Source organism: Callorhinus ursinus, unplaced genomic scaffold (assembly GCF_003265705.2).
Source record: "Callorhinus ursinus isolate GAN/ISIS: 27379988/994484 unplaced genomic scaffold, GSC_fseal_2.0 scaffold4, whole genome shotgun sequence".
Lineage (NCBI taxonomy): Eukaryota > Metazoa > Chordata > Mammalia > Carnivora > Otariidae > Callorhinus > Callorhinus ursinus.
In genome coordinates this window covers 148,406,631-148,478,719 of record NW_027397066.1, presented here as the reverse complement: position 1 = coordinate 148,478,719, position 72,089 = coordinate 148,406,631, and the positions used below count along the sequence as shown (strand labels likewise).

Here is a 72,089-nt window from a genome sequence, read left to right as displayed (position 1 = left end):
GGAGGAGACAAGGGCAGGGCACATTGTGGAATGGCAGAGTATATATCTTGGGGTATTGAAGTAGAAGTTAAGCTGGATTAAGATAAGCCAGAACTAAGCCACAGGGTTTACTGAACAGAGGAGCTTGGATATTAGTCTGTGTACATTGAGAAGTTATTGAAGGTCTTTGAAAAGGGGAGTTCTAAGAACGATTCTGTGATTAAAAAGATGTTTCTGGTGGCACAATGTGGGACTGATTAGAGAATGTGGAGATGAGAGGCAATGAAAGCAGTTAGGAGGCTGCTGAAATACTACTTCAGCGAGAATAATGGGGACTCAAACTTGGCCGTGCTACGAGTGTAAGAAAAAAAAGATTTTTTTCTTTCAAAAGTAGGATTCTTAAGATCTTTTTCACTCAGATCGGTGGTAAATGAAGAGATGATGGGTAATCCTGAGTTTGGGTGGACAAGTAATGCCATTAACTAAGACACAATTACAAGTGAAAGGGCAGGTTGGCTGCAAAGAGGAGCATAACCACCGCCAAGGAGCAGGTTCTAGAACTCAAGAAAATTGATGAAGATGGTGGAGCCACATGTGTAGTAGTAGAAGCCAAAGCCGCTGAAATAAATGAGAACTGCGGATGGGAAGAAGCGCCGGAACAGAGGCAATACTTCACATACGTAGAGAAAAAAAGAGAAAGCTGGTGAAGTTCTGGCAGAAGAGGGAGGAGAGATGAGAAAGCCCAGAGATGTGATTGTCTTTCAAGAAAGCATTTCCCGGAAATGCTGCTGAGTGGGAGGCGGTATAGCAGAGCCCGGAAGAGGCTAGAGTCAGGGTTCAGAAGGATTTCCTACTGAATCTCTGCTTTAACATTTGTTTGTTGCAAGACTGTGCGCAAGTTATACCACTTTTACCTGGACAGTGAAGGCAATCTTATGACTTGTAAGGCAGTTGCAAAGAATGAATGAGAAATAATACACTTCAAGTGCTTCTTACTTCATGTGGCATGTAGTTAGCTATTAATATTATCGACTATTATCAATAACCGAAGATGCTGCAGAGAGGTTGAAAAGAATGAGGGAGAGAAACAGAGGAAAGTTTTGCTTCTCTGGAAGGCAAGACCGATTACAAACCTGTAGGGACTACTCTTACTCAGACATGGGGTTTTCAGGTCTTTTTGTAATACAGATACCTTTGTAATTCTTACCTGCAGGATGTTTGAATAGTGTGTGTGTGTGTGTGTGTGTGTGTGTACACACCTGAATAAAAATAGTTAATTCTAAATAGGTCTGACAATTTATATGAAAAGAGGTTCCAAGGAAGATATTGAGAAGTTTACTATTTCTCTATTTTCTTCTGGAAAGATATATGAAGAAATGCATCAGAGAAATGAATCAAAGGCAGATATATTCTAATTTAGCTTTATTTCTTTTCTGAAAATTGGTTATTTTATCACAGCGTATTACACTTTTTCTTATTCCTTTATGTTTGTATGTATGCATGTAAGTATGTATTTATTTAGTAGGCTCCATTCTGGGCATAGAGCCCAATGAGGGGCTTGAACTCATGACTCCGAGATCAAGACCTGAGCTGAGATCAAGAGTTGGACGCTCAACCGACTGAGCCACCCAGGTACCCCTCTTCTTATTTCTTCAAAGCAAATAAAAAATTTAGACTTTGATCATGATTTGAACTTCAGCCACTTGGCTTATGAAACGAGCCAGTAAATCAACAAAAGCCAGATGTCTCTGAATTCTAATGTTCAAATAGAATCTTTAGAATTAAAGCTCATTAAGCATTTTGACCTATCATTTGATAGTCTAATCAGATTAATATCCAGACATTTTTCTATGGAGTTTGGAAGGGAGATTGCGAAATGTGAGATAGAATCTCAGAAGTTGGAGCGTGGTTCTGAAAAATGTATTTTAAATGTCACTGAAAGTAAGGAAGGTCGTTTGGGTCAGAATAGAGTAGCAGGCGCACTCGTGTACGTCATCCTGCAAGCACGTAATTTACACACATGCATCATGGGCACTGGCTGAGTTTCAGGGTGAAATGTGCACACAGCGTCCTTACCCAGAAGAGAGCTTTAAAGCTCTTCCATCTTATTGTGATTTCTGTAAAGGAAACACAACTGCTTGCTTGCCTTTTTCTTCAGTTCCACATTGATTTCTGTTGAGCTCAGTGACTGACTCTCCTCCACGGCCCCGACACAATGCGTCCAGAGCCGAAATCCCTAGTTTCATTCTGCGGGATAAAAAAAGATCAAACCAAGAGCTGTCTTTGTTCACTTTCTTCTCTGCTAACCTATGAAGGCACAAGAGCAGACCGTACCTTTGATTACTGATGCGGGTCTACTGTGGTCATCAAATATTATACAATAAACTGTTTACATAGCAGCCCTTTCTACAGGTTTTAAATCTTCGCAAGCTGCCGGTTTCTGAAGGTGAGTCGGCCAGGTGGCAGACAGAGAGGTGCTTGTGTGCTAGTTCGATGGAGGTAATTAACAGCCCAAACTGTCACAAGGTGACAGCCGGCAAAAAGTTCTTGCCCTGGGGTCACAGCTGGACTCCAACCACTTGCTCCTGATTTACCAGTAAAACTAATAATGTAAGTAATATTGGTATTAAATTATAAAATCAAGGGTCAAACTAAAATTCTGGTTTGTACCACACATTCACTAGCCGCAAATTAGCGATAATGTCTCGTAGTGACTCTGCCCTCTTGAGCGACCCCAGGGAAAAATCAGCAAGTGCCCATTTAGGTAACAGTATGTGGAGTTTGGTACACTTAAAGAAGCAAAGTGGTGTCTTTCACTTTGATTTCTTTCCATAAATGTAGTCATTAACAGGATATAGTTTAATGTTTAAGAAAATAAAACCCCCAGATATTAACAGATCATGCTTAGAGCAGGTTTGTTTGTTTACGATAAAGCATTTAGGGTTTTGTTGTTGGTTTTTTTTTTTTTTAGGATTTGTTTATTTAAGAGAGAGAGGGTGGGGGCAGGGGAAAGGGCAGAGAGAGAATCTTAAGCAGACCGCACTGAGCACTGAGCAAGGAGCCGAAGTTGGGTTCCGTCTCTGGACCCTGAGATCATGACCGGAGCCGAAAGGAAGATTAAACCACCGAACCACCAAGGTGCCCCTAGAATTTAGTTTTTATTGTTGTGTGTTTGACTGAGTGCAGATAATAGATGATAAACATCCGGTATCCTCACGCTTAATTTTGCTTTGCAGATCACATTGAGCAACACTTTTATTCACAGTGTTATATTTTCCTTAGGTGAGCCTAGGTGAGAGGTCGGTGGGTAGGGAAAAGGAGAGAGTAGATGCATGAATAGATACACAGATAGATTGATAGATTCAGATACATACCCTAAGCTTATCTTTTAAAGTGATTTCAGTTTTTAGGGTGTAATCATTATTATGAGAAACTTCGGAAATTTTAAGAGAAAAATGCAGGGGTCTTGCTATTTTGAGTGAAAGCTTAACTTCCCAAATTTGATTATACCTTTTTAGCAAAGGTCACTTCTGGTGTTACAAGAGAAATGAGCGATTACAACTTCATGGAAACATTTTCTTTCATATATCTGTAAATTCCAAGATACTGTGTACCATCGCGAACTTATGACTCATCTGAAAAACAATTGTTAGACTTGTTTCTTTGTAAAATCAATGAAAATAACTTTTTAGACTTCTCAAAGAAATTACGTCAATAAGAAAACGTAACTTTTCTGAAAATGAGTGGCAATGTGCTCAGTGCCATGCAGAGATTTTAAAATGCATTTACAAACACAGGGGCTCCTTTGAATTACGGTTCCACCTTTAGCCTCAGACATGTGGGAGGCTGAATGTAGAAACCTAGAAGAAGAAACCTAACAGGTTCTCTTTAGTTTCCTTATCTTTGGCACCTGAATAAAGCAAAGTAGTAAGCTGAATGAAATGAGCAAGCCTTTTTAAAATCTAATTAATTGTTTACTACATATTATAACCCTGTGTTAAGAATTCTAGAGAGAAAAACAACTTTAAGATCGTGACCTGAGCTCAGTCAGGTCACGATCTCAGGATCCTGGTATTGAGCCCCTGGCTGGGGAGCCTGCTTAGAATTCTGTCTCTTCCTCTGCCCCTCCCTCTGCTCGGCTTTCTCTCTCTCTAAATAAATAAATCAATCTTAAAAAAAAAAAAAGAAAAGATGTGGTTTCTACTGTTTAAGAAGTGTAGTGTCCAGGTGGGAATAGACGGAATAAAATCATAAAAATAAACAAGAATGTAATAATCTAAGATGTGCCACAAGGCTGGATGAAAAGGCCGAGGTTGATAAGGTAAGTTTGCCTGGAGTGGACAGCCATGAATTTTAATCTACAGACATTGAGAAGCTATTAAAAGTGTTTCAAAAAGAGAGTACAGTGATAAGGTTCTTAGAAATTAATTTTGCTGTCAAGTGCAGAGCAGACTTTATTGAGCAACAATAAGAGGGAGAGAAATGGTCAGAAAGCTTCAATAACAGTTGTGGAGAAAGGAGATGAAAAGATAAAGATAGATATATATATTTAATTATATATTTATATATAGCTACACAAAATGTAGGGTCATTTGTTAATCATTTTATATTTCTCTTTGGCAAGTTACTTTTTTTTTTTTGATTAGAGGTTTTAAATAAACCTCTAAGCCTTTGAAGACATTTTATTGCCATTCTAGGAAAAGATTTGAAACCCACCACTGAGTCCCCATCCAGGAAACAGCACTGGCTCTACGGAAGCTCAAATGTGTGGGTCTACAAAGGTCTTGGTTTAGATGACTGCTAAAAAGTCCAGCTTGATATGCGTGAAGTGGTTAAGAAGCATTCTGATACATCTAACACAGACTGAGATTTAGGAAGTTCGTTATCTAACTCAGAAGACATCTGCCCAAATACAGCTAGCCCTTCATGAAACAAAACATACTAGATAAAATTCCCAGCCTTTTATAGAAACTAGTAATTTCAATCCAAAGTGAAGATTAGAACACTGATAGAGACTCTTCTTAGAAATTATAACATTGAGGGCGGCTGGGTGGCTCAGTTGGTTAGGCAACTGCCTTCAGCTCAGGTCATGATCCCAGAGTCCCGGGATCGAGTCCCGCATCGGGCTCCCTGCTCAGCAGCGAGTCTGCTTCTCCCTCTGACCTTCTCCCCTCTCATGCTGTTTCTCTCTCTCTCTCTCAAATAAATAAATAAAACCTTTTAAAAAAGAAAAAAAGAAAAAAAGAAATTATAACATTGATAAACACTGGAGTTCAATTAGTCTAAACCTTCAAATGTGTAAATTTTCTTTCTCCTAAGCACTTCAAAAAGCTTTTTTACTATGGAAATTTTTACACATAAAAAATAGGGAGACCAGTAGAATGAATCTCTGTGTATCCATTGCATAGCTTCAATACCTACCATTTTGTCAATCTTACTTATCTCCCAATTTTTGTGGGAAAATTTTTTTAAATTTTTAAAAATCAAACCTTAAACATCATATCCTTTCATCTGAAAATCCTTCAGACAGGAAAAAGGCTCTATTCTTCCATTTTACTTATCAGTTATTTTATTTTTATTTTATTTATTTGACAGAGAGAGAGAGAGAGAGCACAAGTAGGCAGAGTGGCAGGCAGAGGGAGAGGGAGAAGCAGGCTCCCCCACTGAGCAGGGAGCCCGACACGGGGCTCGATCCCAGGACCCTGGGACCATGACCCGAGCCGAAGGCAGACGCTTAACCGATTGAGCCGTCAAGGTGCCCCATTTACTTATCAATTTTTAACACACATCTTAGGAATAATAAATCTTTGCCTATGATATAAGTAGGATTTTTAAAACATATTATGGTTTTTAAATGTTTATGTTTTTATTTTGGTCATGCAACACTTGTGTGTGTTTTCAAAATTATCATCCTTTCTCTTTTGTTGCTTCTTAGGCTATAAAGTAGTTTACCCATGTGTTTTTCTATTACTTGTATTGCTTCATATCCTACACTGGATCTGATTATCTTGGAATTTATTCTGTGAAAAAAATCCAGTCTTAAGTATTTGTATATGATTATCCCACTGGACAATCGGGAATCCTTTTGATGAATTCTTTACCCTCAGGTTCATCCAACTTTATAGAACCCTTATTTCTGCCACTTTTCTTCGCTTAGTATCTTTCGTCGGTCACTATGCCATAAGACTTGATTATACAGGTCCCATATTAAGCAACTGGGATACAGAGAAAGGAGTAGCTGTAGTTCTTATAATCCCTGTGGGGATATAGACAACTAGACAAGCAATTGTGATATGGCACACCAGGTCCTACAGTATGAACTACTTTGTGAGTACATAGACAGACTCAGCCTAGACCAGGGTGGGTGTGGGTGAGGAAAAGCTTCCAGAAGGATGTTCAATTTCACTAATTTTTTTTTTTAAGATTTTATTTATTTTGAGAGAGAAAGAGAGTGCGCGTGTGCGCATGAGTTGGGGGAGGAGCAGAGGGACAAGCAGACTCCCTGCTGAGCTCCGGAGCCTGATGCAGGGCTCCATTCCAAGACCCTGAGATCATGACCTGAGCCGAAATCAAGAGTCACATGCTTAACCTACTGACCCACGCAGGTGCCCCCAATCTCACTAATTTTTAAGGATAAAAGTGGAAATAAATTAGGGAAAGTAGTATTGAGGTTGTAGGGAAAGGACTCTGGATTCCAGTAAAAGGAAGCAGCATGTATAAAGGGCAGAAACAAGAGACAGAATAATAGCTTCAGAGAATTACCAGCACTTCCTTATAACTGTAGAGAACACAAATCTAGAGACATAGCAGCTTATTTTTATGGAGAGTTTACTGTGTACCAGCCATTGGACTAAGGACTTTACAAGCATCACTTCTTTTCATCCCTACAAACATGCTAATGTGACAGTACTATTACATTCATTATTTTGCAGGATGTGAAATTGGGAACCAGAGACATGAAGTAACTTCCTAGAATCACAGAGCTAGTAGTGGTAGAGCCAGGATTTGAATCCACATTGTTTGGATCCAGGGCCCAAGTTCTTAATGGCTCCACTGTTTTATATTAGAGAATCTGGTGAGTCACCAAATGGTCTTCAGCAGAAGGATGTATTTAACTTTTTAGAGGTACCTCAGGAGGAGAATGTGTTAGAAAGGCCTTGATAGATGTGTGGAGATCATTTCGGAGCTTAATGCAGGCTGGATGGGAAATAATAGTTCTAGACTTCACCTGAGTGGTTGTAATGGGGGGGTACAAGGATGAAGATATTAAAGAGGTGGGATTTACTCTCTCACTGGATGTGGAAAGGAAAACTGGAAAAATGGGTTTGGGCTTGAGCAGCTGAGTGGATTGGGGTTAATTACTGAATTAAGTAACTAATGAACTCATTAATTACTGAATAAGCCAACTGATGATAATTTATAGAAAAAGCCACAACATAAAAGTTGGGGTATCTTGATGAAATGAATGGTCTATATGATTATTTGGGCAGCAGTTGGGAACCAATGTAGTTTAATTATAAGATGATAACATTTAGTACATAACTCTGTCAGGTAATGAAGTTGATTTTGGCCTGAGATGTTTTCCTCAACAGTGTTAATTACTAATAGGACATGTGGGCAATGACCAAACATGACCAAACACAGATGTCCACTAGAATTCCACAGCCTGCTGAACTGTCTTTTATAGGGCTAATCTCTTAAAGCATTTTTGGCTTATAATCCTTAATAAATAATACCTTTCCCTGGAGGATATCTAGTGAAAGATTGTTGGGGATTATTTTTGCAGAATTAGAATTGCCCAATATTTTCTTAATGTACTGTTTGACAAACAGGTCAAAATAAAAATCAGCTTTTACAATTAGGCTAAAGAGGCAGTTTTTTTTTTATTTAAAAAACTTGCTTTTCAGTCACCATTTACTGGCACTTACCAAATACGGTATTTGTTTGGAACATACTTTTCTTTGAACATTCATGTCTTCCTGACTCAGTCTGGACTGTTATAATTTGCTCCTTATTAGGCTTCTTGAGAAAATGTAGTGGGTAAAGAAGATAACTGTTCAGCTGTTTAATGTGCTTTCATATAGAACAGTAGTTCTAAACCGTTCTAAAATAAGGCTTCTTTATATTACTTTTTATAGTAATGCTCTAGGCATTTCAAGTTTTTTTTTTTTTTTTGATTATACTGTACTTCATTATCGAGGTGTAACATTTTCTTAAATTTCATATCAGGGTTTCTGATCAATATGAAATAACCAGTGTTGCCCAGAGTCAATATAATTCCAACCTAAATTAAAGAAACATGACCTTAGGATTAGTCTGTGCTACTTCACCTTAGGTAAATGCAATATTTCAATTAAAAAATATTAACAATGATTCACCAGATTTTATCAGTTAGGATTCGATTCGGTTGAACTTAACAAGGCCCAAAATAGCAGTGGCTTGAAATATGTTTCTTTCTCTTTAACCTAATATCCCAAAGTAAGGATTCTGGGGTTAATAGGACAACTCTGCTCCATGAAGTTCTAAGGAAAATATCCTCACTACACTACCATCCTTAGGAGTAGTAGGCTGATAATGGCCCCCAAAATATCACTTCCTAATACCTGAAACCTTAAATGTTACCTTATTTGGGAAAAGAATCTTTGCAAATGTGAATAGGTTAAGGATTTTGAGATGGACAGACATGTTGGAGGATTCATGTGGGTCCTAAATGCCATCACATGTGTCCTTATAAGTGGAGGCGGCAGAGGGAAATTTGACACACATATAGAGGGGAAGGTGATGCAAAAACAGATCAGAGAGAGATCTGAAGATTCTGGTCTTAGAGATTAGAGTATTGTGGCTATAAGTCTAGGAACTCGATTCTAAAATTTGAATTCAAGGAACAGATCCTCCCCTAGAGCTTCTGGAAAAAGCATGGCTTCAAACACTCTGACTGGGGCCCAGTTATACTGAGTTTGGGCTTTTGAAATTCAGAACTGTGCAAGAATAAATTTCTCTTGCTTTAATTACTAAGTTTATAGTCATTTGTTGCATCTGGCACAGGACACAAACACACGAGGATATGGTATATATTCTCATGGTTCAAGATAGGCAAATATCTCACCTATGTTCTGAATGAGAATATGTAGACAGAAGGTATGTATTCATTCACTCACTTATCATTCAACCAATATATATAGAGAGCCTGTTATATGCCAAGCATTGTTCCGTTTGGGATACATCAATGAAAAATACAGACTCCTTTCTTTTTGGAACATTTATGCTAGCGTTGAAGATAAATAAAGATAAACATAAAATAAGTAAATCCATATATTATGTTAAAAGATTAAAGAATTCAATGGAAAAAAAGAAAAACTATAGAGCAGAATAAGGAGGATTAAGATGGTCATTCAGAAGTCAGGCAAGTTGCCATTTTAAATACACTGGTCATGGTAGGCCTTGTTTCATTGAAAAGGTGGGATTTGAGAAATGACCTGAAGGTGTGAACATTAGCCAATAGCATATGTAAGGGAAGAGCTCTATAAGAAGAAGAAAGGACCAGAGTGGGAACTTTGAGGTATGAGAATACCTTCCATGTTTTGGAAACAACAAAGAGGCCAGTGTGATGGAGTACAGTGAAAATGGTGGATGAGGTCAAATAGGCAAGGAGAGAACAATCAAATAGGACCTAAAAATTATAGTAAGATCTTTGATTATTTAAATGGAAGGTATGAGCTGAGAAGCAACATTATCTGATTTAACTATCAAAAGGATTATGATAGCTGCACTGTTGAGGACAGATTGTTGGGGTCAGTGATAGACTCAGAAAGACCAATAGGAGATTTTTGTAATAATCCAGGCGAGATATAATAGTGGTTCACATTAGAGTTGTAACAGTACACATGGAAATAGTTGGTTTCTGGATAAATCTTGACGATAGAACCAACATAATTTCTGAAAGATTGACTGTGAGGTCTGAGGGAAAAAAGAGGAATGAAATATGATTCCAAAGACTTGAGGTTGACCAAATAAAAGGCTGGCAATATTATCAAGTCAGACAGGAATGCTGTAGATTAAGTGAGGGTTTGTTGGGATGGGGTGGGAGTGTCAGGGCAAGGCCAAGGTTTGAGCTGGTAGACACCTATGTGGAGATGTCGAGTAGGCATTTGAATATATGAATCTGGGAGAGAATCTGGAAGAGAGTTCTGAGATGGAGATATCCAAGAAGACTTTTTGCTCCCAGCAATAACAGACTACCTAATTTCAGGCCAATACACTTACCAAGAATAATTAGAAAATCTGGGCAAAATGTGAAAATAATTGTTTGTAGGTGCTCGTAAGCTACCAAACCAGCAACGATTTGAGAGGATTTCTTCAGACAGAATGAAATGATGCTGATAGATGCATGCAACTACATGATGGGGGGAAAAGCACAATAAAGGGTAAATACCTTAGTATCTCTAAATGAAAACTGTAAGAATTGTCTTTTGGATTTCAGGCATATGTAAAATTATGGTATATATTAATAATTACATAAGAAAGATGAGTAACTGGAGTTATACTATGCTGAGGTGTTTGCAGTATCTGGAAGGTGGTGAAGTTACTAATTTATATCAGATATTAATAAGTCAAAAAGGCATGCTATAATCTCCAAACTAATCACTAAAGTGAGTGATTTATCACCAGAAGAAACAAAGCGAGACCTAAGAGGATATAAGACATTTGATTAATCATCTAGAAAGAAAGAGAAGAGGAAATGGAATGAAAAGCAGGCAGGGAGGCGAAAAAGAAAGCAAATGGTAAGATAGTTGACTGAAATCTCAATATATTAGAACTTACATTAAATATAATAAAGACTCTCATTAAAAGACAGGTATATCAGATTCTTTTAAAAAAGCCACCTATGTGCTACTGACAAGAGATATACCTTGGATATAAAAATGACAAAGGATTGAAAACAAAAGGAGGAAGAATCACCCACAGTGCAAACTAACCAGAAGACAGCTGGTGCATCTAAACTAATACCAAACTTGATTTCAGGCAAGAAACATAACTAGAGATAGAGAAGGACATTGTGTAGTGATAAAAGTTCAGTCCAGCAAGATGATTTAAGAATTTTAAATTTGCATGTACTTAATACACATTGACAACACACAAAGCAAAAATTTCTAACATAATCCCCAATATAATTCTAAAAAATACATGAGTCCAAAAAAAAAAACCACTAATGGAAAGTAGAAAATATTTTACACTGAATAGTAATGAAGATATGATATATGAATACCTTGTGGGGAACTGAGACAGAAATTTATAGCTCTCAATTTATATATTAGAAAAAAAGACTCATAATAAATTATTTCAAGTGTCTTATCTCCAGAGGTTGTTTAAAGAATAACAAGTTAAACATAAATAAAGCTGAAGATAGAAAATGATCAAAAGAACAGCAATCCATGAAATAATTTCTTTTTGAAAAGAAAATAAAATGGATAAACATCTGGAAATATTGATAAAGGAAAAAAAAGAATTACTAATGTTGGAATGATCACCACATGTTCTATAAACATTATAATGGCCATAAGAGGACAAACATTTCTATTGCAATAAATTCTAAAATTTGGGTGAAATGTCAAGAATGCGAGGTCCTTAGTAAGGAGGGGTCTGAGAGTTGCCCACCACAACCCTTCTGTTCACCAGCCATTGACCAGATCTATAGACTGTAAGGAAGGTGACCACATCTATAGACTGCAAGGAAAATTGAAATTTAATCCTCAGTTTCACTGGCTCTATCCCCATCTTTTTATTATAGTATTTTTTAATTACTAAGGAGGAAGCAGATAGAAATTTAAGTGGGGAGCCCTTGAATTCTCTGATACACGAACATTTTTTCAACTACTACAGTTTTAAATCTTGGAGGGACTATGGACATTTATTTAGCTTTCTGGTATCAATTGATAATTCAGCTAAACTGAGATGGCTTTAATAATTTAAAATAAAGTAGAGGTGAAGGGAATTAGCATTTATTGAGAGACGATCATAGATCAATCCTTTGATAAATTGTCTCATTAAACTTTTAATTATCCCATCAGGCAGGAATTATCATGCTTATTTTATTGGTGGGTAAACTGAAACTCAGACTGGTTAATAATTACTTGAATTTATATAGCTAATAAAACCAGACATAAAGTTGGGTCAATCTAGGAATAAGACTGAACACACTATTTCCACAGCCTTTAAATGTATTGGAAATATATAGATTTTTAATTCTGAAATAAGCCCTGTCCTCTAGCAGTGTGAATTAATCTCCCTTTTTTTTGCTCCCCTGGCATTTCATATATGTTTGTGCTATAACATTTATCACACGAGTTTTTAATGTATATTTATTTATCTATGCTAAGTGTCTTTTCCATGACTTTCACTCTTCCATAAGTGTTCCAGGAACTCTTTAGGAACTGTGATTTATCTTGTTCATTTTTGTGTCCTATTTTTGACCCAGAGGGGCACAGAGGTAATGTTGTTGAATAAATGAATGAATAAATGAACTTTAAAACCCATTAAAAGTTTAAAAAGGACACAAAAGGCACTAACTGTTCAGAAAAAGATTGACATATCACACTACATTAAAATTAGAAAATTTCAGAGAAACTCACTGTTTCCAATTTCATTCTTGCAATTAAGAAAGTATTACAGAAATTTCCAGATATTTTCCAGACATTCCTGAAATGTTTTAACTGTTTCAATGTCTTGACAGAAATTCATGTTGCTTTAAGAATACCTGTGCAGTAATTAAGACTTAACCCAGACAAAATGTTTAATTAATTGCAAAATGATAGATTCCATTACAAGGACAGCATTTCTTTTGCCGCAAATTCCGCATGAAATTGTTTCCTTGGTCTGAAAAGAATTTATTCATTCCTACTGGGACATCATTACCATTTTAATTTAAGTCAATATGCCTTTAATTTTATTAATACTCCCATTGTCACGATCCCTTCTTTCAGTTTGCTTTTATTTCAGAAAAAAATACTAGTTCTTAGTGTAAGAAACATGTTTTATTTTTTTGTGATAGAAATTTAAAGCATTTATTAGAATTATTAGCTATTATGTGACCATTTAGTAATTTATGACTATTCCCGTTACAAAATTTAAACTTTGCTGTTTTAAATTTGTGAGTGGAAGAGTAGCTTCAGAAACGTAGGCATCTGTTCTCTGAATTCCGACGCATGGACCTTAGTTGGTTTTAACAAAACTAGTTAAATAACAATATTTTCGATTTTTGACTTGGGAAAAGAGGAACGAAAAGAAAGACTATTTTTTGAGTCATGAGAGCTTTCCCATAGTTATTTTGTTAGTCACCAGAGCAGTTTGACTGTAGGCGCTGTAACCAGATTGCCAAGATGAAAATGTTAAGGCTCAGAAGATTTCAGTTTCTTGCCCAAAGTCATAAGCTATTAAGGAGTAGAGCCTGATATTAAATCCTTAGATGTGTTGCCTCAAAGCTCACGAATCTGCTTTTGTCAAGGTCATCATTAATTAACCTTCATTTGCCATCATTTGCCTTTCTCTACCAACTGGTCGTATTTGGCACAATTGTTCACCTCTTCCTTCTCCTTCTTCCCCAAAGTCATTTCCCTCTATTAAATGCTGATTTTTACAGACCAGAAATACAAAATAAAGTAGAAATAGCCTCTAGTTAGAAGCTACAGGACTGATAACACCTGACTCCTGCTGCAGCACCTTGAACATATTCTTAAGGCTGGGGAATTAGGAGGATTTTGAACCTGCATTAACCTGCCTCCCCCGCAATCTCTCCCCGAGTTATAAAGAGTCATCGATGTGAAGCGCAGATAAGACACCTCTCTTGCTGCACCAGTGAAGGGCATATCATCAGAAGAACTTGTTTGGATGGCACATAACCCAAGGATGACATTTCACATGAGGAGAAACTGGTACCAAAACGTGGATGGGGAGACTAAGGTGTGACAGGGCAAGAGCTAGGAAGGAACATTTTCCTCTCTCTGCTTACAGGACCCTGTCAGGAAGTCCTCCGAGCCGTGGAAGTACCGGCTAGTTTCTCTTCTTTAGGGTCCTTATCCTGCTTTCTCTTCCTTTTTTTTTTTTTTTTTTTTTTTGCTCTTGTTCTTTCCTAAAAAGTTGTCATCACAGGACACAGGCTATTTCCTGGAAGACCTCACTTAGCTGCCTTGGGAATGACTTGGATAATGAGCCCCTGGAAGGCATTGATTTCTCTCCCATCTTTTTCTTTGACTTGTCTCTCTTAGAAGACTCACCATGGACTCCTTTTTATTCTTTCATGGCTTTTTCATATTCCTTCCTGGTATCCTCAGCCTTGCAATGTCATTCCTCTTTCTTCTCTTTGGACATTCCCTTCCAGGTCTTGTTTGCCTTCTTGGAAAGATCCATAATACTGATGCTAAGGTGCTCTGATGTGGTCTTTTCTCAGCCAGCATTGAGCCATAGCATCTGTGCATAAATATGTCCCTTAGGGGCCTAGAGGTCTTTGCCCTTCTCCATCTCCACAAGCTTCTTGCAACCCTTATGAACCTTGATCTTTTTGAGGTGTTTCCTCTTCTTTTCATTCCAGTCACTGTCATCCTCATTACTGGAGGAACTCGCAGAGGCATTGCTGTCAAACATCTCTGCCATTTCTTCCTCCTCTTCACCTGAGTTGAATGCCTTATTGGTTCCTTCTCCTGAGTCCTCTCTGTTGTTGATGGCATTCTATAAGTAGGCATCCTTTATCAGCTCCAAGTGGGCAGCACGCTCATCTTTTGATTTATCCTCTCTTTCAATATTTCATTTTTGACGTTGAACATTCTGCATTAACAAAATCGGTTTCCCAGACATCTGCCTCTTGATGCTTCTGACAGTGTACTGAGTGCCCTGCTTGGTCTCGATGTCAAAGTCAAAGGAGCAAGAGGTGAGGTCACAGGTCCAGTTGACAAGAGAGATCTTGTGAGAGCAGATGTGCATGTGTGGCTTGTAAGCCTGGATAAAACCTCACTCCAGCAGATACATTAGGCTTGATCTTGCCTTCTAGGAGCAGGTGATGCTCCAGGCCCCTGAGTGCCTTTGGAAGTTGCTGGGAACTGTAAGCTTGTGGTTCATTAGTGTTTTCATGACCCAATTAACCATCTCTTGGAGTGATGTTGGCACATTCTTGGTGATGTGTCTGTCAAAGTGCTTCTCCATCTCTTCCTCATTCATCATGGGAGTCAAAAAAATGTCTTTGAGGAGCCTGGGTGGCCAGGACTGTCAAGCGTTGGAATCTTGATTTCAGCTCAGGTTATGATCTCAGGGTTGTGAGATCAAACCCCACATCAGGCTCTGCGCTCAGTGGGGAGTCTGTTTAAGGATTCTCTCTCTCTCCCTCTCTCTCTGCCCCTCCCCCCACTTGCACTCTTGAGTGCTCTCTTTCTCTCTAAAAATAAATTAATACATCTTAAAAAGAAAGAAAGAAAGAAAGAAAGAGAGAGAGAGAGAGAGAGAGAAAGAAAAAGAAGGGAAGAAAGAAAGAAAGAAAGAAAGAAAGAAAGAAAGAAAGAAAGAAAGAAAGAAAGAAAGAAAGAAAGAAAGAAAACATCCTTGTTCTTGGAGAAAAGGAGGACCAGGAAGTGGCAATAGGTTTGGTCCTGCCTGTTGGAAAGATCCAAGCTGACCACAAAGAACATCTGGTGCTGATCCTTGTAGGGCAGCAAAAAGAGATTAAGTATCTTGGTATAGGGGATCTTACAGTCAAAGGTCTTGCTGTGCAGGTGCAGAAAGTTGAGGTAGATCCAAATGTTCTCAAAACCATAAGAAGTCAGACATTGCAGTTTCTGGAAAATGCATCTCCAGGCCTCCAGGATTTTGGACATCTTAACAGGTACTGGGCAAAGTCCTCAACCAGGTCCACATCATCCTCTAGAGTGAAACATAAACGTGTACCTCCATGAGAGAGACTTTAGAATCAACATTCTGGTGGAATTTGGTGTCACCTCATTCTTGCCTGTGGTGCTCTTGGACATGCTGCTGAGGGGTATTTCAAAAAGCAGCCGGTTGCCAATGTCAAAGGAAAACAGCAGTCCACCAAACTTCACTGTCCCTCACTTTTAGCCCTTCATACATAGGACCTTCTCTATTAGCTCAAAACAATAGTGAGTTTTAAAGGAATCAGAGTTTCTTAAATCTGGATTCTCATAAGCCATCATACTTGTAGACATGGCTGTTTTTTGTGAGAAATTTAAGTCTCTGATCCAGAACTACACTGCATTAGATGACTTCCATTAGCACTCCAGCCTGGATGTTGTCCATTTTGCCTGTCTTGCTACTCTTAAAGATTGCGCCCAGGTGGCTCAACCTCAGCCAATTATCATTCATGGGGCCTTTCACCTTCTGATAGATAGATACCTTGAACTCCAGAGTTTCCGCTATGAGAATAAAGATTTGTCTTAATTGTTCCCCACTGTTTTCTCAATAGAGCATAGAGCCTGTTTTGCACTTAGTAAATATTTGTGGAATAAATGAAAGAATTAAGGAATGTAGGCCTTTCATAGTACAGCTTGGCATGGCCCACGTGTGGGTTTATGTCACAGCTGTGTCTGTATAAACATCAACAGTACCTCACTAATGATAAATATTGTTTCTAGAAATGACACCGATGTTTACCCCATCACTTACATAAAAAAACTAGGGGCTTCCTGTTTCTGGTTCCACACATAAAGAGCTTGGAAGGTGCCACTTAATCTTAATAACAAGTAGGATAGTGAACAGACAGAAAAATCAACAACTCTTCTAGGATCCAAAGGAGAAATGAGAACATAAGGCAAACGAAGGCCCTCGAGTTTGGAGAGACAGGTGACTATTCATAGTCTCAGTTTACTGAGACCTCATGTGTGGAAATTGTCATGTGAACCACGTATTACTGGAGCCTAACTGCCTTAGAGGAAGGGAAAACTAAACTCAATCACTCTAACTTTTCATGTGGATGAAGGGAAATCTCCAACCCACTGTAGATGTCCTTTACCACCAAAGAAGGGAGGAAAAAACTAAGAAACACTTGCGAACTTCATAGTCCAGAGGCATATAGGCTTATTAAAAGACTGAGACCTAATCATATGACTATAGAACACTTTCTGTTCCCCACATCTCACCACCACATTAGTAAAGACATATTTGTAGCAGTTCCTTTTACCCAAGTACATATAGTGTGTGGCTATTAGGAAAAAATTATATGGCATTCCAAAAGGAACCCCCACCCCCTGCAATATGAAAAGATGGAACAAGCGTCAGAACCAGACATGGCAGGGATGTTGGATTTATCATACCAGGAATTTAAAACAACAATGATTCATATGCTGAGGGCTCTAATGGATGAAGTAGACAGCATACAAGAACAAATGGCAATTGTAATTAGAGAGATGGAAATCCTAAAAAGAACCAAAGAGAAATGCTAGAGATAAAAAACAAAAACAATAAAACAAAAAACAGAAACCCTATGAATAATGAATAATGCTTTTAATAGGCTTATTAGTAGACTGGAAAAGACAGGAAAGAATCTCTCAACTTAAGGATATGTCCATAGAAACCTCCAAAACTGAAAAGTAATGAGACAAAGACTGGAGGGAAGAAAAAAGAATATCAAAGACTGAGGGACAACTATAAAAGGTGTGACATATGTGTAATGGGGATTCCAAAAGGAGAAGAAAAATAGAAAGGAACAAATAAATATTTGAAACAGTAATGACTGAGAATTTCTCCAAGTTAATGTCAGACAGCAAACCATAGATCCAGAAATTCAGAGAACATCACGCAGGATAGATGTCAAAAAAAAAACCTACACCAGACATATAATTTTTTGAACTTTAAAAAATCAAAGATAAAGAACAAATTCTGGAAGAAGGCAAAGATACACCCTACCTGTAGAAGAACAAAGATGAGAATTATATCTGCCTTCTTAAAAACCATTCAAGTGAGAAGAGAATGGAGTGAAATATTTAGTGTCAAGAGAAAAAAACCACCAACTAGAATTTTCTACCCTGAAAAATTGTTCTTCAAAAAGAAGGGAGAAATAAAGCCTTTCTCACACAAACAAAAATCGAGGGAATTTATTGCCAGTAGAGTTGCATTGCACGAAATGTTAAAAGAAGTTCTTTACAGAGGAGGGAAATAATATAGGTCAGAAACTCAGATCTACATAAAGAAGGGAAGGAAGAGAGCTGAAGAAGAGATAGTAAAGTTTAAAACTTTTAATTTTCTTATTCTTAATTGATATAACAGATAACAGTTTGTTCAAAATAATAATAGTAACTGCATTTTTAACAGTTTAATTGAGAAACAGTTTGACAAACGTCATTTCATTGTATATGTTTGAGGTGTAGCGATGACGGTTTGATTTATATATATTGTGAAATGGTTAACACAATAGGTTTAGTTAATATCCATCATTTCATACAGATACAATAAAAAGAAAAGAGATTCTCCTTGTGATGAGAACCCTTAGAATCTACTGTATCAACAACTCTTCTATATATCATACAGCTCTATTAGTCATTATGTTGTACATTACATCCCTAGTACTTATTTGTCTCATCCCTGGAAGTTTGTATATTTCCACTACATTCCTCCAAATTCTCCACCCTCCACACCCTGCTTCTGGTAACCACAAATCTGATGTCTTTTTTCTGACTTTGGTGTTTTTTGCTTTGTTGTATTTTGTTTTGTTTTTAGATTCCACATGTAAGTGAGATCATACAGTATTTGTCTTTCCTTGACCTATTTCATTTAGCATAATGCCTTTAAGCCTATCCATGTTGTTGCAGATGGTAGGATTTTTCTCATTTTTTATGGCTGAATAATATCCCATCGTGTGTATGTGTGTGTGTGTGTGTGTGTGTGTGTGTGTGTGTGTGTGTGTGTGTATATATATATATATATATATATATATATACACACACACAAGTTCTTTGTCCACTGATGGACACTTAGGTTAGGACCATGTCTTGGCTATTGTAAATAATGCTGCTATGAACATGGGGGTTCAGACATCTTTTCAAATTTATGTTTTGGTTTCCTTTACATCCCTAGAAGTGGAATTGCTGGATCATATGGTAGATCTATTTTTAATTTTTTGAGTATCCTCCATACTGTTTTTCCATCATGGCTGTGTCAATTTACAATCCCATCAACAAATGCAAAAAGGGTTTCCTTTTCTCCACAGCCATGCCAGCATTTGTTCTCTCTTGTCTTTTGGATGATGGCCATTCTAACAGGCAGGTGGTGATAGCTCCTTGTGCTTTTAATTTGCATTTCCATAATGACTAGTGTTGATGAATATCTTTTCATGTACCTGTTGACTATTCACATATCTTCTTTGGAAAAATATCTATTCAGGTCCTTTGCTCTTTTTGAATTGGATTATTACTGTTGTTATTGTTATCAAATTTGCTATACAGTTGTATGAGTTCTTTGCATTTTTTGGATATTAACCCCTTATCAGATATATGATTTGCAAATATGTTTTTCCCATTCCATTTGTTGTCTTTCATTTTGTTGTTGATGGTTTCTTTTGTTGTGCAGAAGCTTTTTAGTTTGATGTGGTCCCACTTGTTTACTTTGATTTTGGTGCTTGTGTTTTATGTGTGATTTCCAAAAAATTATTACCAAGATCCAGGCCAAGGAGATTTTTTTTTCCTGGTTTCTTCTAGGAGTTTTATGGTTTCAGGTCTTACATTTAAGCCTTTAATAATCTAATTGAGCCAATTTTTGTGAGTGGTGTAAGATAGGGATCAACTTTCATCCTTTTACATGTGACTACCCAATTTTCCCAACACCATTTATTAAAGACCCTGTTTTTTCTCCATTGAATATTCTCAGTTCTTTTATCAAAAGTGAGTTAAAGTGTAAATGTTTGGATTTGTTTCTGGGCTTTTGATTCTGTCCTCTTCATCTATTTGTCTGTTTTTATGCCAGTACCATACTGTTTTAATTCCTGTAGTTTTATAGTATAGCTTGAAATCAGGAGGTGTGATGCCTGCTTCATCATTCTCCTTCAGGACTTCTGTTATTCAGGGTTTTCTATGGTTCCACATAACTTTTAGGAGTATTTTTTTTTATTTCTGTAAGAAATGCCACTGGAGTCTTGATAGGGATTGCATTGAATCTATAGACATTTTAGCTTTTTCCAGTGCATGAGCATGGGATATCTTTCCATTTATTTGTGTCTCCTTCAGTTTCTTTCATCAATATTTATTAAATATTTTTCTATGTCTATTGAGATGATCATATGATTCTTTTTTTCAGGAACAATGTATTTGATTATATGTGCTTATGTATATGCCATATATATGCATATATATTTATATACATCCTTCCATATGCTATAATCAGGTAAATTAATGACAACAATGATTCAAGCCATGGGAGAGAGGAATTAGGTTTCTTTCATTATTAAAAGGTGCTCACACTGTCCATGAAGTGGTATAGTGTTATTAGAAATCACACCTAGGCTCATAATAAATATATATTGGAAACTCTAGAACAACCACTAAAAAAAGTTTTAAAAAATAGTATAACTGATATGCCAAGAAAGGAGAAAAAATGGAATTATGTAAAATGTTCAATTAAAAGGCAGAAAAAGAGTAGGAGACAAAAAGTAACAAAGAACAGAGACAACAAATAGAAAACAGTAATAAATATGATAAATATTAATCCAACTATATCAATAGTCACCTTAAATATCAATGGTTTAAATTGAACAATTAAGACAGAGACTGTCAGAGTGGATGAAAAAACAAGATCCAAATATATGTTGTGTACAAGAAGCCCACATATAAAGACACAAAGACTAAAAGTAAGTGAATGAAGAAACATATACCATGATTACTCTAATTTTTAAAAGAGCAGTTGCTCTATTAATTGCACACAAAGAAAAATTTCAAAGCAGGGAAGTTTACTGGCAATAAAGAAGGGCATTACAAAATGATAAGGGGATCAATTCTCCAAGAGGACATAATGACTTTTAACATGTATGTGCCTAATGATGGAGCATCAGACTATATGAGGAAGAACTGCAAGGAGAAATAGATGAGTCCACATCAGAGTTGAAGACTTTAATACCCCTCTATCAGAAATGGGCAGATACAGTGGGAAGAAAATCTATAAGGACGGAGTTGAACTCAGCAACACCATCAATCAACTGGCTATAGTGGACACCTACAGACTACTTCATCAAACAACAGAACAGACATTCCTCTTAAGCTCACATGAAGCATTCAACCAAGACAAACCACATTCTGGAAGATAAATACACCTTAGCAAATCTGAAAAAAAATAAAAATCATACAATGTCTGCTATCAGACCACAATGGAATTAAGTTAGTAGTCAGTAACAGAGAGGTAAGTGGAAAATCTCAAAATACAGGGAGAATTAAACAGCACAGTTCCCGATAAATCAAGAATCAAAGAAGAAATCTCAAAAGAGATTTAAAAATATCTTGCACTAAATAAAAATGGAAACATGGCAAAGTTTGTGGGATGTAGCAAAAACAGTCCATAGAGGGAAATTTATAACATTAAATGAATATATTAGAAAAGAAGAAAGATCTAAAATCAGTAACCTAAGTCTCCACCTTAGAAAATTAAGGAAAAAAAAAAAAAGAAGAGCAAATTAATCCAGAGAATAGAAACAATAAATAAAGAATAGAAACAATAAACAGAAATTGAAAATAGGAAATCAATCAACAAAACCAAACACTTGTTCTTTGAAAAGATACATAAAATTGATAAGTCTTTAGCAGGGCTAAGAAAAAAAGACAATATAAACTGCTAATGTGAGAAATAGAAGGAGGGACATCTCCACAGATCTCTTGGACATTAAATGGATAATCAAGGAATAGTATGAATTAACTCTATGCCCATAAACTGATAATCTAGATGAAATGGGCCAATTCCTTGAGACACTTACAATGCCAAAATTCACACAAGAAAAAACAGAAAAACTAAATAGGCCTATATTTATTAAAGAATTTGAGTGGGTAACAAATAACTTCCCCAAATAGAAAGCTAGGGGCCTGACAGATTCACTTTTGAATTCTACCTAACATTTAAGGAAGAAAATATACCAGTCATTTACAATCTCTTTCAGAGGACAAAAGCAGAGAGAATACTTCCTAACTCATCCTGTGATGTTAGCATCACTCTACTACCAAAAGCAGACAAAGACATTATGAAAAAAGAAAATCACACATTAATTTCTCTTTGAGCTTGGATGCAAAAATCCTCAACAAAATATTAGCAAATAAAATCCAACAATGTATTAAAAAAGAATTATACCCCATAACCAAGTGAGATTTGTCCCAGGTATACAAAGCTGGTCCAACATTCAAGCATAATTAATGTAATTCATCACATTAACAGACTCAAAAAAGAAAGATCACATGATCATATCAATAGGTGCAGAAAAAGCATTTGACAAAATCCAACACCAATTCTTGACAAATACTCTTAATAAGCGAGGAATACATGAGAATTTCCTCAACTTGATAAGGAATAGCTATAACACCCAAATCCCCCCAAAACAAACAAACAAACAAAAAACCCTATAGCTAACATACTTAATGATGAGAAACTTGAAACTTTCCCACTAATATCAAGAACAAGGCAAGGATATCTCCTCTCACTTCTTCTTTTCAACTATCATATTGGAAATTCTAGCTAATGCAATAAAACAAGAAAGGAAAATAAAAGGTATATGGATTGGGAAGACATAAATAAAACTACCTTTGCAGGTGACATAATCATCTACACTGGATATCTGGCTTTCCCAGGTTCAAGTCCAATCATGTTCTCCTTTCATTGCTCCCTATTATTTTTTCTTCCTTCTCTTTCTTTTTTTTAATTGAAATGTAATTAACATATAGTGTTATATTAGTTTCAGATATACAATATGATAATTCAACAACTCTATACATTACTCAGTGCTCCTCCGGATGTGTGCTCTTAATCTCCTTTATCTATTTCACTCGTCCTCCCACCCACCTCCTCTTTGACAACCGCCAGTTTGTTCTCTGTATTTAAGAGTCTGGGTTTTGGGGCACCTGGGTGGCTCGGTCGGTGGGGCGTCTGCCTTCGGCTGGGGTCATGGTCCCAGGCTTCTGGGATCGGGCCCTGTGTCGGGCTTCCTGCTCGGCGGGAGGACTTCTTCTCCCTCTCTCACTTCCCCCGCTTATGTTCTCTCTCTCGCTGTGTCTCTCTCTGTCAAATAAATGAATAAAATCTTATAAAAAGAAAAGTCTTTTTTGTTTGTTTGTTTGTTTGTTTGTCTCCTTTTCGGTTTATTCATTTGTTTTGTTTCTGAAATTCCACATATGAGTGAAATCATGCGGTATTTTTGTTTCTCTGGAGAGGATGTGAAGAAAAAGGAACACTTGTGCACTGTGGGTGGGAATGCAAATCAGTGCAGCCACCATGGAAAACAATATGAAGTTTCCTCAAAAACTTGAAAATAGAATTACTATATGATCCAATAATTCCATCACTGGGTATTTAGCCAAAGAAAATGAAAAGTCTGATTTGAAAAGATACATGCACCCCTATGTTTATTATAGCATTATTTACAATAGCCAAGATATTGGAAGCAACTCAAGTGTCCATTTGTTGTTCCTTATTATCTTCAGATGAAGATATAACAGACTCTTTAAGACTTTGTCCAGTATCTTTTCTAGTGTTCTTTTTCCCATCACATATTCTAGCACCCCATACTTCACCTGGTACAAACTTCTTTCAGAACCCCTAACATGCAGTGGTATATCTCACCTTCAAGCATGCTTTATCTTGTGCCTCAGGATACTCTTACTTTGGTTCTTCACTTGGATACCACCTATTTATCCCTCAAAACTTAGCTCAGGCATCCCCTTCAAGACATGTCTTTGAAGGTCAGCCTTGATCAGGAGATCCTCATAGGTGTTCCGCTAAATACCACTGGACTCTGTCTGCTTAGTCCTCACCACTCAGGCCTGAACACTATAGACTTTTGTAAACACTCCTCTCTCTATTCAATCTCTTATCCAACATCTTCCTGCCATTTTTTTTTTCCCCAGTAAAGCTCTTCTTTCCCACTGCCATTAATTCAGATTATATTCGTTTACCTCATAGGTTATTTGCCTCTGACTGTTCTTGCTCTGAGAGTTGAAATCCTTCAGCACTTTTTATGTGTACCTCAAATTTTATCGTAAACAAATGTATAACATGGATTATAACTCCAACTGAATCATTAATCTCTTGGGAGAAGAGGATGCATTTTAGATGTCTATACCTTTCTATAGGATAGAATTCTGAATTAAGAACCTAGTAGGTGCTTAGCAACTATTTAGTGATTGATTTCATGCTATATGTTTGGAACTCCTTATTGGCATTTTCATGGAACTATTCTTAGATACAAATACTATTGGAGGCTCACACATTAAGGTATTCCATCTTATTTGGGCAGAACTTTGTGGATTTCTACATTTTGGTTTAAGATAAGGTATAGTATTGATTTCCATGGATCTGTATGTATGTTTGATTAGAATCTTAATATGTTAAGAGCTCAAGATGAGGCTGCAGAACCAAAAGTTTAAGCACTTGAGCACTAATTAACCTAGTTTGGAATGATCCCTGGGTCTCATTCCAACCGAATAACCTCAGGCAAGTCACTGAATTTCAGTCTCAGTTTTCTCATCTGTAAAGCAGAGATAATGAGCTCCTATTCCATAGACCATTCGGAGAATTAAAAAACATGGAATGTCTGTCAACTTGTAAGGAAAGAATTGTCAACAGTGAATTGTATATCCGAGGAAACTATCCTCTAGAAATGAAGAGGAAATCCAGACATTCTCTTATGAATGGAAACTAAAAGAATTTGTCACTAGCAGACTTACCCTTTAAGAACAGCTAAAGGAAGTTCTTCAAATGAGAAGGAAATGACAAATGAAGGAATCATGGAGCATCAGGAAGGACAGAACAATGTTAAGAGCAGAAATATGGGCAAATATAATACAATCTTTCTCCTCATGTGTTTTATAAGTATATAATGCCCCTCTTTTCTCCATTATAATGTTTTAGATTTTAATTTAATTTGAATTTGATTATGTGTTTAATTTAGTTGTACTAATAGCAAAAAAAAAAAAAAGGCAGGGCTCTAAAAGATTTAGTATAATGCCTGACACAGAGCATAAGTGCTTGATTTATACTAATTTTTGTTATAAAAAGGATTTAAAGAATAGAGCACCAGGGTGGCTCAGTTGGTTAAGCCCTGACTCTTGATTTTGGCTCAGGTCATGATGTCAGGTTTGTGAGATCGAGCCCCCCACCCCACCCTTCCTTGGTCAGACTCTGTGCTCAGTGGGGAACCTGCTTGAGATTCTCTCTCTAAAATAAATAAGTAAATCTTTTTAAAAAAGGATTTAAAGATCAGGTCTAAACTTCTCATTTTATCTCTAAGGAAACTGAAATCTAGAGAGGGCAAATGACTTGCTCAAGACCACTAGTTAATGAAAGAAATGGCCTAGATAAAAATGCAGGTCTCCTGAATACCCAATGCTGTCCTTCTAATTCCCATATTACTCTGCAGTCAGCTGAGGCCTCCCTGAAGGCCTTGTAAAGACTCTGCTTCATCTTCTTGTGGGTATATAGTGCTCTTGGGAGCACTGGATTTGTAAAATTTTGAAATTAAAATAATAAAAACATGGGGAATTGTTGAGTCACTAGACTGTTCACCTGAAATTAAAATGATGCTGTGTGTTAACTGACTGGAATTAAAATAAAAACTTAAAAATTGTTTTTAAGAAAGGAATAAAAACAAAAATATTCATTTCATCATATCCAGTTCATTTGTTTTTCAAGATGACCTATCACATTGTTCTTTACATGGCCAGTGACAAAAATTTCATTTGAATTTACACTGACTTGAGTTCTATTTATCTTTTCAGAAATGCAAACATTATTTTGAGTTAAGTACAGTGGTATTTTTATCTTATAGGAGTTTATTGTTTGATTTTAGAGGTTTCTTTTTAAAAATCCTATTTTGAATTTAAAACTGCTCATGGAACTACTCTTCCAAAGTAGATCCTACATGCAATTTTAAAGAATGCTTTCTTAAATATGGAAAGAATGACTAATTCCAACTTATGTTTGTGGTTGAATGACAGAAAGCAAAGAAATTCTCCATGGAGTTTACAAGAGGAGGTCAATAATAATCTTTTAACAGAGATTTGAAAATTAAACTGCATTAATTATTAAGAAGGATACTTTTTCCATATTTTTATGAATATTCAGCTGTAACAATAATGATTTGTTTGGCTCATTTGGAATCGCAGATTTTTTGAAAGTGAGGGAAATTCTTTCACAAGGAGAGCGAAACCAACTCTTGTGCATATGTAGGAAATGAATCCCAATTCCTTCTTGTTTCTGTTTCTTTTTTTTCTCCCCAAAACTGCATAAATGAGGAAGTAGTGCCAAAGACCTATTAGTAATAGTTATTTCCTAATTGCAGTGGGAAGCATCCTGCATGTTTAAATAAATATTGTTAACTCTGACCCCTCGCTTTGCCAGGACTGATAAGGCAATTGTTTGACCTATATGAAGCACATACAGTATACACAGAGTGGAGTGCAGCAGGAAAACAGGAAACAATAAATCAGAAATTAGAGCACTGATTGTTGTAGCTAATTACATCAGGCTTCTGCTTAATTTCTCACTCTGTCATTCTAACCTGATTTTCTTGCCAACAGACTTTGCAAATTGCTGGTGTCACGTACATTCAGCAAATAATAATCCTTAGTTACTGTGACTGACAAATGAATGAGCAGGAGAAGATAGTTTATTATGCAAGGATGAACTGAGACATTCACCAGATACCTGCCTGGATGCTTTTTTAATTCACTTACCTAGATGTGCTGCATGATGCATTTCTCCAGGAGCAGAGATTTTGGCATCAAGACAGCTTAATTGGATTTGTGGTTTGGTTTGATAATATTGAGTAAGAAGAAAAGATGGCACTGTAAAAGGAAGGGAGGGAGGGGATTGGCTTGGGCAAAGAAAGAGATAACTTAGCTATTTAAGTCAAATCCGAAAGTAATATGTTTAGGGCGAGTGAGATTAGTCAGCACGTTATTGAATGCTAATCTCGTCTACACAAAGATTTGGTGAGCCAACTTGGTAGTTTCAACCCATTATGGTTTGATTATTGAAATTCTAAACCACATGTGTTAAAAAAGTATAAAAATGAGATGCTCCTGTTCAAAATTAATTGATGACTCCCAGATTCTACTTCTGTGTGTAGATAATGCATGTCAGTTCAGTTTTCCCTGATCCCAGTCCTGGTGTTATTTTAATAGTCTAAAATCAACTTTCCTTTCCTTTATGATTTTATAAAATTTACATGGTTTCCATACTTTAAATAATTTTGCTATAGTCCCTGAAGATGGAGTAGGGGAGATCTAATTGAAGAGAATTTTCAGTCTTTTGTTATTTAATCAATTTTCCTATTCTAGGTCTATTTTCTACCTTTGTTATAGTGTTTACTAATCAGATCATCCAATGCTGAGCAGATGCCCAGCTAGATACAACTTCACCCAGGCTCTCTGCTTCTTTGATGCTTAATAAAAATCATATTATTTTTGTTTAACTGAAGGTACCATGTATGCAAGTTATTTAGAATGAAAATTGTTTCTCAGTTTAAAATCAAATTTACTTAATCATTCTATTTCCCATGGGCTCTGATTTTTACCCCTGTCTTGCTTTAGCATCATTTCAGGGGAAGAGAAGGTGAATTTAACACAGAGATGTGAGGAGATTACACAGAACCTCCCTCAAGTTTCAAAGGATGTGGCAAAACTGTGGGGTTCTACTTCTGGAACAACTGTTTCACTTGGAAAAGCAAGAGGTCAGAGTTAACTATTTATTTAAATGTGTAGGTGATGTCTTACATTCCAGTGATGAACTTGGAATGCAGGCCAATTAAGCAGCCCAGAAACGGTGGTAGAAGGGCCAAAAGAAGAGTATAATGTGCCAGCATCGTTGCTGGTCCAAAGGTCAGAGGGAGCGGAATATTTCATTCCTTGTGTTATGTCTTCAAACTAATTCTTGTGTATAAAATGTTTAAACCTCTCCAAATCCCAAGCTGACTTTCCAAGAGTCCTCTTAATGTAATTTTTTTCATGTCTTCAGACAAATTTTATAAATATATATTAAACAACCATTGTATGTAGAGTGTGCCATTTGCATGTCCACTGCAGGGACGACAGCTTAATTTGGAAGAAATGTATCACAGAGTCATTGCCCTGAAGAGCAGTTGAAGGAGGCAACCTTGAACCTATAAAACCAGAATTAAATAACACAAACCAGAAAATAATCTTCAAGATTCCTAAATGCATGGTATTGACAGTTAGGGCTAGGGAATTTAAAGGGACCAAATTTTTCAGAGAAGACTTAATGGAGATAATTTGACATGAACTTGGAAGGATAAGTAGCATTTGGATAGCTAGAGTGGAAGGAGAAATCATTGTAAGCAGAGAATTGATTAGACAGGGGTGGGTGTGGAACATGGCCAACCGGGAAATAGGGAGGTGAGTGATAAGATGGGGTAGGCGGGAAATGTGGTTGGATGGAGACAGTGGGCCGGATCCTAAATGTCACAGGAGGCGTTTAGACTCATTATTACAGGTAAGAAGACTGCACAGAGGTCCCACAGTGAAAATAGATTGGGGAGAGGAAAGGCTGGGACCAGTCCATCGAATTACGAAACTATTAAAATAATACAGGTTTGATGTGACCAGGGTCTGGTCTAGGCGGTGATAAAGAAAAGGAAAACAAATTCAAAAGCTATTCAAAAGCAGAGATTGACAACATGATGAGATTCCACGTAGGAAGGGGACAGATGTGACACCTGGAAGAATTATCTTGGCTTTGGCAAAAAAAAAAGAAAAGAAAAGAAAAGAAAATTTAGAAGAACAAGTGTTTAGAAGGAAAGATGAAAGGGCATCAGTTTCCAAGGAGAGAAGAAGGGACAGCGTTCTTTTCTGGTCTTAGCTGCAATAAATCTTCCAGATGCCTCATTCCTTATCAGTTACAGACATTTGTATTAGCACAGCTCCGTTTGTCCAAAGCACAGACTTGTCTGAGGACAGTGGGTATGACAACTGTGCGAAATGTGTCAAAACTAGAAAGGTGTGTGGGGGGCAGATGACAACCTGATGAAATATTATCAAATGCTACCCCTTGAATACCAGAGGTAGCATGATAGTTGGGGGCAGGGAAGGGCACATACCTTCGTAAGAAGCCACCGCAAAGAACAGAGCCCCCCCCCAAATGGAGATGTGTTTCCCAGTTTCCTCTTGTCCTCATCAACTACAGTCAGCTCTAATCTTAACGGTGCTCCAGGACGCTGGTTCTTGCACCTGCCCTGCTTGGATCTGGTGTCATCTGCCAGTTGACTGGTATGTGACTGGCCTGCCGCCCACTCTACTTTTGCTCAAAGTACTAGGCTTTGGGTGGGGTCCAGTGTCTGACCTCATCTTGCCCTCTAGTGATTGACTTCACAATTCCTGAGTCATCAGTTTCCATTGGAGGGAACTAACCAGTCCAGAATGTATAAATATAATCTTCTATTTTCTCCCATGTCTTTCACACCCACTATAACATTATCCATAAAAGGCTGATACTCTTGCTTCTCCTTATGCTTTTACAATCTTCCTCCTCACTGCCTGATGGTTGGGGCTAAAAAGCAAAGTGGAAGCGTCCTTCAACTTTTTTGCACATACTAACATCTAGGACAATTTTAAACTTTTGTGCAATGGAAGAGGGTATGATTGTTAATTGCATGTCTTCATTATTTCTTATGAGTACAAGAAGGAGCTCAAGCATATGTCTTTATCCAAGATGGTTCTTATTAATCCAGATATTGTTTATAGCTGCAGAGAGATTCTGAAGACTCACAACCACCTTTTTTTTTTTTTCAAAGACAATTTATTCAAGAGAGACAAAGAAAGAGTGAGAGAGAGCACGAGCAGGGTGAGGGGCAGAGGGAGCCCAGCTCGGGGCTCGATCCCGGGACTCTGGGATCATGACCCGAGCAGAAGGCAGACGCTTAAAGGACTGAGCCACCCAGGGGCCCCATCATAACCACCTTTGACTGTAATAGGAGTGATCCTTCCAAATGAAACCAAGATAAAATTTGAAGGTGACTTTTGTAGATGAGCCAATTAGAGTTTTAAGGAGTCTGAGGCTTGGTGTGCAGCGTCCAGGGAAGTTAAGACTTGAGGTAAGTCATTAATCTGGTTTCAGTTTCACCCTGTTTAAAAGACATTGTTAACAGAACTTATATAAAGATCAAGGTACTGGGCCAAACTTTGATTCTAGAATGGAGGTTGGTCAAGATTGGCCTGAACTGACATTACAGGAAAGCTTGTTTTATTCCCCCTTTTCTTATGGACTTTAAAACATTCTTTCTCCTTGTAATTTTCACCGGTGAATGATTTGCTGTAAGTGGGGCGCAATGTAATAAGTCAAAGTTTTTATTTTATTTATGATTCCCAGAATACTTAACTTTTAAAAGAGCCTCAGAATCTTCCTTTTTCCCCCCTTAAATTTGTAATATTTTTGCTTTCTTGGACCCCGATGACACCGCAAATGAGAATATAACGAAAAGCGTATGCTGCTCATTAGTGCAGTTCTAGCGCACCTGTGTGGTACTGGGTCTATAAAAGGCTGGACTTAATGCCTTAGGAAGCACCGTATAAAAGAGGTTGCTTCAGGCAAGATCCCTCGTGGGAGGAATATTGTTTTCTCTTTAAAAAATATTAGTTCTAATAGTCTCTTCCTGTAAGACCATGAGAAGAGAAGGAAAAATTTAGAAGGAGAAAAGCACAATTCTGCCAAAATCCAGTGAATCTCCCTCATGAAAACACATTATTAACAAGAGCTGTGATCTTTGCACTTTGCTAATTTTAATCCACAAGCAGAGAAAACTTGATTTGAAGCGTTTGTGCCCAGAGATGTTAAAAGCAAAATTATTAGAAGCTGTGGTTCACCGGGGAATCTAAGGGACTCCAGAATCTCCACACCCATCAGCTCCATCTACTACTTCCCTCCTCCTCCATTCACACCCCAAATATATGTGCCATTTATTTTTTTATTTTTTTTAAAGATTTTATTTATTTATTTGACAGAGAGAGCAAGAGAGGGAACACAAGCAGGGTGCGTGGGAGAGGGAGAAGCAGGCTTCCCGCTGAGCAGGGACCCGGAAGCGGGGCTCGATCCCAGGACCCCGGGATCATGACCTGAGCAGAAGGCAGACGCTTAATGACTGAGCCATCCAGGTGCCCCTATACGTGCCGTTTAAATAGGAGCAGTGCACTCGCTATGCACAGAGGCTTAAATGAAATCAAATAAATTAATTTCCAATCAGATTGTTGCCCCCAAATCATTTCTAGTCAAGCGAACTGGACTCAAAATGAAGGTCCTATTGGAATGCATAAAACAATGATCTCTACAATAGTCCTTCTGGCTCCCCAATACAATTCTGTTCATTGTCCTCATCTTCCTAACAGAACTCTGCTTTTGTTCAAGGGAGCATGCCCAGCTACAAGATCACCTTCCCAGGTCTTTCCTGCTGATACAGATGCCACACACACGTCACACAGCTCTAGCCAATGAAGATCAAATAGAAACTTTGAGTGGGGCTTCTTGGGAAGTTATTTCAAAAGAGTCAACTGACTTTGCTCTCTTTCTTTTTCATGTCTGGATGGAAAACACAATGCTCGAGGTGGAGTGGTCATCTTGTGACTGGAAGAGAGGGGTATCAGAGAAAAACCATGTGCCGCAGATGGCTGGAGAGAAGACAAAAGAGGCTCAGGTTTCTAAAGGCATTGAGGAGTCAACACACCATTCCACAACAACATAAAATTCTTTGTGCAGCCAAACCTCCAGGCACCTCAGTGTGTTCACCAACCCCAGAAGCTCCCTGAACTCCTTAGGTTAGGGTTATGGAGACTTCATTACATAGGTATGATGAATTATATCATTGGCCACTGGTCAATACATTGGCCATTCCATCCATTTCCAGCCCCTCTTCCCCAGAGATTAAGGGTGGGGCTAAAAGTTCCAACCTTCTAATCACTTGGTTGGTTCCCCTAGCAACCAGCTCCCCATCCCTAGAAGCTTGTAAAAAGTCACCTCATTAACATAAGCTCAGGTGTGGTTGACCAGGGCTTGATGCATAACAGAAGACAGTCCTTCAACTTTATCACCCTTGAGCTATTTCAGAAACTGGCAACAAAACCCAAATATTATAATAAAAGATGCTCCAATAGTCCTTCTCAGGAAATTACAAGGGTTTTAGAAGCTCTGACCTGGAGCTGGGAACAAAGACCAAAATATGTATTTCTTATATTACAATATCACACTTCCTGTTCCAAAATAGTAAAGATATAATCCTATATTTTCATTTCTAGTGTGTTTATAAAAAGAATTTTATAGTGTAATTTAGTCAAGTTTATCACTCTTCTGCTTCATGACTTTTTTTTCTTGTATATTTTAAAGAAATTCTTTGCTACCTCATCATGATGATGTTATCTAATAATTTTCCTCTCGAGATACCATTGCTTTGTTTTTTATATTTAGGCTTTTAGTCCATCTGGAACTTGTTTTCATATAAAGTATGAGGTAAGGATCTAATTTTGCTTTATTTTACCATACAGATAAGAAATTATCAAACATTTTTCCTTTCAGTCATTTCCAGCCTGTTTTGTAATATTACCATTTTTCTGTAACATGTTTCTGTAGGTGAACTCTCCGTTCGGCAATCTGCGTCTATACTTGCATAATTTCCATGATGTCTTCATTATAGTAGCTTTATTTTAAAACTTGGTACCTGGCTGATCAATACTGCCAGTCTTTATATTCCTTCAAAGTTATGTATTCTATTTTTTTTCCATACTTAAAGACTGTAATTTTTTAAAGTCGTTTTTTAGGTTCACAGCAAAATTGAAAGTAAAGTACAGAGAGTCCCCTATAGTCCCTGCCCCGACATATGCATATCCTCCCCCATTACTAGCCTCACCCACCAGTGTGGTACCTTTGTTCTAACTGATGAACCTGCACAGACACATCATAATCACCTAAAACCCATAGATTATCTTGGAGTTCACTCTTGGTGTTGTACATTCTATGCATTTGGAAAAGTGTGTATTAATACGTATCTATCATTATAGCATCGTACAGAGTAGTTTCTGTTGCCTGTTTTTTTCCCTGTCAATAACGCTTACCATGTTCTTTGCATGTCTCATGGTATTTGGCTAAAATCTGGACATTTTAGATAATATAGTAAAGCCATGGCATTTGGCTAAAATCTGGACATTTTAGATAATATAGTAAAGCAACTGTTGGTGCCAGTTCTCCCCACCCCCCACACGAAGGCTTGTTGTTTCCATATTCGTTGTTTTGTGACTTGGGTGGACTGTTTTAGTAAAGTCTAGTTCTCCTCCTGAGAGCACCCTCTGATGTCATTTTGCAGCAGACGCAGCCTTGACATGTGTATAATCAACCCTTAGTAGAGAAAGGATTTTGCAGTGCTCTTTTACCCTGATTTCTCTATTAGCTGACTGCCTCTGTTGATATCACAAATTGCTGCTAGCTTCCACTCATTGCTGGTGGATCGCTCTATTGTTTCTGACAATGCCTTGGGGCATAAATTGCTTCACAGTCTGACCCCTTAAATTGGGTCCCCTAGGGTCCCCTTCATAGGGGTGATCTTTGTGTTGTTATTTTTTTTTAAGATTTTATTTATTTATTTGACAGAGAGAGAGAGAGAGCGAGAGAGAGCGAGCGCATAAGCAGGAGGAGGGGCAGGAGGAGAGGAAGAAGCAGGCTCCCCGCTGAACAGGAAGCCTGATGTGGGGCTCCATCCCAGGACCCTGGGATCATGACCTGAGGCAAAGGCAGATGCTTAACCAACTGAGCCACCCAGGTGCCCCGCAGGGGTGATCTTTGAAGAGAAACTTTGAGATTTGTTTCCACCGTAGGAGTTACCGTTTTTTACTGTCTCTTTCTCTGATTCTCCCTTTTAAACTTCTGGTTTATCTACCATTTAGCTTGTTTCTCTCATGAAGTTACAAGCCTCCTCTTAATTGCTCACCACCAAGATCTCAATTGTTTTCCACAACCCCTTAGCCATGAACTTACCCATACTCTGTTCCAAATGCAATGGAACCTTAAATTGAGTTGTACTGCTCTTTGTTCTTTTAAGCCCTCTCTCCCCCTAAGCAAAACTACTGCACCGCAATGCAGCCCTAACCAGGACAGTAGACCACTTCTCCCAGAGGGGTACCCCTGGTCTATGAGTAGAGCTCTGAGTGGAGATGCTAGACCCTGGTCTTCTCAATTAGCTCCTCCTGGCATGGAATATTTGCCCTATAAGTGAGCCTGGGCAGAAGCCCTTGAGTCTCAGTATCCTCAGCCTACTGCCCCTGGATTGGAGCTTCTTTTCTATGCCTGGGAACTGTTTCAGGAAAGGAGACGGGTTCTCTTGGCCATGCCTGCCTAGCATAAACCTGGGGGCCGGGGATAGGGCCTAAAATGTCCCTCCCTAGTTCCCATCTTCCAATTAGTCTTGGCCCCTGAGTGGCTTATTTGGGCCTCTACTCAAGAATAGGAAAGCTACCCCAAAAATCCAATTTTCAAGCACATTTTAGACCCTTTCTCCTTCCAGCTACTACTTACTGCCCGCTGCTAGGTCAGACCATAGCATGACTCATAGCTGTGTGCTTTGGCTCTGTTTTTAATCCATTATAAATGATTATCTTGCTTTTGAGTTCTACTTTATCCTTTTAAGTTTTAGTTTCTTTATCTCTATTGTTGCCATGTGTCCAGTGAGCAGGAGATGCTTCAAAGTATCAACTCACCATGCAGTTTTGTCTTGTAAACTCTGCTGACTTTATTAAGAAAATAACTTGTATTTCAGCTCTGAAACTAGCAAAATTACTCCTAAATTTATTAGATGTTCACAGGGCTTATTTTTATTTAATCATGTAAATACCTGCATAGTTGCCATATTATTTTCACAAATTTGAACCAGGTTATGTTGGTGTTGATTTTATACTTAGGGTAGGTAAAACATTAGTCAATTAAATTTACTGACTATTACTTGATGATTTTCTATGTACAAGAATGATACGAGGGAGTTATATTAGTGGGGTCATTTATTATCATTTTACTGATTATAGATTTGGGGAAATTTTGGACATAAAAACGGCTGTTGGAGGACAGATACAGACACTGCTGTGAATGAATTTTTAGGGCTAACAATCCAGGAGGATGAGAACACTCTATTACAGGATTTGCTATTTGGATTGGTAAAGAGGGGGTGATCCTTGAAGAGAATCTTTGAGTTTGTTTCACCCTAGGAGCTCTCTTTTTTACTGTCTCTTTCGAGATTCTCCCTTTTAAACCTTTGGTTCATCTACTATTTAGCTTGTTTCTCTCATGGGGTTGCAAGCCTCCTCTTAATTGCTCACCTCTAAGATTTCAGTGGTTTTCCACTATTCAGGGAAGAACATTTATGTTTACATTTACATTTATTCAATGTTGAGAACATAGAGAGAAATTCCTACATCTGAGTGTATATATTTTCCTTAAATAAATGCATATTTTACTACCGGAATGATTAAAATATGAAATTTCTCAGTAGGATACACTATAATTAAATTTGTAACTTTACTTACTAACCACACTAAATATTTTATATTACTAATTATTCTGAAGCTGGAAGAATGTTCTTTTATATTCTGCTCTCTACACTCTCTCCCCCAAGCCAGCATGTTGCAAGTCACATAAGAAACTCAATCTAATTTTAAAGAAGATGAAGTTATATATTACTGAGTATTTACTTTGTCCCAGACGCTATTAAGTTTTTTAAGTACGGGGGTGCCTGGGTGGCTCAGGGTCCTGAGATCCAGCCTCATATCTGGCTCCCCGCTCAGTAGGGAATCTGCTTTTCCCACTCCCTCTCCCTCTTCTCCCCCCACCCCCAGCTCATGCTCACTCTCGCTCTCTCTCAAATAAATAAATAAAACCTTTTTTTAAAAAAAGGTTTTTTTAAGTACAGTTTCTTGTTAAAACTTCACACTCATCTTAAGAGGTAAGTACTATGATGATTTCTGTGTAATCAATGAGGGAACTGAGGCACACAGAAGGTAACTTGATTGGGCCCGCAGAGTTAATAATTAAGGTTTTGACTGAAATATAATCCAAGGCATTCTGGCTCTGATGTCTGCTGACTCTGTACTCTACTCACTTCTGATAGATACATAGAGCTCTCCCTCTCTCCTATACATAGTAACACTATATAGAGTAATATAAACAGTGGCGAATGAGGCATCACCCTATAATCCAACTCGTCATTATGTCTACTACAAAACATATGGGTGACACAAATAAACAGAAATTAAAAAAAACAAAAAACAAAAAAACAAATTCCAGAGATTTTTCTTTCTGGTAGAAAAAGGCACATTAAATCTTTCAATCTCTCTCTCTCTCTCCCTCTTTTAAGCAAATAGACAACAGATAATTAAGGGCATGGCATAGAACTGGTATTGTGTGTTTGTGATTCACTAGCTATAAAGATTATTTCCTTTGAGACAAAGGCAAGACAGATGTGAGAATAACAAGAAGAATTTACAAAATAGGAATTTAAAAAAACCAAAGTATGAAAACAGAAGTAATAAACAATTGGTAAGTAGAGAGATTTGGGGCATGTAACGTTAATAAGGAAAGACTTCTTGGTGAAAGAAGAAGAGTTGAAGATTAAAGGAAGAAAATTACAATGTGTGGGATGGAACAGACGAGGCTATTACATGTGTAAGTGGAAATCTAGGGAATGTTCAGAAAGAATTCTTCCAAGCCCTTAGAGACCAACAAATTGGGCCATGATTGGAGAAAAAGGAACACCCTAAATTGTTTCAGGGAACATATAAGTGTGGTATTTGAAGAACAAACAGAATGGTTTACATGGCTCATTTTTGAGAGCTATAATCCTGAGAACCACTGAAAGATTTTTTAGGATGGCTCTGATGTGATCTGAATGATGAACACAAGGTAATTATGCTGGTGGTGCCATGAGGAATCCCACTGAGAGAGGGAGCCATTGGGCTTCTGAGGGGGTAGGAAATGAGAGCAATTACAACACATTTTAAGCAGAAATGTGTTACTTTTCTTTAAAACATATACAAAAGAGGAGATGGTCCAAAGACTCAAGGGAATTATCACTGACATTGACGGGAAGTGAAGCAGTGTAAAAATAAAATACAAAATTGAGTTGTCAAATTGGACTTCTGGAGACCTGAAATAGATACAAATGGAAATTTACACGTACAATAGCAGATCCTAAGGGGTTGAGGTACAGGTTAAGAAAAACCTGGATGCAACTTGCATATAAATGGAGAAGGTCAGTTAAGGGGATCCCAAAAGGAGCAGGGAAAGAAAAAATGTAATTAAGGGGTGTCCACAAGATGATGTAGGGGAGAGAAAGAATTGGAGAAAGCTAGAGAAGAATAATCCCTCCAAATGTGCCCTCCTTTCCTTATTGAGCCATCGGTCAGATTTTCATATTCAAAAACCTATGGATTGAATTAAAAGAAATATTTTGGGGCTCCTGGGGGGCTCAGTCGGTTAAGCAGCTGCCATCAGCTCAGGTCATGATCCTGGGGTCCTGGGATCGAACCCCGTTTCAGGCTCCCTGCTCAGCAGGGAGCCTGCTTTTCCCTCTCTCTCTGCTGCTCCCCCTGCTTGTGCTCTCTCTGTCAAATAAATAAATAAATAAATCTTAAAAAAAAAAGAAACATTTTAACTTTGACAGATCTCCACTAGAGGTTTTTTTTTTTAATCAAATATGTGTTCTTTTCTGGTTTTCCACCTCCTACAAAGATTAACCTTAACTTTTCAATTGAGCACACAAAATAAAATAAATAAGTGAATGTACTCAACAGAAGTTCAACTCTAAGTTTTAATTCACTGTTTTATTTCTGAAAGTATAATTGTTTGAGGCTTTCGGTCGTCATGTTAGAGTATATTAAAATACTGAGGGGATGATTTTACAAAGACTGAAGAAGAGGTAGTACATTCATTACATTCAATACGTTAATACATTATGGAAAATTAGGAAATTTATTTCCTTACAGTTCTTCCCTCCTCTTCTGCCCCCAGAAGTGTTTATTTCTTAGGCAGAAGCATCATAGCTAGGGATAATTACTTTGGTCTTTGGGAACGTTTCCCAGATAATAACATGGTGCCCCAGAGACCTGAGAAAAGAACATTGCGCATATGAAATTGAGTTCTAATTGAAGCCTAATCACTGACTCACATTCGGATTCCTTGAGAAAATTACTTAACCCATTTCTGGGTCTCTCTCCGCAGCACAAGGAGAATAATGCCGACTTTACAACAATGTGGGATGGATTAGCAATTAAATGGTGGCCAAAATGCCTTGAAAATACAAAGCTACACTATATAAATAAACGTTAAATAAGAATGGAGAAAACAAGAGAAGAAACAAGCTTGGGAATATGTTGGGAATAATTCTTGGAAAAGCCCCTCGAGAGGCCCGTCTCCCTGCATGGGCTTGTTTTGCACAGCAGCTAAGTCAATAGACCACCCTTCATAGGTAAGAAAGGCTGAACTTCACACCGGATAAGCACAAATTAATTTGGTACAGGTGTGTTTTATACGCTGAGGGAGAATGTTCACAGTGTCCTGTAGCCTTCGTACACCCAAGGTGGTCTGCTCGGAGGAAATACTAGGCTGTCATCTAAAACCTGTCAGAACACCAGCTGGATATAAGGGGTTAGAGCCCTGGATGCTGACTTATGTTTGGGATCTCGAACACATCAAGAAGACGTGGAAAATACTCAAGAAACATTTCGGAAGGAAGAAAACTTAACACGGGTCTATGTTTCCTTACCCCCGAATCCCAAGGTCTCCTGTGTTGCAGAATTCTGGTAATTTTTGGGAGCAGATGTAGGGATCTCTGTATCCATCTAAGTATGTATGTACCTATGTATGTACATATCTATCTACCTACCTACCTATCTAGATCATCTATCTCTCATTTATCATCAGAACCAGTGAAGACTAAGGCATTGCTCTATAATCCAACACATATTATCTCTGCTACAAAACACAGGAGTTGCACAAATAAAGACAAATCATAAATAACCTCACATCAGTTAGGTCAAATTTTTCTGGTAACTGATTTATGAAATTATTGTTTTCGGCTTTTAGAATTTGGCTTTTGCATGGAAGAATTGCAAAAAGGGGATTGTGGATCTGTTACAAAAAAAAACAAAAACAACATAGACCTCTGAGGTTGAAACTGGAAACTTAGCCTTGTGTAGGGTAGTGTGCCTTATAGTCTGAACTGGACTATCTAATTTTGGGAGGGGGAGAACTGTCTACTTAAGTGTGGATTATACTTATTATTTAATGGCCACATTTCATTTAGCTCACTGTTAAAGAGATTTTGTATTTTCTCTGAACCCGAAGTCCATGGGCCCATATATAAGCTCCTGGGGTAGCATGAATCCAGATACCTCCTGAAATAGTGTGCACATATCCGTGTGTGTGTGTGTGTTTCCAGGGAGATGGTCCATCGCTTTTCTTCTTCTTTTTTTTTTTTTTGGCCTTTAAATATCCAAGCATCCCAAGAGTTGGAAAAGTTCTCAAGCTTCTGCTTTATCTCTATAAATGTTAATGACAATAGTTTAAAAGGAAGGTTTACATTGGTATTCTAGTAATGCATTTCACGCTCCTTACTATGGCTAGGAAGGCCACATGTGGTCCAGTCCAGCGGCCCCCCCCCCCCCCACCGCTTTCCTCCCCCCCCCCCCCCCCCCCCGCTTACTGGGTTCCAGCCCCACTGGCCTTCTTTAGGTTTCTTGTTCTCAGAAAACTTGTTCCTGCCTCAAAGTTTTTGTACCCGTTGTTGGCTCTGCCTGGTGCCCCTGACCAAGATCTCCCCAAAGTTGGTTGCTTTTTGTCATTTAAATCTCAGCTCCAATGCTACCTCCTCCAAAAAGCCTTCTCTGACTACTTAATTTAAAATCACTCCCAGTCATTCCCCATTGCACCATCTTGATTTATTTTCTTCACAATACTTAGAGTCACAACTTGCGTGGCTAGACATGGTGGCCCTTGGCACTTAATCCTCTAACTGAAATAATCTTGTTTATTTATATATTTACTCATTTATTTTCTGATCCCCAACCCTAATATGTAAACTTACTGCTGTCCTCTCTGCCTAGAGTAGTGATTCCCATTTAGCAAGGGGGTCAATGAGTATTTGTGGAATAAATGAATAAATGAATTGATTACACTTATGGCAGTAGTAATGGTGCTTATTGTAGAAAATCAGAACTGGTGAGCAATGGCCAGTTAAAAGTTATTTAACCTTTTTACAATTGTTTTCTTCATAAGTAAAACAGATATCATAGTACCCACCTTGCAAGTCTATTGTGAAATTTATTTTATTTTATTTTTTTTTAAGATTTTATTTATTTATTTGAGAGAGAAAGAATGAGAGATAGCATGAGAGAGAAGAGGGTCAGAGGGAGAAGCAGACTCCCTGCTGAGCAGGAAGCCCGATGCAGGACTCGATCCCAGGACTCCAGGATCATGACCTGAGCCGAAGGCAGTCGCTTAACCAACTGAGCCACCCAGGCGCCCTATTGTGAAATTTAAATGAGTCACTACATTTAAAACACTTGACAGACTAGAATACATTTGTTAAATATTATTGTCATTATTATTGTCATCTTACAAAAATTAAAAAATCACTTAAGTGAGACTAAAGGCATATTGAACAAAATAAAAATGGGTACCCTCTAAAATACATTACTTAAGATTCCAGATAGGGGCACCTGGGTGACTCTTGCTTTTGGCTCAGGTCATGATCTCAGGGTGAGATCGAACCTGCTTAAGATTCTCTCTCCCTCTCCCCCTGCCCTCCCCCCACTCTTGCATGTGCTTTGTTTCTCTCTCTCTCTCTCAAAAAAAAAAAAGATATTCCAGATAAAATAATCTAAAGGTATAGATAACACAATGTCATATTAACATAAATTTTAATTGCTAAATGTGCATTAAAATGGAAAACCCTAAGAATTTTGGATTTGAACATAGACCATAAAAGTATTTTAGTAATTTAAGCACTATTCTGGATTCCAACTTTTGAGAGTCAAAACACCTGAAACTAAATACATGCTTTATTCTTTTGTTGTATACTGACAAAATCTATAAACAGAATACTAAGTAGTTAATCTTCATAATATCTAAAACTCCAGAATTCAACACTCTGCATTAGTAATTCTCTGGAGTATGTGTATATCTTGAGTATTCATTTGTCTTTATAAAAGAATCACTCAAGAGTATGCTGACTAACTAGATAAATGAAGAATGTGATTTGAGATATGTGCTCTCAGAAACTAATTTTATTTTGGAAAATTTTGCTATAAACCTGCGCTAGTAGGGTTAATGAGTGATTCTTTTCCATCTACTTAGTTCTAGCTAAAAAATCATTTCCACATCAAATAGCAGTTCTCATTAAAGTGTCTGTTGATGAGTTCTCTCTCATTATGCTGAAAAAATGTGGTTATAAACCAAATTTCTAAAACCATTGCATGTGTCCTAATCCAGTTCATTAAATATCATAGCCTAAATATTTCTTTCTAATGTTTTCTTTCAAGCAGTGCATGCACCAAGCTTGTTTATATCAACTTTGAGGGAACTATTTTATGGCTTTATAATATTTTAGAACTGAAATAGTCCTTAGACATCATCTGGTTCGATTCTCATCATTTAAAAATGAGTGAACTGAAGGCCAGAGAGGAAGACGTGTCCAAGATCATCACGAGAATTAATGGAGGAGCAGAGGATAGAACTCTCATCTGACTTTCCTTCTTCAGATCTCTAACCACGAATTCCCAAGGGGCAGTGACCTCCTAATGAGCTCAGCACGGGCTGTAGGCTGGGAGTAACTTCTTAGTGAAAAAAATCATAATCATAATTGCTCTTAGGTTGTCAGCTTTTTGAAGAACCAGAGAGATATTGCCCTAAAAAAGGGAGAACCCAAAGAAGGAAAAATGCTTTCAATTGCAGATAAGTTCTCCAGGGTTACTCCCTGTCCTCCTTGTTCTCCAGAAAATTCTTTGCTGCATGAGTTCTGGGTTAGACCCCTGCTAGTGAGTCTGTTTCCTTTCCTTAATTTTTTTTCTTCTCCCTCCTCCCTTTATGAAATATTTTGTTATCTTTGGATAGAGTCTAGCAAGGAATTGAAAAGACTCATCAAAAACATCCAGTTGAGCAGAGCTTTTACATGAAATTTAATTTTAAAAACTTGAGTTAATTATTTAGATAATACGTGTAAAGAAAATGCCAAAAGTGTTTCTCCTAAAATAGCCAGAAACTTAAAATAAGAATTCCATTTTTACAGGGATCATGCAATCTGTCAATGCTTTAATCCACTTTACTCAGTCAGATGTACCCTATTGTTTGCCTCTTTTCCTTTCCTTTTTTTTTTTTTAGACAGGGCCTTTCGATATCTATCTGTAGGATTTCGAATAAAATGTCGCAAGAGAAGAGTACTGAAATACACCATTGCCGTTGTGTAAATCTTAGGTGTTTGTTCTCAGAATTTATGCCATATTTTCAACTGGAGATTGTAATCTTAGTTTGCTCACTCTGAAGGCAAGATAAGATTCCAAGCATTTCTAAAATAGTTGGTATAATTTATTGTCACTGCAGTGCAGTCAGATTTAAACCCTTCTGGACCCTGATGCCACAAAACAGCTATTCAGAGTTCAAAGGGGGTAGGCCTACACATGCGATTAAGTTATCACTAATGGAACTCCTATAACCCTTGCTGCTCCTGGTGTTCCAAAGATTACGTGACACCCCAAAGCCTTCAGATGCCTATTATGCATATTTTATTGCATAAATCACAGGTGTCAAAGTAAAACCCGTTCAATGAATTGCTTCCTGCCACTAACCCAAAAATTATTTTCAAAATAAAAAATCATGTTTCCTCATGAATACAAACTTCTCCTGACAAACCTCTAGTGCCAAATGTGGTTTCCATTTGCTGTTTTTGGATTTATTTGACTGTGCCAAAGTTCAGGTGTGCCAGCTCTTTGTAATAAGCCATTTGGATGAAAGCTTGCCTAGCTCAAAGGATCCTGATGTATTTTATTGCTGCCTTTTAAGATTATTGTTCAGAAATACCAAGTCTAATTTTGAAATCAATTAGCCATTCGGTCTGATGAGGTGTTGGCCCAGCTCAGGTTCACACCCGCTGTCCACAGATTATTGTTCACTTGAGTCAGATCCTTAGGACCGCGCTGTTCCCCAGCATCTGGTAGACATATGTTTGATGTTCTTGCAGAATGAGCTGATGGTTTAAATAGCAAGCCCTAACGAAGAAAGCTTTGTACATTTGCCGCTGTTAGCCAGGAAAACAAACTTTTTATAATACTCTGTAAAAAAGAAAAAAAGGGGGCGAAAGAAAAAAAAAAGAAACCTTACTTCTTTCATATTTTCTAATTTTTCTACAATCTGTGTCTAGGGAACATAAGTCTTCGAAATATAAATGGTTAGAATGAACAGATGTAATGAGAAAAGAATCGGATGATCTGCTGCCTACTAGTACCAGACAAATATTCTGCTCTCTTTGGGTCCTCCCTGGACAGAAAATGTAATATCTTTCCCAGGAAGCTGCTTCCAAAAGGGGACCATACCTTTCTATCACAGCCAATCAGCACTTGTGAAGGTGCAAATTCTGCTTGGCGGGGGCAGTGCTTCTGGGAACAGTGCCAGAGGCCCCGGCACCACCCATGCTGTTCAAAAGAAGTGGCAGATAGTAAAACATAAAGCTAAACTACCCCTGCCCCAGTTTCCCACTCACTGGCCGCCTAACATTTGGGTAGAGAAGGGAGATCCTGACCTGTTCTTTTGCGAGACGTCACTCATACGTCGCGTGGGCTCGTTACAGAGATCTCCCGGGCAGCCAAACAAGAAGAGGGTAGATACTGGCATCTTCCATGACTTCCGTAGACAAGAACACTTGCTTATTCTTTTCCCGACTCTGGAATAAAGTAACAAGGTCATTTGTAAGTGCAAAATAAAATTAATTGGAGCTGTTATTTTGTACCAGCGATAATAAGGCTTTAGTGGGCTGGGCGGAGGTCAGATGGTACGGAGGACCGTCTACTACCCGTAGCTTCATTGTGTTCTACGGAGCTCTTAGTGACTCGGGAAGGTCAGTGCGGCTGGCGGTATGTTCGTCCCATCGGTCACTCACGCTCTTAGAGGAGGTTCGTTAGTTTTCGTTCATTCCATCAACGCATACCTGTTGAATGCCTACTGTGTGTTGGGCACCGGGAAAGCAGTGAAGAAGAAACAGATCTGGTCCCTAACCTCCTGAAACTGACAGGCTAGAGGCAAAGAGAGATGTTAAAGGAATAAGAACGAAATAATTGAATGTCAGCCTTCAAATAAGAAAAATTAGGAAAAGAAGTGCCGGTTCTTTATTTCAATTATTACTTAAAATTTGAACATTCAAACAACTTTTCTTAAAAATCACTGCATGCTCTGAATGTTTTGGATAAGAAGGAAACAAATTTTCAATGGGGAGGAAGTATAGCCTGTTTGATATTTTCTGGTGTATTTTAACCAAGTATTTAAAACCCCACCCCGACTTATTGAGTGTATAGTATGTATGCATCCCTCTACCATACTTTACCACATTTAATTCTTGCGCCCAAAATGTGGCTATTTACTGATGAAGACACTTGAGGATCAGAATGATTAAGTAATATGTATCTCATCACAGAGCCTGTAAATTAGAGCTGAGATTAAATGAAGGTAATACTGGCTCCAAGGTTCATGCTCTTTCCAATACGACATTATTTCTCAACAAACTCAATAATGATAAAGGATAAAAAAAATCTTTTCATTATCATTGAATGTGCTGGTTAAGGTGCTTAGCAAATTAGCTCTGAACTTGCCACTACCTGACACCAACACTCCTCAAGTGTGTCCAAATACAAACGGTGCATCCTCGAACAAGCTTCTGCCGCCTTTACCTGTATGTAAGAAAAGGCACAGATGTCTCCAAAAGAAATACGCTTACACTCTTAGAGAAAGCCGAGTACATAGTAACCTAATATTTTACACATAGTGTGTATAACTCTGTGCGGATAGGTATTGTTCTTAAGTCTTCAAGATGGGGCTGTGAGAAGCAGCATGTGGGTCACCCCCAGAGGAGAATTTGTTTTCCTTCGCTAAAACAGAGGGAGGAGGCCGCAAGAGAAGAGCTCCTGAAAAGGAATTCAGTGACCTTTCTGTTGCTTTTGTTGAAAATACACTGGGACTCTGATCGCCTTGGTTGCTCCCTAGGGAAGCTTTGTCTCACCTTCCAGAAGACACGAAGAAATACGGTGATTTAAAGGGGGAGAAGGGTATTATCTGGAACCATAGAATGTGACACTTATTTGTTCTTTCAGATTTCTCCATCAAAGAATGTGTTTTGAGGTTGATGTCATAATAACAAAGCATGGCTTACTTAATCTTTCTAAAAACAAAGATGACCAACTTGGACCAGAGCATCAGAGTAAGATTAAGGCTGTAACTACCACCATAAATTACTACTATTAGAAAGCCCTGCTGTTGTTGGTTACTGGCTGAATAACAGGCTTATCACAAAGGATGATGAAGGTGAAGTGGCTTATTCTTTCCTCTTCCATGCAAAACATCTCGCCGATTTTTATTAAAGATAGAATATAGCTTTGATATTCAACGAAGGTGAGCTTTTAACATTTCTAAAGGCTCTGTGAAATTGAAGCTTGGTGAATCTTCAAAACCTCAGAAACTTAGTTTCTATAATTCAATACTGAAAAAATGTAAATATCAGAAATTTCTCTGCCTTTGATTTTTTTTTCTACCCCATAGTAGACCCTCTGATCTCAAATGTAAGAGGATTCTTGGTAGATTAAAAACATGACCACTGAGATTACTATTTTTCCCTCAGTATTAAAAAAAGAAACCACATTGGAACAGGATAATGAAAGGGTACATTTTATAATTTTCAGCATATGACTCCTTGTCAAGGTGACTGAAATTCAGTCGCGTAAAATAATGGTACTTGCTGTTATTGCTGATGATAGTATTCGTCTTCCAGTGAAATGCAAGTGTGGATCTTCTGAAACACGACAGTCCAAACTTGCTCTTTCTGTTTCCATACATCTCGTATATCTCATGCATCCAGCCATCTACTTGGCCCTTTTCTTATGACCAACATAATAATTTTAACTTTCACGTTGGCTAGAAATCAGCGAAAAACAATGAGGGACTACCACATATCAAGACCCACCTCAGCCATCTCTGTTAGACATTAATATGTCCTGCCTCCTGACTGAAAACCAGAATCAATCATGATCCATCATTTCAGAAACAACACATCAATGGGAGCAATGCGAAAATCTATTTGAAATCTTCCCTAATAAAGAGCTTGTATTCCACATTAACAAAAATATCTAGAACACAGTAGAAAGATTTATTTTTCATGCCAACACTACAATAGTCTTTCTGCTAGGTTTTAGTTTATTAATTTGTGGATGAGGTAAGCATTTTGCCATCAGCAACCATAGTGAGGAACTGTCACTGGATATACCTTCCAGAATAATTCTGTTGACTATAAAACCCAAACCAGTTTTTGAACGTTTGTTTCTAATTTTCAGGAAGGCGTCAGAGATGAGTAATAAATGTCTTCTTATTTTGTGAAAGGACAAACAATGTTAAATATGTGTAATCTTTTTATTATTATTTCTAAGCTGTTAAACACACAATCTCTGAAAAGTACAGCTGGGATGGTGGGTTGTAAATGAAGACCAAAAAAGAAGGTAAAATGACCTGGCTGAGTTCACAGAGTGGACAAAACTGTGGTCATACACAGAATTTTCTATTTTTGTCTTTCGATTAGAAAAGCAATATGCATTTATTGTAGACATTTTGGAAAAATGCAGAAACACGTGAAGAAGAAAACTTAAATCAACTGAAATCCAAGGTTGATACTTAACCCGTGTTAATATTTTCTTAGAGTTCAGTATAGTATTTTTCTGTGTTGGTTGGTATTTGTGTCTGTGTACAACACAATTTGAATCAAAGTATATATAGCATTTTGTATCCTGATTTTCTTATGAGAATTTGCAAGTCACTGAATATTCTTTGAAGATACAATTTATAATGATTATAGGCTCTTGCAATTAATGTATATATTGTAATTTATTCAGCTCATCTTTTGTATTGAGTTTTTAAGTTATTTTTCCTATTATAAATAAAGTGGTTATGGCTATCCTTACACATAAATCTTAGTGTGTATCTCCAAATTAATTCCATATTTTTAATCTCCAGATATGGAATTGCTGAACCAAGATGCATAGACGTTTTTAAGGATCTTGATTCATACTGGCAACTTAGTTTTTCAAAATCCTTTAACTTACACTACTGACTGTGGTATATGAGAATGTCTGCTTTACCCAAACAACACTAGGTATTATTTATTTTTTAGATTTTCCGAGGAGAAAATGAGAAATCTATATTTCTCAGCTTAAAAGCAAAACGGAACCTTACTTTGGATGTTGAATGACAACTTCTATTTCTTTTTTTAAGTTGTCTGTTTCTGTCTTTTGTGTATAATCTTATTAGTGTGTTTGTCTTTTTGTTTATTCCTGGTTCTTTACTAGGACAGTGTCACACATCTACCATGTGTGCTGTCGTGTTTTTCTGGTTTGTCATTTTCTTTTCATATTCTTTTCGTTTGTGTTTTTCTGCTTCAGATACTTCCGCTTTTTGTTGTGAAAACATTCTGCTTTGGACTTTATGATATTTTTCTTAGCTTCTATGCTTAAGTTCTATACTTCAAGGTCAGAAAAATACTCATTTATATTTTCTTCTTGGTCTTTTACAGTTTTTTTCCTTCTTAAATATTAAGATTGTTAAGCCATCCACATGGCTTAAACCTTGTTGTTGTGTGGTAAAAGTAGAGATAGAACCTCATTTTTTCCCCCTGAAAATCTCAATTCATTATTTTAATGGCCAAGTCATTCTTTTCCAATTGCTTTCAAGTGCTGTCCTTATTCTATACAACATTTTTATTTCCTGCGGGGTTTTCTGTTCCTTAGAACTCTAGCCTGGTTTTATTTTTGTGTCCACATCACCATACTTTATTAAGTATGGTAGCTTTATAACACATTTTTATATCTTACTGCAAGTCTTCACTTATAAATCTTGTTTTTTACCTATCTTGATTCTCATACCATACATTTAGGAAAAATTTGTTTCGTCAAAAAAATATATACTTTTGAGATTTTGATTCAAATCCTGGACTTGAGTTCTTTCACCAGTGTTCTTTCTTCGATTGTGCTGGTGTGGGGATTTGTTTATTTTATTTTATTTTATTTTTTTATACAGTATTTTCAAAATGTTGTCACATTTCCCCTACTCCATCAGGTCAGTAAATCAGAATAAAAAGAAAACTTAAATCACAGAACCAATGTGAGATAGAGAGCTGAGAGAGTATGTGTAATACTTGGCTTTTTTTTATCCAAAGCATTTATATCATTCAACATAGAGTCCCCAGATTTTTAGGGCAAAACTCACTTGGTCCAAGTTACTTAGATACAGAAGAGATGCCTGTAAACGGATAAATAAAAATTTCAAGTGGACAAGGGGATTTATTTTCAGCTTATGTATATCTGTAGATCTTGCAAGTTTCAGAGGTTGTGTAAAGCTATTAATACAGCCACCTCTCGGAGCAAACTTGTGTGTAAATACAGTTTATTTCACTCGAAGCCTGCCCCCGTGACTGATGGAAATTGTAGTAAAACTTCCACCTGGGTTGTCAACTACGGGAAACTTTCTTATTTATTTTTATTTGTCACAGCAGGTTAAGCTCACAAAGTCCAGGTGTTACATGGCTTTAAATCTGGACACAGGCACAGGAATAGTCTGTTGAAGGTAGTTTACTTAGGGTTCCTAAACATGAAGGGACTTAACAAAATGGATTTTATCCAGCTCTGTGGGTCAGGGTGTAAATTCAAGGTACAGTGACCAGAAACAGAAGAACACAAAAGTCATACCAATAGAAGAAACTTCTGGTGCATGTGCTGTGACAATTGTACATTTATTTATTTATTTTTTCTGAAGCTAGCAGGAGGGAAGGGAGTGACGAGGCAAAGGAGCAGTGGGTTTTCCTGGTAATTTACCTGCTTGTCTGCAGTTCAGCCAAAGGTGGATATCCCCGTCAGTGATCTTTCCGGTTTTATGCGAGCTAACGTGACTGCTTGCCACTGGCAGATAAGGAGGTTCTGTTTCAACATAAAATTTTATAGAGCTTAATCTTCCATTATTTTATATTTATTCCACTTTGTTTTTTTTCATCTTCATTTCCAAGGCTCTGGTTTATCTGTTTATTTAGAAAATCCATTGTCTTCCTATTTCTTTTCTTTTTTTTAATTTTTGCTTTGTTTTCTAATGACTTTGCTCAAAATAACAGGGTAGTTCTTTGTACAGTAATTACAAATATCTAATTTATTTAATTAGTCTGTCATATTTGCCATATTTTCTCTGTTTCCTTCCTAAAGCAGCTGAAAATGAAATTATCTCTCTGCCTTTGCCCATACTTGAACGGATGTCCGGATCATCCATCCAAATGCTTCTACTTCTGAGTATACAACTAATTTGTATCCAATTAATGCACAACTAATTAAAGTTGATTTTTGTATGTTATTCTAATTTTCATCATACTGTGCTTGTATTTCAATACTTTGGTATTTCATAAGCTGTCAGCTTGTGATACATTCCAGTTATAAGAGACTTTGGTTGACTCTTGTAGGATGTATATAAGTGCATGTATCAAATTGACCCATCTGGATAGCACAAAATTCCCAGGCAAGCCCGTTTGAACTGAGCCACTTTCGTGGTCTGCTGTAATAGTTTATTCTGTCCTGTTTTACATTTATATTTGACATTTGCGTTCTACTTCCTGTACATCAATACAAGAATTCAGGAATCTTTTTCTAAATTACCTCTTTAGGCTAAGTCTACACTTGCCGATCTATATTATATTCATCCAAAACTTGAGACTTAAAAAAAAAAAAAGAGTTAAAACTCCAACTTGATTCCACTATTATCAATTCACTGTAATGCACTTACTATTTTTTTTAAGTAATTTGGCCCAATAACACATTACTCTATTTCAAATAAACCACTTGATACTGAAATAAGAATTGGTAGAAAATTCCCTTATAATGAAACTTTGTCAAGATAGAATTTTGTTTTGGAGTTCTCCTCCCAGATACCTTCAGAAAAACTTTTAAAAGGTGATAAGGAAGGAGGCATTCAACAACTCCATAAGTGGTATGCAGGCAAAGTCATGAGAACATACCAGTTTCATCTAACTAGTTGCCAGTCTAAAAATTTTATATTTGACAACCTGTTTCTTTTAAAACAATGTATTATTTTTTATCTTACCTTATTCACTAGTTTGTAAGAAAGTGTAAGGCAGATTGATATATGAAATTATTTTTAAATGAGTAAACGAATGAATATTATCTAAGAGTCTGCAACATATTTTATACCTCTTTTTTTCTATACTTTTCCTCACTTCCATTTTAATAATTGGTGCATGATAGTGGAAAGTTGGAAAGTTAATTATGGATATCTGTTTTCTTCTATTCATCGGCTGTGTGGCCTTGAATAGATAATTAAATCTTTCCAATCTTCAGTTTTTCTTTTTTATAAATGGAACAATAATATCTACCTCTCACATCTCACATGACTAGTCATAATATAGATATGATGAATGTAATTTACACCTAGAAACCACAATATGCCTATAAGATAAATGTCACTTACATCTTGAATTCATTCGTCGTTGTTGTTCTTGTTGATAACTTATGGTTTTTGTTTTCAATAGTGTAACAAACTATAAGAGAGTTTCAATTATTTTCTGATTGGCACATATCTAATCTTATATTTCATAGCCCCTGGGGATTTGCAACTTCCTTAAGGTGCTTTGTAGTATGTATAATTAAAAGAGAATTGAATTGAAAGCTTTCAACTTTGAAAATGTTGGGGTTGTTTTATGATACTTCCTAAGGGGGCGAAATGTAACTAACTTGAGTGTTTCATAAAAACCATGATTTAGAATTAATGCTCCAGACTTTTTCTATCCTTCCTTGACCCCCACCTCATTCCCACCCCCAACACGTCTGTGGATGGAACAGAATGTCACAGTGACCACTCACTTTGTTAAGTCATCTATCATTTCCTTGGCAAGTTAAATTGGCCGATGTATATGATGATTGGACCTGAGGCAGTTGCCTCTCTTTGAAGCTCCAGGCATTTGTTTTCAAATAAACTGACTGAATTAGTGAGTCCCCGTGTAATTTATGATTTTTCATTTACTTGACTTATTTCCATGATGATTGGAGATTAGTCCATTTTAAAGAAGACAAGAGAAATTGGGTTTGAGAAACATTAAAACTAGACCAAAAAAGCATACCAAGATCAAGTAGTTCAAAATTACGGTGACAGATTGTCCTTAACTCGTGACCCACTCAAGAAAGAGAAAAATACTAAAGTACTTTAAAAAAAATATATTTTTTTGCTAAAATATTCTTACAGAATTTTTAGTTTTGCTTTATAGGGATTAAAATCTGAGTTTTCTATGCACTTAAAGTCCCAACCAAACTCTTGGTTATGGGGGGTTTACAGTTTAAAATGTGAAAAACTCCCAGTGTTTATAGTTGGAGTTGTGCCTGCTTGGGGATTAAGATTTGAAGGCCACAGCCATGTCACTGGATTAGAGTTAGGAAGATACATTTTGGTAAGACTGAAACCAATGCCAAATTCATGACTCCCAAATTTATGATTGAACTCTTAGACTGCCTACAAATTCATGACTCCCAAATTTATGATCGAACCCACGACTTTCCAGCTTACAGATTTAAGTGCATGCACTAATAAATAAAGATTCTTGAATCTCAGAGGAAGGTCAGTGGACATCAAGGTGCAGTTACCATTTAAAATACTGAGTTAGGAATAGCCAAGGCAGTGACATTGCATCTTGGCTGTGTGTGGGTGAGGGTACTATAGCACTTTACAGACCATTAAAATATTAATGTCCATAAAGTTACATAACTTAGAATTGGAGTGGACCCATTTTATGTTATTGGCCTTCTGATTTTTTGACTTTTTAAAAATAATTTATTTTCTTAATCTTGGTCTCTTTTTGAGCCCCAAGGAATAGTAGTAAGACTTGTCCCCTTGGGGGAAAAAAATTCCAACATCAAATTCAGATATTCCTTGACCTTCACCCAAGGGTTATGTTTTCTTGATTTTTTTTTTTTTAATCTTAAAATTCCAAGTAAAATGCTGGGATAATGCCAAGTATCTGGATGGAAAGATCAAACAGATGTTTTGTCTATGTAATGACAAATAGCTCTAGACCAGCCTTCGAGCCCCTTCATCACCTTGATCCAGCTTACATTTTTATGCTTCCTTTTTCTCCAAATAATGATCTGTAGTTCAGCCAATCTGGAAAATTTACTCTTCTGCTTCTTCCATTTCTTAGTTTTATTTCCTTTTTGCCAGATTGCCTTCATTTATTTTTGTCTACCAGCACAAATGACTTCCTCCCTTGTTCTCTGGCTTGTTTTATACCATTCCTGTGGTATTGCCATATACCTCCTGCTGTGATGACTGTGAGCTTATTGCAGACCTTTCCAGGCGATCAGGGGCCACTGTGCCTTCTATAATCATATTCCATCTATAATCTATATCTAACCTATAGAAAATGTCCAATAACTAGTTATAAAATTGTCCATTTGGTTATAAAGTTGTCCATTGGTCAACAAAATACTGGTTGATCAACCTAGTGTTTCACCTATTTATTTTTTCTAGGGGTAAACAATTTGGGGTTGTATAGATTTCTTCTCTAGTGTATCTTTCAAGTATTGATAGGCAAACAAATATCTATATAGGCATCTAATATAAACAAATGCTACATTTGGTAAATTTGAAAACTGAGGAGTCAACAGAAAAAGATTTCAAAGATTTTAACTTAAAAGGATTGCAGATGGAATTGTTTTTTTATCAACACAATTTCATAAGATGAATTAGGGAGCGATTTACAGAATTGTGAAATGGAAAAGAAAGGGTTGCTACTTTCTTTAGTAATTTCCAAAGTTATCAGAGATTAAAAAAAACTGGAGGCCATCAAAGGGCTTGTATGTGCCACAACTGCATAAAAGCATGGCACAGAGATAATATTTTAGGACGGGCTTCTTGTTCTCAAAAATATTATTTCTAATAGGAAATGTTAGAATATTTTTTCACTTTGATTTTTTTTTAGCTGGCCCAGATTTATTGGTCTTAACTGATCTATACAATATTGTGCCTCCAAATGATCATCTATCTTCCCAAAATGTATTTTCCATTTTTCAATACTCTTTTTCTCTCTGTTGTACCTCCGGGCCAGAGGCAAGGAAGTGTCAGACCTTACATATCTGATGAGAAAGGACATTACCACAACCTCCCAAACAACTAGGAGCCTTCCACTTATTCTCTCTTCTCCAAGCCAGTACTCTTCATCTTCTGCGGGTCTTCATTCCTTAGTGATTTTTCCCAAGCCGAGCTTCTAAGCTCATTCCTATGTATTAAAGAGACATTTATTAAATGTACGTCTCATTTGACTAGACACACAAGCACATCACCAATGAATGAGTTGTTTTCCTTGGGACTGAAGAGTCTCATGGGTTTAAAAGTTGGCTCTCCCTCGTACTTCTAGCTGCAAACCCTGGGACAAGTTATTTTAATCTCTTGGTAGCTCAGTTTTCTCAACGTTCATTTGTCAAGCATGGCTAATAGTATCACTCTCCTAGGAGTCATTTGAGAATTAAATAAATTAATACATGTGAGGTGCTTAGAATTCTGCTGAATGTTTGTAAGTGTTTAATTAGCATTAGCAATTCTCTTTTCCTCATTGTCAACATTTTAAAAAATTTATTCAAGTAGTATGGAGGTTTCTTAAAATATTAAAAATAGAATTGTCAGACGATCCAGTAATTCTACCCAAAGAAAATGAAAACACTAATTTGAAAAGATATATGCACCCCTATGTTTATTGCAGCATTGTTTATAATAGCCAAGATATGGGAGCATTAACAGTTCTTAGGAGTGATTAGCCTGTTCAAAGATATCTCAGTGAGATTTAGCACACTGTTAAGATCAACCTTACAGGCCAAATGAGAAGAATCCAGAGGCCACAAGTAAGAACTCAACAGGGAACAAACAAAAAGTAACAATAACTGACTAATATTTACACCCCTTCTTCATTTTTGGTTCAACTAGTCTGCTACATTCTTATACCCTCAGTTTTGGAATGAAAGTGGTGGCCCATTTCATTATTTAAAATTTTAATGTAAAGTCATGTTTTCATAGTTATTTTTCCAGAGTTGTTTTTGTAATGGGACAAGAGTAAGCTAAGTATAGTGAAGGCTGTTTCTTTATGTTCTTCTACTGAGTCATAAACCATCGGAATTTTTAAAGGAACATTTTATTTAGGATTTTCTTATTGCTATATTATTTGTGTAATAGTAGTTTAAATGATGCATTCACTATAATTAATTCACCTCTCTATTTTGTAAAATAAGTCTCTATACATTCAACCATAGCATGTTTATTATAGATGAAGCTCCAATTTACAAGACTATTTCCTTTGGTCCACTTATTTTATAGTCGTTATTGTCTATTTATTTATTCTAGTAACAGTCATAAACCTGCTATTTTGAGGGAATGTTGGAAGCTGATGTGTACTTTGGAATGTCTGGCTTTGAAAGTCTATTTACCTTTGAGTGATTTGGATCAAGAACTTTTTTGCACAGAATACTTGTATCTATGGTCTTACTGCCTTCAGGCTGTCTCCGTTTTAATTTTCTTTTTTTTTTTTTTCATTTTATTTTTCAATATAGCCAATGCTGATCTTCTTCTTTATTTTCAGAGTCTCACTGCTTGAAAACTGATGGCAGGTCATTTCTCAAGTCCTTGGGAGAGAGATAACTAATTCTATGATGTGTAGTTATTGGTTCTACCTTCCCCTCCCGCTCTCCGTTCATCTAATCTTCCCTGTTCCTTCTGCTCCTTCTCCTCTTTCTTTTCCTTCATCCATTCTTCCTCCTCTATGCTCTCTTTCTTTAGTTGTGTGGGTATGTGTTAGCTTGTTGCAACATCTACATTCTTGACACAGTGTGGGGTATTTTATTTTCATTTTCTTATTTAATTCTTGTATTTTAATCCTATTTTTTGACCATGCTATCTTTGCAGGTCCCACTTGTCAGAAATCTCATCATAAATTCTTAAGGTCATACATCTCCTATGTATAGGTTCAAAATTCTTTGGTAATATCTGCAAGCAAATATGATCATTTATTTATTTATTTATTAAGATTTTATTTATTTATTTGACAGAGAGAAAGAGAGAGAGAACAAGCAGGGGGAGTGGTAGGCAGAGGGAGAGGGAGAAGCAGGCTCCCTGCTGAGCAAGGAGCCCTATGTGGGACTCGATCCCAGGACCCCAGGATCATGACCTGAGCCAAAGGCAAACACTTAAAGGACTGAGCCACCCAGGTGCCCCAAATATGATCTTTTTTATAAAGCAGAACTTGTTAGTGTGCATAGTTTATCTTGGATTTCATTTTCACCATGTTATTGCAGATAACATTTTGGGATCATAAACTTTTGCAGCATATTATGTTTGGGTAGGCCTTGAGGCAGAGCCATAAATTTTCCAACATGGAATTTATTCTAGATTCTACTGCATAAATTTTCTAACATGGAATTTTTTTAGATTCACAGTTGGATTTTAGGTTCCATATCAAGGGCTATAGTGCATCCCAAGGGACTTGATCAGGTTCAATGGATTCTTCTTTTATTGCTACTGAGATATAAATTATTAAATGCTTAAGATCTTAACTAGAAAGGGGATGTAGAGTTTTCCATCCAAGGTTCGCCTTTTGCTATACCCTCCTGGGGATTTACAGTGTCATTTAAAGATACCCAGGTAGCCAACATTAGCTCATTTACCCTGAATAAGTAACTCTCAATTTGTGGAGGTACCACTCTTAGGAAACATTTGTCAAAATTACTGGGGAGCTTGATTGATCTTTAATGGGCACGAATGTAGAATGCTAAAAGTTCTGTAGTAACATGAGCCAATCCTGTAAATGAGTTATTCTGAACAAAATACCAATTGCATCTTCATTAAACACTGAGGAGTCTTGTTTCAGTTTTGCTAAAATGTAGCTATGAAAAGACTTCAAAGAAGTCTATTTCTTACTGATCTATTGAACAAATTGGATTTTAGAAGGATAACCAGTAACCCGTTTCATTTTCTCCTGTTGTTCTTTCAAATCAGTTTTGCAGCTTGTTTTTCCCTACACCTGTGATGACTCTTAGGCTTGATTCTTAACTTCTAGGCACTCTTTGAAAATAGGAAGAAGAGGGGCGCCTGGGTGGCTCAGTCGTTAAGCGTCTGCCTTCGGCTCAGGTTATGATCCCAGGGTCCTGGGACCGAGCCCCGCATCGGACTCCCTGCTCGGCGGAGAGCCTGCTTCTCCCTCTCCCACTCCTCCTGCTTGTGTTCCCTCTCTCGCTGTGTCTTTCTCTCTGTCAAATAAATAAAATCCTTAAAAAAATGAAAATAGGAAGAAGACTGATCCAGTACAAAGTAATATTACAACCTTAAATTTCTCCTTTCCAGCAGCTCAAGTCTGACTCAAATTGGGAGTATTTCAGTGGGTGAAAGAGGTTGTCCTTTTCCTCACCCATTTCCTTCCCCACTGCCTAATTTCTCTTAGTACAGATGTGATCAGGCATAGGGGCCCCCCTGCTGCAAGAGAATATCTAGAACTGACTCCTTATGCCTGAGGTCTCCTCTCTGGCTAGCTGTTTATGAGACTCCATTCTACCATTTGGTTTCTTGTGGGCCATTCATTTATTAGATCAAATGGGTCTTCCAAACTGATCTCCTTGAGTGGAATAATTGTTAAATGCATCCCCAGGCGAGTTTATTGCTGCAGAATCTACATCTGCTCCATAAATGTCTTTGTCCCACTGCTGTTGGAAAGCAGTTACTTTCCAACGTGATTCCTTCTCTCACCTTCACATATCTCTTGGTGAGAGTCCTACACCGGTCAAGACCGAGTGATGGTGTTAAAACCCTTTCTGTCCCTTGAATTCCCTCCTTGGAAACTTAGAATACTGACACACTTCTCCAAGACACTTCATACTATCAGAATTTTCAGCCTCAGAATTCTATACTCTGAAGCTGAGCAGGGGCAAAGGCTGGAAGAAGTAGGGTAATTCTTTCAAATGTAGTTTATATGGCCTAGACTTTGCTTTAGAATGTGGGCCCCATTATTCTCAGGTTTGGGGGTTTACACCAAAACAGAGGCAGAAAGAATCCCACCTAACAGCCTGTCATGCTAATAGGAAAAACTTATGCAGTGTACTACCCAGGTTGTGGAAGGAAGTTTGTGATCAATACCCACATGAGGAGTAGCATGGCGGTAACAGGGAGTAGGGTTTACTCCCAGGAGAGAGGGTGTAGTATGGTCTAGCTTCAGGGATATTAGTCTGAGTCAAAGGGCAAGAGACAAACAAAAGAGAAACAAGTGCTTCCTTTCACAAAGGATTCTTTGTGTAGGCCAGACAGATGGGTAAGTGGTGGAGGCTCTGGGTGTGAGTCAATAGAGCTCCTTCTCAGGTCTGTGCTGGTTTTTGTCTTGTTAGGCCAGCAGGACTGGAGTGAGGACCCTCAACTGAGGTAAACCGCAAGAGCTGGGTTTCAGAAACCAGATGCACACACCACTGCAAGCTATAATATACAAGATAGCCCCTTCAATAGTGGAAATGAAGGAGCTCTATTGAACAGAGCAGAACCCCAGGAGCATGGACCAAGGCTCAGTTACATAGGCAGTAGGTAATATGGGCATCCAACATTCATAAAGTGATGACTGCTGTTTTCACTCAGTTTCCCTAGAAAATGGAGCTTGGTTTAAGCATTGTATTAGTCAGCTCAGACTACCAAACAAAATACCATATACTGGGTGGTTTCAACAACAGAAGTTCATTTTTTTATAGTTCCGAAGCCTGGAAGCCCAAGATTAGGGTGCCAGGTTCTGGTGAGGACTCTTTTCCTATCTTGTGAATGGCTGACTTCTCACTGCGTCCTCTCTGCTATCTCATCCTATCACAAGGGCCCCGTCTTCATGACCTTATCTAACCCTGACTACCACCCAAAGGCCCAATCTTCACATCCCATCCCACTGGTGGTTTTGAAAAAAACATTCAGCCCATAACAAGCATCAAGTACGGATGCTTTCGTTAAGGAGGTAAAAACTCAGGGGGAAGTGAGAGTGAGGAATAAGGGAAGTGAAGCAGGATGGGAAATAACTGAAAGCCATGTATTACTGGTGTGGCCATGCTTTCCTATGAACTGCAAAGTTACTCAGCCAGTAGCAGGAATTTCCATGCAAGACTGCTCCAAATGCAGTCTATAGGGAAATCTGTGCTTTGGGGCAGTCCTTTGGAGAGAAGAGAGAACTTATCTGCTAAGCTGCTTCTTCTGTTTCATATTGGTTAAAATTTGCCCCGGGGTGTGGTAACTCCCCCACACCTTCTGCTCTTATCATCCTCTGCTTTGGCAGCTTCTCAGAAAGTTCTGCTTTATAGCATTTCCTGTGAATCCACAAGTGACGGAAGGATCTCCAGACTCAGGAAATACTTCTTGTAGACCGCAGGCAATGGAACACTTTGAGCACACTAGGAATCAATCAGCCACTCCTGGCAAGCCAGGTGAACCTGGGGAAATAGAAAAGATGTGCCTGAAACAGATGCCTTGATTGGTTGGTAACATGACATCAGAGGAGTCTGTGACAGGTGAGACACAAGGGGTTATAGGCAGGTAGATATGAGAAAAGAAAGCAGGAATCCAGGAAAAGAAAATGAGGTTTCAGGGCAAGGCTCTCATGTTCAGGAAGATTGCCATGAAAAAGGTATATTCCAAGGAAAGTAACTGGACTGGGGATCAAACGAGGGATCCAGACAGAGAAAATAAGAAGTAGAGTAAAAGCAAGTTGCACCAACTCCATTATAAACTCAGAGCAGAATGAGAAACAACAAAGCTGTCCAAGGAGCAACATACCACCTTCTGGGATTCTTAAGTCCCCCAAACTAGGAATGAAATAAACTTGGAGACTGGCATTTATTCATTTTTCAATGTCTTCATTCATTTAAGAGTACTGATTACATGCCATGTATTCATGGGGGGGATAGATCAAAATGATATTGAATTTCTAGAGAAAGAAATGTATACTGAAGCTTTGTGATTCAGTAGAGAATTGTCTAGCATAAAAGCTAATGAGTCTTCTATTTCTAAATATCTTTCTTCTTGTCTTCTTGAACATTCTCAGTTGACACTGTATGTCAAAACTTATGTCGCCCTTACCTTAAATATACACACAAATTAATTTTTTTAATTGATAGACAATTTTTTTATAGAAGTTTTAGGTTTATACAAAATTGAGCAGACAGTACACAAAAAACCCATATGCCCTCTGGTTCCATGTTCATATAGGTTTTATGATCATCTACCTGGATTCAGAGAAGGCATTTGACAAAATAAACATTCATTTTTATTAAAAGTACTCAACAATACAGTAATCATTTGGTACTTTCTTTCTTAATTTGATTATCTATCTATATGAAGCTATATGGATGTGTAGCAAAAAGACAAAGTCATACTGAATGTGGAGATACTATAGGCATTCTCACCAAAGTAAGGGCAAAAATGAATGTCCACTATCACTGCTACAATTTAACATTGTCAGAAAGAGATTAATCTATAAATTAGACAGGAGAAGAAATTTAGAGGTATAAAATATTGGAAAGGAGGAGGTAAAGCTATTATTATTTGCCGTTGCTGTAATGTTATTTGTGGAAACCGAAGACACTAAGCAAGAAAATGAGACACTACAGGTATAAGATAATTTAGGACTATGGTAGAATATAAAATTACTGTGCACAAATAAATAGAATTTATCTAAACATAAAGCAACCAGTTCAAAGATACAATGGAAGACCCATTTTTAATAGCAACATAAAAAACATAAAACCATAGGCCTAAAATTAGCAAGAACTGTGCAAACCCTGTACGAGGACAACAGTAACCCACTCCCAAAGTACATAAAGTTACACTTAAATTAATAGAAAAGCATATCATAGTCTCAGATAGGAAGATTCAATATCAATGTGTCTATTTTCCCTAAGTTATTTGTTTGTTTGTTTGTTTCAAATTAATGTGATCTTAAATTTGATAGTGACCGGGACTAGATAAAATTATTCTAAATTTCACATAAAAAAGATATGCAAGTATAGCCACATAAACTAGGGGAAATTAGCCCAATAGATATGAAATATACTATAAGCCTCAAAAGGTAAACACTGTCATGAGCTGACACATGAAACAGGATAGTTAGATTATAAATAAACAAAATATATACAGGAATGTCATATATGATAAAGGTGTCATCAGAAAACAAATAAAAAAGATACAATTTTCTATTTTGATGTGCCCTAAAGTACTAGTCTCAATTTTTCATGGCTATTGGACTTTGTTTTATGGTTAGAAAAATCTTCCCCAATCTGAAGTTATAAGCAAAAATTAAACCATGGTTTCTGTTCGTAAAAAATACGAACTTTTGATCAGTCGTGTTAGAACAATCTAGCTAAGCCATCTGGAGTAAGTTAATGTACATTTTACATCAGGATAAATGCCAAACGGACCAAAGATTGAAACTTTGAAAATAAAGCCATATAAATACTACCAAAAAAAAAAAAAAAATCACTGAGTTCTGTGACATCTTTGCAATGGGGAAGGCCTTTCTTAATATAGTTCAAAATCCAAAAGTCATTAAAAGAGTGATAATTTTGACTAGATAAAAAAATCAAGAACTTCTGCATAACATGAAATCTGCATTTCATGTTATGAGTTTGCATATGCAAACTCAAAAGATAAATGAAAAATTGGTGATGGTTGGTGGAGGGGGGGATTGTAACTCATATCATTAGCAAAGGCTAATTCCCTAATCCATAAATAGCTCTTAGAAATTGAGGTAAAACAAACTAACAATCCAATGAAATGTGGTTAAGATTATTCACAGATAAATATGTAAATGCCCCGCAAACATAGGAAAAGAAGCAACACCTCCATGGTACTATGAGGAAGTGCAAGTTTAATTTACATCGAGATATCATTTTTTTACATTTTATATTGGCAAAAATCCAAAAGATTGTCATATTTTTCCAGCAAAACTGGGGGAAACAGGTGATCCTGTTTTTAGGATTCCAAAATGAAACAACCCTGGAGGAAGGAAACTGGATCTCATTTTCCCAAATACATTTAATCTTTCCTAGTAATCCAGCTACTGGGAGATAATGCTACAGATACATCTGAACATTCAAGAAATAACATGGAAACATCATTAATTGCGGGATTGTTTATAACACTACAAGATTGGAAACCGCTCCACCATCCACCATTGGAAACTGCTCCACTATCCACCATTCATGAGCTGGTCACATGAACTCTGGTGTCCCCATACAACACAGTCCTAGGAAGTTATAAGAGGGTGATGTGACAAAGATTTAGGTACTGAAGTGGTGAGGTCTTCAACATCTTTTGTGAAGTGATACAAAAAAGTAATAAGACAATATTTACAGTAAGCTCTTTTTAGTGCAAGAAAGGGGACATACATATATTCATATTTGATGTATTTATAAAGAAATAATAAAAGAATGCACAGAAAAAGAATACAGTCGCCATCTATAAGGAAGAGTTTGAGGACCGAGGCGGGAGTCTTCTCTTTGTATATTGTATATTTTGTATTGTTTTGATTTTGAGCCATTTGAACATACTTCTTCAAAAATAAAATTACATACATATATATGTATAGATGCACTGTAGAGAATTTTAAAATTCTAGATTCAAAATTTTCCCCTGGAAATCTGAATATCTGAACAAACTGCTCCATTGTCTTCTAGCATTTGACTCATTAAAATCCAACGCACTCAGATTCTTATCTCTTTGTAGGCATATGTGCCCTCTCTCTTTCAAAAAGCTTATAGAATTATTTTTTTTATTTTTGAAATTACAAACTTTCATCAGGATGGATGTACTCAGCATTTTGTGTCCTGTCTCAATCTGTGTATGAGTGGATATTTTTACAGCTTGGGGTGTTTTTGTAGTCCTATTTATTTGGTTATTTTTCTTCTTTACATTCTAGAAGATCCTCATATCTTTATCACCTCTTCCACCAAGAGATAATTTTGCTATGTAAATATTCCTTAAACACGTGAATGATTCCCAAATGGGCTATACCTTGCTCAGAGAAAAATTAAGAGGTCTAAACAAAGGGGCTTGTATTCATATTATGGAATTTATAGCCAAGATATATGTTCTTTTAAATTTCACACTCCCTACTATTTATCATCTCCTCCTCAAAACCCAAGGATCTCTTTTATTAAAAGGCAATAAAAATGTAGGAGAACCTCCTAAAAATAGCTCTGTTGTCTTTTTTTTAACTTTTTTTTCCTAAAGATATATAAACTAAGAATAGTACAAGACAAACGCTTTCTCCTGAAACTTCACATAGAGAAATTCAGCACATTTATCAAAAATACGGGAAGATCTAAATCCGAATGTATATAAGCAAAGACAGTTACAAATTATTTATGATACAGCTGCTCTTTTTCTAGTATTTTAGCAGTGATATGGGAAACATTTTATCTGGCAACTTACATAGTTACAAAAAAATTCTTCCTATGTTTTAAAAGAAATTAACATGGCTGATTTCAGATTTGAAGCCAGAATAAAACTGGGTAGATGACACTCCAACACTGAACTTTCTTTGTGCTGGTTTTTGTTAAGTCTATTAAACTAATTTATTAAGCCACCTTTCTGTTAGTAGCTCACCATTAATATTCTTTTAACAGATTTGTCAAAAAGTTTTGAATTTTTCCTTAGTACCATTCTTTTAGTTTTATGATTATATGAGGGTTTTTTTCAGGCTGACTAATACTTTGTAAATGAACAAACCACTGCATAGCCAATTTTTATTTTGTATATGATATGAATTAATGCACTATACACTGCAATACAATGTAGTATATTAATTAATTAATGTACTCTTTCCCTTCCTGGTTTATGGAGCTCACAGTCACGCATTTTCATTTGAAGGGACCTAACCCCAGATTTATTTTCTCCATTTGGTGGAAAGGAAGCTTGTTCAGCATACAGTAGTATTCATTGGTCTCCATAAATTATTTTCTTTATCAGTATATATGAGGGAAAGTGTATTTATACTACTTACTGATTTTATTGTCATCTCTGAGACTGCTTTCTCACACTCAAAATTGTGTAAACATTTATTTTTACCTTGAAAATGAAGAAGGTTGTTGAATCAAAACCATACTTCCCCACCCCTGGAATTATGTATCACTCTGGAACATAATTCCACCTTTCTCTCTGGATTTGCTGTATTTTCTACCCATCTCAGCCCCTGAGCCTGTCCAGTGAAGATCGGTTCACTGTGCATTTTCTTTCACTATGTCCTCTGCCTAGAACACATTTCTCTTCTTTCCATTCATCTATCCCCTGAAAAGCCTGGGGCAAACTCCCCTGGATCTCAAACCTTTCTCAATCTTCTCTCTGTCTTTCCTCCGAATAATAATAACTTTGCCACTTATGAAGAGCTTATACCATCAGAACTTGTAAAACTTTCCCACCAAGGCCTCCCTTTATCAGAGATGAATGAATACTATTTCAAAGGTGGGTGGAAATGGGGGCTGTATTATAGATTTCTTCAAAATTACATGTTTGTTTTAAAATAATGTTTTAAACTTACTCCCATCAGAATTGAATGAAGAGGTGGGTCATCATGGCAACTATCTGGGAAATGCTGCTATAGGGCCTGCTAAGCATCCACAGAAGGAATGAGAAATAGGTTACTCGATGATTTTAAGTTTCTTAACACCATAACTCCTTATAAAATGAGTGAGATGTAATTTAGTACACTGTCCATGAAGCAGAAAGAGCCCTTAATTTAAAAAAAAAAAAGAAAGAAATGAACAAAAAAGAAAAATAGAAAATGACACAAGGGAAGGAGGGAAGAAGGAAGCAAGAAAGCAAGGAAAGAAGGAAGTTGAGAAATTTTACATGCAATTTCTCATGTAATTCTTGTAACACTTCCTTAAATGAAGTATTCTTAAAATCCTTCAATAGATTCTATACATGCTTAGGTTAGAGTCTAACCTCCTGACTGTGGGTTGCCAGTCCTCTGGCGAAGTCCTTGGCCTCCTTTTCCGCCCCACCCCAGGCTGTTTCTGCTCCAGCCATCAGGATTCTGTTCCATCCTCAAAGATGTAACTGCCCTCAACGACCCCCCCTCACCCCGCCCCGGCCCCCTTCACTGCCTGCCTTCCAGCTCTTCTGACCCATTTCAAGTTTCCTTTAAAAGACGACTTCCTCAGAAAGGTTTTAGGTTTATTTGTAGCATTCTCGTATCTCCCTTTTTAAAATACTTACCACAGCTTTGACTCTTTGCTTCTTGCTTAATGAGAGCAGAGACTATAACTGTCATAATCATCACTGTATCCCAGAGACTGGCATATGGTAGAGACCCGAATATGACTGAACAAATTAGGTAATACGCTGATACTTATCTTAAGAATGAGGTACTTGGAACTTGTTTGAGTTGGAGGTACTCGGAGCAAGGTTGCGCAGCTAATAAGTAGCAGTAGGATCTAGCTCTTTCTGACTCCATGGACAGAAGATTTAGTTACCATGCTATATAGATTTAAAATTGCTACACATTGTTTGCTCAGCCTTTGGCCCCTCCCAGTTGCTGTCTTATACTAATTTCCACTCTATTTCTGTCATACTCTACTGGTAAATCTTTTTTTTAAAGATTTATTTATTTATTTTAGTAATAGAGAGAGATCATGAGCAGGAGGAGGGGCAGAGCAAGAGGGAGAGAGAATCTCAAGCAGACTCCCCGCTGAGCATGGAGCCCATTGCCAGGCTCAATCGCAGGATCCTGAGATCATGACCTGAGCCAAAATCAAGAGTCAGATGTTTAACCGACTGAGCCACCCAGGCGCCCCTCTACTGGTAAGTATTTTTCTAATGTCCCATTTCCCCAACTAGAATATTGCCTCCTCTCTTCAGGAGAGAGGTCATGTTTATTGTTATCATTTTAAGATATTCGTTTCTAACTGAGGATTGCTGGAGGCAGGTGGGCGGGGGATGGGTTAAGTGAGTGACTGGGATTAAGGAGCGCACTTGTGATGAGCCCGGGGTGTTGTATGTAAGTGATGAATCACTAAATCCTACACCTGAAACTAATATTACACTGTCTGTTAACAAACTGGAATTTAAATAAAAACTTGACAAAAACAATAAAATATTTGTTTCTATTTTATATGTTGCTGAAATGGGTGCCTTGGACGTTGTAGTTACTCAGCAAAGATTTTATTGTATGATGTATAGAAAGAAGCAACATACCGTGCAAGGAGAAAAAACTGTAATGCTAGGGGATGGAAAAATAATGCTTTTAGTTATAAACATGTATTAGTCATTGGAATTCATTAGGATCGTGAGAGAAGGGTAGACTCTGCTCTTCTTCATGAGTAAAAGTTTGAATGATAATAGTGATGAGGGAGAATTAATTTATTTAATTTGACCAGAAAGTCCAAGGGGGAAATTTACTTGCCTTCCCTCGAGTGAGGAAGGCACCATTATTTACTGCAGGCACTTTGAAAAACAGGGAAGAAGCAAGATTGCTAAGGTTATCCTTGGGACCCATTCACTTTCCTTTTCAACATCCTTTCTAGTTCTTCTCATTTATCCTCTAGAAATGCTTATTCTTGATCCCATTTTCACAGAGCTCAGCAGTAAGCAGGCATAAGCAGTCATAGCTGGTAATAGTTTAGGAAGAAGGTACAACACAGTTTTAGGTCGTTCGTATTTTAAAGGGAGACTGGCAATTCTTGAACCCTGCTCATTAGCGAGACAAATTTGTCAGGCCTCTGGGGGCCAAAATTGTTTCTCATTCTTGATTTCTCCTATGGAACACAGCAGAAGGCCTTGCACATTGGAAATCATGATCATACACATTGAACTCTGAAAGGCATTCCATCCTCACCTGCCCTCCTTACTTCCTTCCGTCTCTTCCACTTCTGGAAGAAACAGGTGTGGTTGGAATCAAAGACAAAATGGACTCCTCAGGGATTTTCAGATAGGCACTGCAATATTTGCTTTACAAGGAGGTATTTAAAAGCTGCATAAGCAGCTCCCCAAATTAGTTAATGGTTCTACTTGTTGGCAGCATTGGGCTAGCAAAGCGGAATTCATTTGTGTTCACTCCTGGATCTGCAATCAGGTGGTTAGTTGGGTGGGCCAGGCTGGGTGGCTTGTGACTGGCCTCCACTGGGGTTAGCTCTGCTGAACTGAACCTCTTTCTGTGTGATAGGTGATCCGGCGGCTGACTGGCTCAATCTTGTTCCAAGCAAGTTTCATATCTCTTTAACTTCTCATTGGCAATTGCCCACTGGCCAAACAAGTCCCAGGCCATGCTCAGTGTTGGTGTGGGAGCAGTTACCCAGGACATGCATACAAGAAGGAGGGAAAAAATCTGGGATGTTTACTGCCATATTCTACAATTACATAAAGTAGCAGTATGTTAATGTCAAGAAATAAACCTTTTAGTTAAAGACTGTGGCTTAACTAAATGTGTGTATCTCCCTGTTCCTCCTGAAACCCCCTTAAAAATAAATAAATAAAAGTATAGGGACAAATAAAAAAGAGAAAATATCTGAGCAAAGATTTTAACAATGTTTCTGTTAAGGATACAACAAAGCCGAGGAAGCTACTCACCAAATACCTACCAGTAAGAAGTAATGTAATTAACTACTCAACACTCCTCTTCCCCTGGTTCTGGATTTGGGGCTTTCAAGGACTGGAAAGGGTGAGGGATGAAGGGAAGGGCTGAGACCTGGGAGATTGTTTTGAAAACCTACACAGAGAGCAGTCACATTTCAGTTCCTCTCCTTTTCTGCAAGCAGACAGGAACTGCCTGCTCTTTGGCAGGAAATAGGAAGTCCTTTGTCAGGAAAAATTAAGACAAAGATGTTTAGGATTGGGAAACAGTAGGTAGGATGAGTTGGAGGTACATGCTAGGATTAGATGAAAGTCTGCTTATTAAAAAGTGGGACTGCCCAATCCCAATCCCCTGCCTCACTTCTAGACTAGGAACAACCAAATATTCCTCACCCGGGAAGAAGATAGGCAGGTTCTTCTTTGAAGAGACTGCTTGGTTCCAGAAAAATGACATATTGACATTTAAGGAGGCAGGCATTCTCTATTCTTCAACCAAGCACACAGAGTTCCCAAGCTGTTCTTAACTGCTGAATTTCAAGGACTTAGAACAGTGCCTGACATATAGTAGGCATTCAGTAAATATTTATTAAATGAATATTTAATAATTCATTTCAATTCAAAATATTCATTTTGAAAAAAATGAATTAAGTACTTCATTCTAAACAGAGGCAGCCAGACTTAACAGATTTTGAGGAAAATCTCTAACTTGAAAAAGAACGAGGAATCACCAAACACAAACTGATAAAAAGAAACCTAGAGGAAACAGATGTCATGGAGGGGAAAGAAGAAAGTATTAATAAAAAGTGCACTTAATTAAAATTCTCAAAGAAATAAGAGATCCAGAACCTATAAAATTATAAAATAATATATGAAAGGGGCGCCTGGGTGGTTCAGTTGGTTAAACCGCTGCCTTCAGCTCAGGTCTTCTGGGATTGAGCCCCACATCGGGCTCCCTGTTCATGCAGGAAGCCTGCTTCTCCCTCTGCCTGCCGCTCCCCCTGCTTGTGCTCTCTCCCTCTCTCTCTCTCGCTCTCTCTCTCTCTGTGTCAAATAAATAAATAAAATCTTAAAAAAATAAAAAATAAAAAAAATAATATATGAAAATAAAATTATATCTGAATCACACACACACACACACTCACTATTTCTTCCTTCATTTTATAGATGAGAAAATTGAAATAAAGCCCATTTGTATAGGGCCCTGGGTGATTCAGTCAGTTAAGTGTCTGCCTTTGGCTAAGGTCATGATCCCAAGGTCCTGGAATGGAGCCCCGCGTCGGGCTCCCTGCTCAGCTGGGAGTCCGCTTCTCCCTCTGCCCCTTCCCTTGCTTGTGCTCTCTTTCTGTCAAATGAATAAAATCTTAAAAAAAAAAAAAAAGCCCATTTGGGTAACACAGGGACAGACTCTTGAATGGAAGCCAGGAGACATTCTGCAGTGGTGGCCCTCAGATTCAGGTCCTTGATCTTTACACATCTGTCTGAGCCATCCTCCTCTCTCAAGTCTTTGCCATCCTCTCTACCCATCCGAATTCTGCTCATTTCCCAAGACCAGCTCCCCTCATAAACCCGTCTGTAAACCCAGCCAATCACACTATCTGGATTCCTCCAACACTGATAATCTGTAGCATCTATTTTATTACTGGGTTGGTTATATGATTGTTTTGTTATCTTGTTGGCTTTTTAAAAATATATATATAATTCTGTCCTCCCCAACAAGAGCAAATCCCCAGGACGGAAACGTCTCGGGAGTCTTTATCAAAATGCTAAGTACATAAGAGTCACTTTAGAAAAATCTGCTGACTTGAGTCTAACTAGAGCATTTACTGGATTATTTCATGGCTCGATATTTGGAACATTCCAAATTCATAAGATCTACTTGACAAAAGTGTCTTGTTACTTCAGACCCTGGTATAGTTGATTTGTCATTATCATATACTATTCACAGTCTGGCAGTAGTAGACAAAAGTAAATATCCCTGCACACTGTGTTTGACATAAAACAAGCATGACCTGGATAAACAGGTATCACTTTGTTACCTAAGTCTCTCTTGAGAAAGAGAAGGTAATTCTCCATCATTCCAATTTGTTCATGCTATAGGTGGTTGGATGGTTCCTGCTGGTTTTATTGCTTGATGTGACCTTTTAGCAAGTTTTTTCTGGGCCGATGTTCTGCATACTATAAGTATATATATCTCACTATCATTAGTGGTAACCAAACACCTCCAAGTCAAACATAGAATCCTATTTTTGGAATATATTTGAGAAATATATTTCAGCCAACCATATAGTACAAATGTTTATTAAATATCCACTTTGGACTTAGCAGCATCCTAAGATTTGTGGTAACGTTATGCAAGAAACAAAAGGCCTAACCCCTACTCTCAAAGAACATACAGTTGAATTCATTTGTATTTTATATATTAAAATATGATCGCGAGTTTTATGTGTTAAAATATGATTGTGAGTTAAGCACTTTGAAGTTAATGCAAAACATCTTTATTTCTTAAAACAACAATGAATTTTTTGGCAAGATCTAAAAACTGGCCACGGTACAAAGCCTACACCTAATTTTGTCTTTTAAATTTATATATATGCATGTGTATGGGTGGATGTATACCTTTGTGTGTACACATGTATGCACAGATTTTCATAGAGCGGTGATACATATTTATGCCTTTTGAAATATTGCTTAGCATGTATATCTGAAAACCAGAGAAGATTTGAGACAGTCATCTTAAATTCTCTGGTAAATATTTCATGATTTACAGTTTCCCATTTATGGAAGGATTTGGGTTGAGAAACTATAGATGATCAAATGATTGCTTGGAAATGTCAGGGAAGAATCAGATAAGGTACTTCTAAATGGATAATCAATGTAATAGTGCTGAAGAAACATCTTGCTTCTTAGGTCTACCTAAATCTATACATAATAAATCTTATATTTTAAATGTATTATAAAGCACAAAGTACTTTCCCATAGCTGATCTCATTTTGATTTTGGTCCAAACACATATAAATATATTCTATTATGTGTGTATGAACTAGAGGTACACATTCATGTCAGTTCAAGATAGAACAGAGTCATAAATCAAGTCTCATTTGATGAGCTCTAACAAAGAGAAGCATATTATTTTTTGTTTGTTGGTTTATGTCTTGTCTTTCCCTTGGCAGTACAGGTTTGAGGTGCCATCATTTAGAGATTATCTTCCTAATGTTTACCCCCCAAGGTTTTGTGGGTCTCTTTTATTTTTCAGCTGAAAAGAACTACAGTCCTTGGAAATGTCTGGTTTTCTCTGTGATCCACAACAGGCAGCCCTTCCTCTTATCTAGAACACCACCGCCAGAACTAAATGCTGCAGCAACATTTGGGTTCACTGATCACAGGACGGAGCTGCAAGGTGATCCAGCATTAGTCATAACCACACCTGAAAGACCCCTTACACTGTATATGCTTTAGTGGGGAACATGATCATCTTCACATCTACCATTATAATTATCACTACTCATGATGAGAGGAATTTTTAGAAACCTGATGATAAAAAGTGAAGAAGACATCTAAGCTAAGTTCAGAAAACCACACCTCTGGCGTTGAACATTAAAGGAATAAGCGGTTTGTGATAAACGTTAATAGAAAAAAATTCCTGGCTGGAATAGAGGCATATACAAACTGAGATTTTTAAAGCCAATCATAGTATCTACCACCTGTTTAAAAAGACACAGGAGGTGCAAACAGCTCATAATTCTGATCCGGTCATGTTGGTGAAAAAGACTTGAAATTTCATGCATTATTGAAATGTTTTTAGTTTAGACAGGTCTACAAAGCCAGACTTTCACTAACATTGTTTCTTTATAGCTTCCTGATATTCCATAGCAATGTCCTAGGAAAGTATAAATGGAAGCAGACAAACGCTCTACAGTTACAATTTTGCAAATGACAGATCTGACTAGGATATATTCATTGATACAACACACAAATCTTCACAGAGGTGTTCTTGGCCTTCAGGAGTATACGCTTAGGAACCACAGAGAACATTCACACTGAAGGGGAGAAAATATCAAGGAGTTGAAAGTTGAAGTTTGTCTCTTCTTGTCCGTTGGACCCTTTTTGATCATTATTTAAGGGAGTCAAAGACCATTAGAGAAAGCTAATAGCCTTTAGAACCCTCAGATTATACTGATATTACTGATGGGAGAGTTAAGGCAAATTGCATTCTCAAAATGGCTCTGGGAACATACCACTTCCAGTAATGGTCCTATCAACCAAACCTAAAAGCAGAGAGGGCAGGGATGCACTTAAAGGCAATTATCCATCAACATTGGAAAATATGGTTACTAGATTAAGAGAGGTGATTATATGCAATATATCTTGATTGCAGCAAAGCAGTTGATATAGCATTATTCAATTTACCAGCTAGATTAATTTAAATTGGTTTAGGCAGAAGTATAGTCAAATGAACTACCCGCTATCCAGAGGGCCATAAATAATAGATAACAATAAACACATTTGTTTTACATGCTCCTAATTTAGTTATTTCTCCCCAGAACTCTCCTTCAGTTCAGAATATGACAGTTATATAATATATGCCACCCTCCAGCTATCTTCTCTTAAGATCTTTTAGGAATCCCATCTGTTCTATAAAGTTGCAAGGACCAATTAGAGTGCCATCAACAACTCCCATTATTCAGGGCTTACTTTATTTATCCATTTTCAGTTTCAGCTTCCCTTTATATCTCTGTTCAATGTCTGGACTTTCTCTTAATGTAAAATGTCAGGAGCAGAACTACAGGGCAGTGGAAGTCATCTTTGCTTCCATACACAAAAGACAGTCGGTGTGGATTCTCCCAGGTCCTTTGGGGGAGGTGACAATGACAGGAAAGTCAGGATGGGCAGCACCTTCCTTTGTCCTTGCAGTGCCCATCTTAACCATGGAGTAGTTTTCCTGAACATGGGCTTACCTACCCAAATGTATGATGACCAAACTCATTTGGTGATTTAATCCTTGA

At 37.4% G+C, this 72,089-nt stretch overlaps 1 pseudogene; it reads right to left on the bottom strand.

Annotated features, from left to right (window-relative positions):
• Positions 1 to 14,469: 14,469 nt before the first annotated feature.
• LOC112825810 (FACT complex subunit SSRP1 pseudogene) lies at positions 14,470 to 26,904 on the bottom strand (annotated as a pseudogene).
• Positions 26,905 to 72,089: the final 45,185 nt, after the last annotated feature.